Below are 72089 nucleotides of genomic sequence, written 5' to 3'. Positions count from 1 at the left end.
CAAAAGCTCATAAACCTAGACATGCCATGGAGCAGCAAGAGGTTAAAGACAAGAACAAAACCAGAAAGAAGAAATAAAACAAACAATACAAGTGAAGACAGCAGGCTTCAAACTAAAACACACGAAATACAAAAAAAAAAAACAAGATAGAAAAGAACAAAAACTTAAAGCTGAAAAGAACTTTAGGCAAAAAATAAATAAATAAACAAAACAAACACGCTGCTGGTGGCAATATAACAACCGGTGGAGCTAAGCAGGCACCGTTAACGGTACAGCTCGCTTTAAATGAGGGTTCAGACTAGCCACCCTTCAACTAAACCACCAGCATGAGCGTGAAAAACAGAAACAAACAAAGCCAGAAAGTAATACAGTTTTTTACAATGGCTATGACAGTTTTTTCAATACATTTAACAAGTTTCCTAAACTCTTATCACGGTTAGCACAACATCCGTCTATATACATTTAACACATTTCTTGTTGCTCTGAAACAAAATGCATACAGTAAACACCAATTTAAAATGCTTGAACTTCTTTTACACACATGCTCAACCAAGACCGAAATAATGTAATTTTACAGTCAAATTTACAAATGCTTTCACACTGTTTGTCAGAACAGATAACATCATGTTCTAAACGTAACTTATATAGGCTAAAGTCAAAGTGAACAGCTGTTCATATTTGGTATTGAAACACAAATATATTTCCTGTATTTTATCCCATTGCTAATGAGAAACAGCTTATTGCAGTTACGCAAATATATAAATCACAGCTGATTCCCATCTAGGAACCACACTCAGGTGTTTTCAATCACATGATCATATGTTCTAAAAGAGGACTCTTTGGGCTGATCTACTGTGGAAAAGGAACAATATAGAGCAACACAAAGAGGGAAAGATAGACAGAAAGAAAGAAAGAAAGAAAGAAAGAAAGAAAGAAAGAAAGAAAGAAAGAAAGAAAGAAAGAAAGAAAGAAAGAAAGAAAAAGAAAGAAAGAAAGCCTGCATGAGGGAGTGGAAGACGAGTACCAGGACAAGGGAGAGGAGTTAGAATATGTGGTGGTGCTCAAAGAAGGACCAGAGCTAGGGTAACTGATCAAATAAGAGCTACTATTGACCATGTCATAAACGACGGCTATTATTATTATTATTATTATTATTATTACTATTATTATTATAATTCCGGTGTTTTTTTTTTCTGTTTGTATATCTTGCAGTAATGTCCTTATTGCAAATAAAGTCTTTACTGCAGCAATTCTGTGTCTGTATTTTTTGTACATTTAAACTGTACATTTTATAAAGCTACTCTGTATTGAATTTCTGCAGCAAAAGAAAGAAAATGCATGCATTTACTAAACCCAACAAAACAAAAATGTAGAAAGGCTTCAAAAGAAACTACAGTGCAAAACACAAACTATGAACAATACAATATACTGTCTATTGTATAAGGGCACATAAAATAATGCAGTTTCTGTAATTTCAGCTGATGACAGTGTTTTTTTTTGTCATTGTGTTATGATTGACTAAATGTTCATGTTGAAAGAGAACATGTGTTAGTGTTTTGAATAATTATTTGATTTTAAAAGATGTTTGCAGTGTTTTGTTGACATAGTGTATTGTGTTTATTAATGTATTTTGAAAATGAGTTTTGGGGTTTAGTTTACAATGTGTGATTTTGAGCATGAAATTAACCGTTTTTCCAATTGTGTGTTTTAGGTGTGTTGGTGTGTTAAGAGTTTAGGAAACTTGTTAAATGTATTGAAAAAACTGTCATAGCCATTGTAAAAAACTGTAATGTATACTTGCAATAGACCCACAAGGGTGTATGAACCTATCCTGTCTTGTTTCAACAGTTCAGGCTTCATTAATACATCAATAAATTAATTCCAGCTAAATGATTTGTGTGTGTGTGTGTGTGTGTGTGTGTGTGTGTGTGTGTGTGTGTGTGTGTGTGTGTGTGTGTGTGTGTGTGTGTGTGTGTGATTGTTGCAACCACAAATGCTTGACTTTGCACTGGCATTTTAGTACAGTGTAATATCAATGATTTGATGATAATGCATTGCATTTTTGATGCATCATGCTGATATTAGAGTAAGTGATTGACGCAAAGGAAAGCAGAAACCACAGCATCAAACTCTGCAAAAAAGCACAGACAGACGGGGATACAGATAAACATCAGCCGTTGAACTACTGTATGTGTGTTTCATAGTGTATTTCTTAACCCTGTTCTAAGAAAGCTTTATGCTCTTTGCTGTTATCTTCTTGTCACACAGTTCCTTGTTAAAATCATGGTTGAAACTGTTTTTCTACACACATGCTACAGTATTTAAAAGTACGCAGTTAAGCCAGTGTTAGCCGTCAAGCTAATTTGCTAAGTAGTGTTACCGAAGCAACAGTGATGAGTCTTGCTACAAACAAACAAACAAAAAACATTTTCATTGCAATGGCTGACTGTAAGAGAGAAACAGATGCAGACGCAGGTGTACTCAATGACTCAAATGCCATAAACAGCTCTATGATCTGTCACAGAACAGGTGTCTGTGTCTGTCTATGCGTGTATGTGAGTCAGGTCAAACTACTTAAGCCTCAGGCAATGAAACGTCTTCTTATTTATGTGGTGGCTTGAGAAAACCTGTCAGTTATCGTTGTGGCTGAATTCTGGAAATGTACCAGAATTTTGAACAGGTTTTGAACGGAATTTGACATGAAAAACATCTTCTTCACTAATGTCATTTGTCGGGTTTGCATTATAAAGGCGTTTGCTTTCTACAGCCTGTTAGCTAAGGACAATATTAAAACGTTGTTTAAGATAAAATACAGTAGAGCTGATGCATGACTTTGCTTGTGCAATCCGAAATAGAAGCAACATAAGCACCATCGTTCTCCTTAACATACTCACAAAAGAAAGAAAGAAAACACTTCAGTTTGGGAAACCTGAAGCTCTTAAACCTATACTGAATAAGTACTGTATGATTAAATGTCAAAGGGATTTCCCAGGACATGATGCATATTATACAATTCTTCGTGTCTCAGGTGTCTCAGTCACATTCCAAGACACAAACACTTGATGGAAAATCGCTGACTTCATATAATTAGCTCTTCTGTCTGTAGTACAAAACACCCAGATGTCAGATGACATAATACACAGCACTCTCTCTCCCCCACACACATACAGTACACACACACTCTTACAAAAAGTCATATAAACATATACACAAACTAGTATTACTAGTACTACTAATAATAACAAGAAGAAGTAGAAGAAGAAGAAGATGATGATGATGATGATGATGAAATACACAAATTACCAGAAACATGCAAGTTCTTAAATGAAAGATCTAATCTAGCTACTAATTTAATAAAGGCATATCTTGAACTTCCTCTGGGATCAATAAAGTATCTATCTATCTATCTATCTATCTATCTATCTATCTGTCTGTCTGTTCACACCTAGGACCAATTTAGTGTAGCCGATCCACCTAGCAGCATGTTTTTAAGGAGATGGGAGAATATCGGAGGAGCTGGTGTGGGAAAACCCATTAAAAAAAGAAGAGAATGTACAAAACTTGCTTGTGATGATTTAGATATCAATATAGTAAAAAGAAAAAAAAGACTGGATCTATGTAAAGGATACTGTCAAGTCCCTCTGGAGGAGGCGTCCAGACCCTATACGGCATTTCGGACCCCACCGGGGCTATACCATTTTACGGTCCTACCTTTTGGGCTGCATGGGGCCAATGCAACATTCCAGCGACTCATGGATAAGTCCTTAGAGGCTGTGAAGAGTGGTCAGCTGCATACCTGGATGACGTGGTCATTTACATTGCAACTTGGGAGGATCATCTTCGGCACCTCAGAGACACCCTGACCAAGATCCAAGAGGCTGGTTTATCCTTGAATGTGGCAAAGTGTGAGTGGGCGAAGGCAAAGATCAACTACCTGGGGTATCATCTGGGAAACAGTGAGCTGAGGCCACAGGTAGAAGGTAGAAGCCGTCCAACGTAGCCCAAGACCACGGACAAAGAAGGAGGTTCGATCCTTCTTGGGACTGGTGGGATGGTATTGACGATTCATTTCAAACTTCTCGACCACTTCCGTCCCATTAAACAACCTGCTCTGTAAGCGTATGAAGAACCCAATTGTCTGGACTGGGGATTATGAGCTGGCCCTCACCAACCTTGAAGAAGCAAATGTGTTCGTCTCCTAAGTCCAGACTTCAAAAAGGAATTCACAGTTCAGGTAGATGCTCCAGATGTGGGCATTGGAGCAGTCCTGGCCCCGGGGCGAGATGGGTGAGGAAAGGCTCATAGCATTCCTGAGCAGGAAACTGTTACCCTGAGAGAGGCGATACTCTACTGTGGAGAAAGAGGGGCTGGCGATCAAGTGGGCATTGGAGAGCCTCCAGTATTACCTGCTGGGAAGGGAATTCACTTTAGAGACTGACCACCGAGCTCTGACATGGATCCATACCATGAAGGACCACATCGCTCTGGTGACTAGGTGGTACCTTTCCCTGCAACCCTATCAGTTCAAGGTCAGACATCGACCTGGGGTCCACAACAGGATTGCCGACTACCTGTCCCGGAATCCGGTCAGTTCGTGGCCTGGAGAGGGGGGGAGGTGATGTGACAGAGTGACCTGTCCCTATGCCCGTTGGTCCGTGCAGCACATACAGTACAGTACACACACTCATTAGCTTTGTCTTTCGTTTGATGTTTTGTCCTGTTGTTGTGTCTATACTTACCTGTTATGAGCGTTTGTCAGCGTCTGTGTTGCCGGTCTTCTCCATCATCGGCCGGTTGAATCCGAGCACCACCAGCGGCCTGGATAAATAGCGCCGGGTCCGCTGTGAGTGAGCGTGTCAGCGTGAAGCAGCCGGAAGCCAGCTCGTCCATTATCCTGTCTGTTACGGGGGAATAAGTAAGTTAGATATTAGTATTCTGTGTTTATTATTTTTGTTTATCTTATGTGTTTGTTATTTTGATCACCTTTAGGTTTCTATAAATATTCCGTTGATATATGTTTATATATAATTGTGTTGTGTTGTGTAAAAGTACATACTTACCTGTTTACTTACCTCTAGTGTTAATGATGGTCTTAACTAAAAGGGGCGGGGCTTGGCCTATAAGAAGGCACCCCAGAGAAAGATCTGTGTCAGTTTACATGGTTAGCGAGCATGCGAGTGTGGTGTCGTGAGCAATCTCTTTTGTCTGTCTTAAGTAGTGGACTTATATACAGTACATATATACATTTACATTTTCTTTTCTTTTGTTTTTCACAGTTTTGCTCCTTTGTTACTTTTGTACATAGTGTTGGATCTGTATTCACCTCTTGAGCACTGTAAAATAAACAGCACTTTTACACTTTTACATGTTTTTTAGGGGAAACCCAGTTACGCCTGACAGCGGGTCTGCGAAGACCTCTTGTCTGACACCCAGGATGGATCTTTATATAATGTTTTAGTGTTTTAGGCATTTACCTTTAGCCATTTACAATTAATCTATTAATGAATTGTTCCTGTTTTTACAAAAATGCATATAAGATATCAGTGCATATATACTGTATATGACATGCACCGACATATTGGGCACTGAGGCTGTACTAGTAAAACGTGAGACAGGAAAGTTCAACATTCCACAGAGATGCAATTACATTTTAGGGCCTACTGTTTATACACGCACCTACACATGCAAAGACAAGATATTAGGAAAACCCCCAATGTGAACATAATGACATAGCTTAGCTTAAATAATTACCGCACTACATTTTTCCACATTTATGTTCTTGTGAAAGGAGTTGATAAATGTGTGTGTGTGTGTGTGTGTGTGTGTGTGTGTGTGTGTGTGTGTGTGTGTGTGTGTGTGTGTGTGTGTGTGTGTGTGTGTGTGTGTGTGCTGAGGTAAGGGGGTGAGGGTGTGTGCTATGGAAGTTAATAAAACCAAGATAATACCTACACAAACTATGATGAATAGGCAGGAAAGCTTAACCTGAAAGATCGGTTTACGCAACTCAGTAATCTGTAACTAACCTTTCAATGCCGGAAATACCTACAAAATCAGACACATACAGTAGGAATGTAAGAGAAAATACAGGATGTGTGTGTGTGTGTGTGTGTGTGTGTGTGTGTGTGTGTGTGTGTGTGTGTGTGTGTGTGTGTGTGTTTTAGCTGCACAATGGCAGCAAAAATATCCCTGTCATTTTTGTGAGCTTTTTCTATGCCCCAGTTTGATTTAAACTCAGCAGCTAAATGACGCAGAAGCCAAACTAAAAGAAAAAAGCACATTAAGCTTGCTCCATTAAGCTCCAGCTTGCAAATAAAACCAAGGAACAGTTTAAGACGGAAGGCAGGGGGGACGTTTTCAAGAGGTCCTTTTTATTTCACAAGCAGGAGCACAAGCCATTTTTTTGTCTACACACAATATGTGGATGTCAAGTCTGATGGAAAGGCTCGATGGGGGGGGGGGGTTGTGTTTATGAACCGACATGACATCACTGGATTTTTAAAACAGCAGTTCAGGTAGAACAATAAACAACAGAATGCTTGAGTATACATTTCACAGTGTGGAAGTCACAGTGTGCAAAATCACAACTTAAATATTTTTAATAAAGACTGAGGGTTTCAGTGCTGCTCAATGTATAACAGCAGTAAACTATGACAGAGGTTATGTCTTAAATGCTTGAACTCAAGTCTTGTTAGTGTTCCTACTAATGAACCATTCTAAAAACACAAAAATGCTTGTGCTCCTGCTTGTGAAATAAAAAAAATCCTTATTAAACCGTTTTTGTAAGGTTATTCATCCTGCCATGTGCCTCAAAACGTCCGGGGGGCTTTTTCATGCAATCACAGCCCAGTATGTCTTTCTGTACTGACCGAGTCTCTCACTCACACTCTCTCTCACACACACACACACACACACACACACACACACACACACACACACACACACACACACACACACACACACACACACACACACACACACACACACACACACTCAAGAGTAAATTGTCATACCACAGATACTGCACATACATATAAATAGCACCTATATTGACCACACACATACAGACACACAGTATACATGTAGGTAAAACAATTAAATTTTACAGTTCAGGTAGACAATCCAAAATATGACTCAAGATCGTGTCAGGAACATCAGGAAAATGCACAGGTAGGAGATCAACCAACAATAATATGAGAGTTAGGAGCAGAGTCACAGCAGGCAACCAAACACAACAACAAGGCTTAGTATCATCAACATAGTGGTGATAAACAACATGGAGTGTTTTTTTTTTACGGGGAGTGTGCTGTGGTGTGATTGAGTGGTTATAGGCGTGTATGATTAGTAATCGAGTGTGAATGTGAGAGCGTTTGGGTGTTGTAGTGTTAATCTTTCCTCTGTGTATCTTTTATACATCACCCTAGCATATATACATGTCTGCAAACTGATTAATATGATTGTTTCTCTCATTTCTATTTTTTTTTTTTTTTTATGAAATACTATGTTAAAACTACTACTTTCTGTAAATATAACTCCTCTTATGTTGCTGATACACAGCTGTCTTAACTTGTATTTCCCCACAGGGGATTATAAAATGTACATCTCATTTCATCTCATTTTAACTATTCTATTATCTAGATTTTAGTCTGGTTACGTTCGATATTAAAAAGTGTCACAAAATGTATTCTTTGGGTAAAATGCCTTCTTGTATTGCACTGCAAGCACACACCAGACCTGAGTGTACACCACAAACTAGTTCAGCAATGTAGTGTTTAGTATCTCATGAGCGTGTGCAGATACATGAAAAAACCTTCCAACAAAGTCAGGAAGTGAGCATATGCTATAGAATTTTTGCAGCAAGTGCTGTACAGTCATCGTTCTGTTTTTGGCAAAGAAAAAAAAAAAGAAACAGAAATTAAACAAACATAAAAGGCATTCAGGTCATTCTCCTTCCTGTGTGCAGGGGTATGACAAATTCATCTCTCAGTGCAATCAGCAAACATACAGTATTTCAGACATTACCATAGACACAATCACCGGTTCCATCTCCCTTTTTTGAGATAACCTGCACAAGATATTTCAGACATTCTTATCTTAATCATGAGAGCGTGTACCTGAGGTCTTAGTTACATCACATAGAACTCCAAGGATGCATCCCATGCTCCACCCTTGGTTTAATCTAGACAACCTATGTTTGTATTGCAGGATTACAGGAATGAGTTCATAGGTTTGAAATGTCTTTAAAATTGGACGTTATACAACACAATATTACACAATTTGCACACAGAATTTTAAACTCATAAAATTTGATATTGGTTATGTATTGAAATCGTTCTTACTAGAGTTTGAATTGAATTTCCATTGAATTAATAGTTACTGATTTTTGTCTGTGAACTTATAATATAAATTATATTAAACCCAATAAAGTTCGATGGGGCATTTCTGAATACTAGTTAAAATAAGAACTCGCTAATGAGCAATGGGGTAATGAGCACGTTGTCCGATGACTGCACATCTAGAAAGGTGAGCAAACCAATAAAGCATTGTCTTATATCTGACAAGTAGATTATTTATATAGGAGATAAAAGTTGTAAAAAAGTATTTTCTAAAAAAAAAAAAACAAAAAAAAAAAAACAAAGAACATATTTTCCCCATCTTTCCCTATGGACAAGCCTCCACTGGTTCTAAGGCTTCTGATCGCAATCATGATAAAAAATAAAAAAAATAAAAACCTATTTCTGTGTTTTTTCTTGCAATAACATCATTTGGAAAGAAGTTAGGATTCAAAGCTGTAGTTGCTCCTTCGATGTGGCTTACTATACTTTTTTTGTGTCTCACTTGTAAAATGTAAAGCGAAAAAACTGGGATGAATTAAAAGCCCGAGGCAGAGAGAACAACTTCTCCTGTGCTTCGGCGAGAATTCTAGTGGACCGCACCCCACTTAATCCCTCCGCATTGGTTTGGCACAGCACCACTCGCACACAATCCTCCCTGGCTTCCTGTGCAGAAATACAAAGCCCACGCTGAAAAAAAGAAAGTCAGGATATTTCCCTTATTGTTTCTTGACAAGACAGTGGGCAAAATTTGCTTTAGTATAGGTTTAACTCCAGGCTCCTACAGTGCATGGCAATGCGTGTGTGTGTGTGTGTGTGTGTGTGTGTGTGTGTGTGTGTGTGTGTGTGTGTGTGTGTGTGTGTGTGTGTGTGTGTGTGTGTGCAAACAGTACAATTAATATTAACGATGCTTTTCAGTCCGAGCCTCATAAACCACAAAGAACTGAATTGGATAAAAAGCATGATGAAGTAGGGGTGAAGGACAGTAGGCGGGGGTTGAGGCCGGAGTTGGCGATCGGGTTTAAATTGACTTTTTTTTTTTTTTAATAGAGGAAGGCGTCAGTTTCTGTGGTCGGTGCTGGTGGCTCCAGTGACATTTAAATTCCAACACAGAGTTTCTTTACTAAAGCAGGAGAGATATTAAGTGATGACCACAGGATGCTGGCAGTTTCACTGATTCCACCATATTGAGGTTTATGTCCACAGTTCTAAAGCAATCTCTAAATCATTTGTAGCTCATACTAGCCTCCTTCGACAATGTAGTGCGGGTAAGAAAAACAAGACACATAACAAGAGCAAACAACTTTCAAAACTCAAGTGCGAATGAGTTCCAAAAGCTATAGCATCACCAAGTCCAAGCAGAACCAGAACGGTTCCTTTTCAATAAACCATTTCAGTGAATTTGGTTTTTGGTGTTGTAAGTATTCATATGTTGAAGGACAGGGTGGCTTTCAGTTCTATACCAATCACTTTCTGATTTGGTCGAGGGTGTCATCGTTTCAGGGCTTGTTTCAACACATTATTGCTTGCTCTAAATGGACTGATATCGCTTTACTCAACACTCATAAATGGTTCAGGTGAAGTCTTTCAGCATTTTCATTCTTTCTTCTTCTTTTTCGTCTTCTTGCTTCTTCTTTCCATATGCTGAGCAGGAATTTCAAATGTTATTTTCTTCCTCATTTGATAAAAGACACTCAGTGCTTCATTAGGTGTAAAACTTCCTAATAAATTGCCCAGTAAAGGCATTTTCATTCCTGCAGAGCTTTGCTTGTCCAAAGTGTACCAAAATGTCTTTATTCAAATCAAATGTGAGTAAAGTGTCCACTCACCGGTCAGAACACATCGGTTTATTGTGGCTTTGTCCAGTTTAAGTGGGAATGAAGGATTCCGGGAGACAACATTGCTTCACTCTCCTCTTTCTGAGAAAAGCCATTATATGTGATTTTATAATGACGAGGCGTGCTTTGTTTTTGAATTGCCATGACTTGCTCACCCACAGAATCTTTTGTCGCCAAAGATCTATCAAAGTCACAAACCCGCGATTCATGTTACACACCATTAGCTAAACAAACACTCTACAGTACCTAACACGCTAGGTAATACAGTTCCCATCTTGCATTGCTATACGGGTTGGTCGGATTATTTTCTCAACACAAGCGAATTGCTTCAGAGATTTGCAAATCAGGTTCAGACATCCTTGTTCCTTGTTCAGATTGTTTTGGTGATTGTCGTGTTTATATAAGTCTATACAAACTGAAACCAAGGGACAATACACACTAGGTTCTAAAACGAATGCTACTGTACAAACGAGCCAGGTTAAACACCACAAGTGTCTGTGGAATGTATCAGTATTAGCCACCACTATGGATTAGCACTAGATCAGTGCAGGGAATGGACCGTTTAAGATTTTGATGAATGTTTTGGCACGCTTATGGAAACGAAATGTTAATAAACATTCTCCAGAGAAACCACACAATTAATTATTAAGAGGTATTTACAGCACCTTTTGGTTTTTAACTCTTTTTTTTTATTTCAAAGAATGTATGATTTGGAGGAACGGATCTGTTTGAATACAATATCATCCATCTGAGTCGGATGAACAGATCAGTATACACCGTTTCTTACTGGTAAGCAAATCGGTTGACATAAGAATAAAGGCGATTAAGACCTACATGAGATCATCTTTATTTATAAAATCTGACATTTTACTTTGGCAGTGATTTCAAAGAGAAAACAGTAAATCTGACAGACCACTAATTTTAATAACAGGTGGATGTTCGTTTTAATGACTGAACACTGGACTAAAATCATAGAGGGTGATTAAAGTTTTATGATGGTTAAGCCACGATAGCCGTGTTTAGGTCATCCAACATTAGGAAAGACTTAAGTCACTTGCCAATTACATGCATCGTCTAAGAAAACAACAACTTCTATGGACTCTTAACAAGAAACTACAAGTTTCCCTACAGTGATTTTTAAGTAAGTGCTTAAACTTTTTAGATCGTTGTGTGTGTGCGTATGTGGTATTTGGATATTTAGATGACTCCTTGGTTTACTTTCAACTATCATAAGACTCGGATAAAAGAAATAGGCAATGAGTAAAACCTCAGGATCACAAAGACTATAATTTTTCTCAATTTGAAAAATAAATAGATGCATTTCCCTACCAGCTTGTTTGATTTGAACCAGAATGAAATCTGACCTGCATAGACAACTGTTTTCTGTGTGTTTTGACTGTGGTTTTACTGCCGTCTGACCTGGATGGGGGAGAAAGGAGGGGGGTCTTCTTTCCATCAGATCTTCGTTGTTGGTTTTCATTTCAACACGAAGGCGTGTTCGTGTGGTCAAACACACGTCAAAGTAGACGGGACAGAGAGAAAGGTCAGACAGGCAGAGATAAAGAAAAGAAGAAAAGAAGATAAATGTCAGGGTGAGAGAGGGGGGGAAGTAAATAACAGAGTAAACAGTTTCAAGTCTGGGTCTCTTTTACTTGATGTGTTTATGACAGAATATCTAGGATCAGCATTAACAGGAGGACAAGGGATAGATTACGAAAGACGTAGATGAACAAAGCAGGCAGGAGTTAGACTAGAGAAACCAAAGGGATGTGCAGGAACATGGAAAGGAAAGAATCTGATGGTGGAAAGAAAGAAGTATGTGTCACTTAAGACTTACCTTACATCATTAGTGATAAAAATGACTTTTAGTTTAGATTTTATTTTCAGTAAAAAAAAAAAAAAAAGATATCTCCAGTATCCAATATACTTACAGTATGCTTATAACTATATGCTTATAACTTCTCTAAGCTGATGACATTTAAATTTTTACAATTTACATCATTGTCCCTTTACACCAAATGTAATCAACCAGTTAACAAACATTCATTGTTGGAATTTGTTTATTGTATTTTTTTATTTTGTTTTTGGCTAGTATTTGCTAAGGGAAGGTTGTAACTAGCAGTTTAGCATCATAAAAAATATATCCAAACCAAGAGTACATGAAAAATGTCTGAACTTGGACAACGGAGACTTCAGTCTTCTGAACATGAAACAATTACGGCTTCTGTGGATACTTTGTCGTGGCTTATCCACTGAAATCCAATGAATGTTTATGTAAACTACTTAACTGGACAAGAGAATAGCGCAGAAAGACGGGGTTTTCATGTTTAAAGGATTTTATTTTTTCATTTTATTTAGCTTTTTTGGTCTGTTTATTACAGTGATGACATGGCCTGTTTAAAAAGAACAACAAAACCACAATGTTTATGTCTGTTTAATCTCTACATGTAAATTTAAAACTAACACATGGCATCTATTCAGTGGCACTGGTTTAAAGTAGTAACATGAAGCATATGTACTAAAGGAGGCCACAAAGCTGCAAACAATAGTAAGTGCCATCGTGAAGCTCCAAAATACAACAGACTCAACTTTGAATGCAGGTTGATGCCAGAATTAGATGTTCTAAAGTGATAAATAAAAGAATTCTGCTATCAAATTGTGTGGATTTTTTTTAAGGATGAAGGCTAAATTGGTGGCTACCTTGCGTACATCTTATTTCATCACTGTGAATAAAATCATTATTGAAATAAATAGGTCAAAATGTATGCATTTAATTTTTTTATATTTTTTATTAATTTCCTTGCGAAATTTGCTTTTTTTTTCTTTTCCCAGATGTGACTGTAACAACAAAAAAAATGTACTTTGTTTGTTTTAGGAGACGTGACTTAACTGAGATTTTAAAGCTAAAAAGGTTTTTTTTGTTGTTTTTTTGCACACTTTACTGAAATAAATTCCCTAATGAGTGTAATGAGGAACTTAACAGAATCCACAACAAACCAGCGTCTCCTGTCAGACGTCATTACAGAGCCCAGTTAGGATTTATGAGACGTAAATTGCATATAAGGAGCCTATGGAGCCTCAACCACAAAGACACAAGTAAAGCATACACCCATAAACACACATACGCACAAAAAATGCTGGGAGACATCGAACGAGAAGTTATCGCTCTGAAAAATCCTGAAACAAAATATCTAGAGCATGTCCATGCACACAAAGGCATGTGCAGGTAAAATGATCAGAGCTTAATACAGAATTTCTCTGGAAGAATTTTGAAATTTTAATCAAGATAATTCTTGTAAAAAAAAAAAAAAATTCAAGAGTTGATTTTAAAAAAATATATTATTAGGATTAACAGGATTAGAACTTCTTATTTTGGTTTAAATACATTTGGTGTATTTTGATAATGGTGTACTTTAGTGCTTACATGTTACTTTAAAATGTAAAACCTTAAATCCTTAAATTAAGGAGTTCAAGAAACGCAATGATCAGACCAAATAGTGTAACAAAACATAATTACGAGAATTACAAGAAACACTACAGACTCAGGTTGTGTAGAAGCTGTTCTTTTGGCTTGTGAAATCCAAACACGTTACTAAGGCATTGTCTTTGGAACTGATCGTTTTTATGTTAACAGCCGACTTCTGAACCCATCCTAATCCTGAAAGAGCTCGGGAGAGAGATAATTAGACATCCGATTCTTTGTTTATTATGTCTTTCTGCATGAACACATGTACTTCATTGGCTTCTCATACGAGCTATGTTTTAGTAACCTAATAAAGTGTGATAATATACACACAGCTGGAAATAATGCTCAAGCAGCACTCCTTCTGTAACATGCATGCAGGAAGGAATTTAAAATTCAGTGAGAGAAAGAGAGAGAGAGAGAGAGAGAGAGAGAGAGAGAGAGAGAGAGAGGATAAGAAAAGAACGAGACAGAGAAGAGAGACCGAAACATAAAAAGAGAGAGACAGAGTCTCGCCTGTTGCTTATTACTATCTTGTTTGTCAAGTGTAGACTTTTAAGCTGAGCACAAAGTTACGACAGCACAAATTGAATCCATTTAAGAACTCAAAATAGCAGATTTTAAGCAATAGCATGTATGTATGCATGCACGTACCTCATAGCCGTGTTCTACTAAATAGAAAATATACAGATAGGTGACAAATTAATGGAAAAAAACAAGCAAACACAATGCCTGAGTATAGTATTTGTCTGTATCCAAACAGGAAGCCATCAGAACAGCTTCTAAAGGATGATACAGCACCCTAGAGAAGACAGGGTGAAAGGGTGAAAGGGTAGACCTTGCTCTAGCAGCCAACAGTTGCAGATTGAACCTCAAGACCTTCTCAACGGTTACCAAGATCCTTAATTGTTGAGCCACCGCTGCTTCATGTGAAAGGGGAGAACGTGAACACTTGAAATTAATTTGGACAAATGACAAACATCGGCACAGCTCAAATATAATGATCGAGTCTCACTTTGGGCAAACCACCTTCTTGATCAGATATTGTCTCTGCTGTTAAGTAAAGAGACTAGTTTTCTAAAACTTTACCATCATGGTTTCATATCCTGCTTCAATTTAAAGACTCTTCGACAAAATGCAGTAATAATGTTTATTCTTTCTGGGTCCAATTCCACAGACTGAGCCTTATCTGTTTAGACTCCATGGCACTAGTCTGACATGGTAACAAGAAGAATTACTGTGAAACAAAATATAATCACTACAAAATATAGATTTCTACACATTATATAATTACTAATAGTTAAGCAATAAACCATTCAGTCATGATCTCTGTTTATTTGTACAGATTTTTATGCAACTGGAGCTTGTTTTTAATGACTTAAAGCTTAAACCTGAACATTTTTCACATATTTTTATTGCTGCAAATCACCAGCACATATATACGATGAAGTCACCAGTAGGCTTTTCATTACTTGTTGCCGTAACGATAACGTTTTATCAGCGAGTGACGCAACTAGCATTGCCAAACTGTTTTCTTGCTGCTAAATCGAAACCTTCTGGAGGGAGATTTGGCATTTGTGTTTAAAAAAAATCATCAGTGTATAAACCATGTGCGCTCTATTGTCTTCACTTCCATATTTGTATAAAAAATAAACTTTCTCAACAGGCACTGTCACTGAATTCACATCTCTCAGTGACAATGACTGATCTCTGGTTGTTTTGCCATTGAGTGTTGTTGTATGTGTGTAAACGTAGCATAACGATGTAACACATCATCGGCTAATTCAGAAATTTGCATGCAAAGAATGGTGCACTTTTTATGAGTATTGAATTGTATTGAACACTTTAATTATGTCCTGCATCTCTCTACTGCAACTGTGTTATGCAAACAGACAGACTGACAGACAGACAGACAAATGCGTATATAAGAGATAAACAGTAAGATAAAGTACAATTCATATGACTTTATCGGATAAATATGCAAAAACAGGAATAAGCAGCAGACACTCAGGAAACTGATAATATAGCAAATTCTTATCTGAGTCTTTGCAATTATTCTCACTTCTGCTGCCAAAGGAAATGTTCACACACACACACACACACACACACACATATATACACACAGACACAGACATACACACACAAGAATGATGACAAAAATGATTAACGACAGCAGTTTGTTGTGGGTTTAAGCTGCAATGTGTCTTCACACTTTGTGTGTGTGTGTGTGTGTGTGTGTGTGTATGTGTGTTCAAGGTTTTAAATAATACCAACATGGTCTCACACTTACAAATTTCTAAATCACTCATGCTTTAATATTGTAAAAGTTATAGTTAAATAGTTAAGAATAGTTAAGCCCATGGTTCAGGTTCCGTATCTTACGACTTCATTCATATAAAACAGAAGGAAATCCAGCCACATGGCCATAGACTGGGTTCATTCAGTTTCATGTCAGTTGAGAATAATGAATGAAGCTGCCCAATAAAGCAGCACACTTAAGCACAATTAATCTTGTTTACTTTCTTACTTCTGGGGAAAAAACACACAAACGAAGCAATTTTCTGCAACATCTGCAATTGTCAGGGAAAAGAAAACTGGACTTTCCAAAGCTTGTAAATTGCATTTATGGTAATAAATTAACAATGTGGTACAGTATGTGAGACCTGTATATGTAACGTTATTAGGACTGGATCTGTTTAAAGGGATGGTTCCAGTGTTGTGGTGATGGCAAGGAGATGCCATATGATTCTGACCTGCTTTGGATAAGGGAGGAGGAAATATAATCACTCCAGATGCTCCATTTCCACAAATTGTATCTAAAAATCAACACACACTCACCTGAACACTCAACAGCATCATTTATTAAACTGAATGCAAATTAATTTACTTGCAAAATGTTCACAGGAATATTTACACACGTATTGTAAAAATCTACTCTCAAAAAAAAAATTTTAATATGAACCTTAACTCATCAGCTTCAAATCATATAATTGATGTATACAAGTTGGTGAAAGTTTTATATGCTAAAAAAGTTTTTTTTGTAATGTTTAAATAATGAATGTCTTTTTGAAACCTGGTTGTTTCATATTAATGACCTTAAAGACCCCCCCCTCCCAAAAAAAAAACACACAAAAAAAACCAAAAAACAAATCCATAAATAAAGATCGATTACACTTGCTATTCATATAGAACAAAAGAAATGGCACCCTATAACAGGAGGGAGAGTTAGTGTGTCTAGGTTAGCTGCAGTGGCCGAGCTGCATTACTAGAACTCTCAAAGCACACAGTGCTTATGAGGCAATCCTTTACCGTTTAGTCATTATTTAGTTTTAATTATATTTTATTATTTAGTTCTGTGATGTTCGCCTTTTGCTTTACTAAATGTAAATTAGCTGTGGCGTTGACAATGGAAATATAAAGGTGATTTAACAACAAGGAAGATATTTTTAATGATTGTAAATTTGATGAAAATTTCAGTGTAGTCTGGTTTACAGGTCTACAGTTTAACATTTAGTTTTTGTGTGTGTGTGGATAAAATGTGAATAACTGTAAGTGTGTGTGTGTGTGTGTGTGTGTGTGTGTGTGTGTGTGTGTGTGTGTGTGTGTGTGTGTGTGTGTGTGTGTGTGTGTTGTCTTTCTCTAGCTCTTGCACTGAAATATTCACCACAATTCACCTCTCACCAATAAGACTGGCCCTTCAGTTATGTTTAATAATCTTAATGAAGCAGCTGCCAACATATACCCTTGAAAGAAATAAAGGCATAAATGATAAGCCTGTGAGAGCATTATAAATCCAACAACACACTCAGCTCAGTTTGTTTTCCGCTGAAATGTTGCCACTGACTTCATGGAAAACGAAAACCTCAAGATCTTGGCGAATATTGGCCCCAGAAGCACAAGTAAATATTTCTAATATAAATCAGCTCAGTTTCCTCATGAACCCAAAGCGATGAACATCAGGTATGTGTTGTATTATCTTGAATCACAAAATCTTGCTGTCGCCTTTCCTTTGAAAATCATATGCAGACGATAATACAGTTATAATGTCCTAGATTTATTAGAACCCCCTTGCGAAAGCACACTTTAAAATGTCCATATTTGGTCTTGTGATTGAGTTCCATAAAGAAGGAACCCGATGACATTAAAACAAGCCAGAAGCAATTATTAAAGTGGCATGGCTTTCTAAAATAAGTGTGTGTGTGTGTGTGTGTGTGTGTGTGTGTGTGTGTGTGTGTGTGTGTGTGTGTGTGTGTGTGTGTGTGTGTGTGTGTGTGTGTGTGTGTGTGTGTGTGTGTGTGTGTGTGTGTGTGTGTGTGTGTGTGTGTGTGTGTGTGTGTGTGGCTAGCCAACTGTGAAGACATACAGATGAGAAAGGAAACATGAGACAGATGTGTGTGTGTGTGTGTGTGTGAGTGGGTGGGTGTTAATGAAAGTACCTCGAGGTATTTAAAGAGATGCCACATATGGCATCTCGTTAAATGTTTAAAGGAAGTAATCAAGAGCTCTTGAGCAGCCACAGAGACAAGTCAGCCATATCAGTGCATAACCAATAATAAGTCTCTCACTGTATGTGCATGTCTGTGTTTGTGAATCCTGCATCTCTCCTGCCTGATTCATACTGATACTCTGCATCTGTTTGGATCCTTTGCACTTGTGACTCACCCTCTGCTGCTGTGAAAGGTTTAAATAATGCTGCAAATATCTGTGATGTAAATGAGAATGCAGATAGATGGAAACCACCGAGTAGCAACACAACAAATAAATTTTCTCCCCAGTGCCTCTGTATCCTCCCTAGGCGAGATGGACCTTTATATTTTGTCAGTTTGACAGCATGGTTTCTGTAAACAACAATGATCATAAGTCACTTAGAAACAGACTTGCTGCGCTGCCTCATCTGTCTTGTCTGCCCTTTAAAAACAAAATAAAGCCAATGATATTTAGCCATCTATGTCGTTGTCTCCAGCCAGGCTGCATCTCATTTTCCTGCTATTTCTCCTGTGCCCTGACAGACACACACACACACACACACACACACACACACACACACACACACACACACACACACACACACACACAGTGTGGGAGTCACACTGTGTATACACAGTAAACATTTTAGTGTGTGCAGGGTCAAAGGGCTGACACGCTTAGGCTAATAAACAGACAATTAGTCTCAACCAAGTTTGTCTAAGCCTGACTTATAAACAAAAAAGTTCTGAAATGGCTGGACAGTATTCCTAACATCCATTTCTTGTGACTAAAACAACTGTACAAATGTGATTTGTGTTTTTTAGGCGAGACCTGAAGTCACCATCGGATGACCAACAAAACAAGCAAAGCTACTGGACATGAGTCGGATAAATTGGAAACAACCGAGTCAAGGAAAATATACAATAAATCTGTTTTTTTTTTCTTTTGTAAGTTACATTAAGTCGCCACGTCTTTTCTTAAGCTGTGAAATCAGTTTGTCTGACTAATGACAGGAAAAAGAGACAGCTCTTGAGGGAAATATGTGGGTCTAATGGAACAGAATAACAAAACCAAGCCAAAGTCTCTCTCTCTCTCTCTCTCTCTCTCTCTCTCTCTCTCTCACACACACACACACACACACACACACACACACACACACACACACACACACACACACACACACACACACAACTCTTTTCTATTCATTTCTATTCTATTCTAACTTGCACATATTTCTATTTACTCAAATGCAAGTGTTGCAAACCAGAGGCCTTGGAGTTACGAGGTACAGCAACTCTACTCAGTCCAAGGTAACTAATGTAAATCAACTAGCTAATGTTATAAAGAACAACCTAAAACTAGTAACCTAAACCAGGGAAACACTAATGGAGCTTCATAAAATGGATCATGAGCTGATCCATTGATATCACCAGCATAAATATCTGCCCACATATGAAAATGATATGCTTATTTGGTATATTTATTATAGGTAGGACTGTAGACGATTGTTTATGATAATCTAGACGAACAATGTATTTTATTAAGTTCAGAATATCTTTGAAGATTGAATATGCTTTTAACATAAAGATGGGACTACTTTAACCTTGTAGCTCCAGTGCAAAACTGAATCAGTAAATGTCCGACATCCATCAGTCTGTCATGGTTGATCGGCTTCAGTATCCAGATGTGCACAGCTCAGAGAGACATATGCCAGAAGACTTGCAGCTACAATTTCTTCAACCTAGCATTGACCCCAGGGGAGTGAATACTTACAGTACGAAACCCAAAGTATTTGCTTTTTTTTTTGTTGTTTAATTAACCTGTGCTCCATCAAACTTTAGACATGTTACATAAACCAAAAATGGTAAGAATCCTAATTAAAGCAATTCTATTTTGAAACGGAAAGTTCACAGGGGAGTGAATACTTTTTCAATGCTTTATACTGAGTTAAGAGGAATTTTTTTGTTAGGTTCTAAACCCAAACTCCATGATTACTAGAAAATTGTACTGTTCTGTTTGTATGCTTCAATCATGCAATGTTTTTTAAAGCCCTTGATTTTGGAATACTGGGTTCTCCAGGCAATTTTAACCCTACATGTAACTGAGACACTACCACAATATTGCTGTCTCTCTGTCTTCCATCACACTGGCTGACTTCACTGGTTTCTGTGCCTAAAGTTCTTTGTCCTTAATAAGCTACATCTTTGTTTCCTCCATAGCCTCATGATTTGACGAAGCCATTTGGCTGGCAAGTTTAGAACACCAAGATTTGTGGTCAGGAAGCTTCATTGCCAGTCTCGGAAAAGGTCTAGGAGTCGAGCGCAGTGAAGTTTCAATTACATTCTCATTTCTGAGACAAATTGTAGCTCGACAGCTGTTTCCCATTGTTAACGTCTGAAGAAATCAAACGTGCCCAGATGTAGGTAAAATACTGTATTTAAAGAAGGTTGGTTCCAGTCAGAGGGTTACTGATGGAGGAGGAAGAGAGTAACAAAATCCAGCTTGGCCAGGACTGAAAACTCCAGGGTGGCGATGAGCTTGGAGGAAACAGCAGCTTGGACAGTTGGAAGATTTTGGAAATGTTCACGCAATTCAGATGAGACACTGGAACAATAAATACTTCCAGAGTATTGGGAATGGTTCCCAGAGATGAATAAATGACTAAATGAGCTTGAATGCCACTCCTTAACTCTAATGAACAGCAGCACTCGGAGAAATGCACTCTCTTCGTAGGTTACTCAGATTAATGGGTGATAATGTTCTACTTTCATGACTCAACAAATAACCCTCATCCTTTATTCAGCATATAGATTGTATTGGAAAGAAAACATCCAGTTACTTCTGTCATTCTGATACCAATTAGAGCCAGTTAATAGAAGCGTGTTTACTGGAAACGGACTTACAATAATAGAAGTGGTTGTAGTTGTTCTGATCTAAATCAGCTAATGCAAGAAACCCTCAAAGATAAACGCTAGACTTTTTCTCTGTCTATCTCTCTTTCAGACTTCTGTCTCAGATCAATGTTTTTAATAATTATTTGATGGTGGCAAGTAAAGAAATCCACATTAACACACAGGGTTTGGATGGTTTACCAAATATCTCTAGTTTCACAGGAGAGGAACGTCTCCTGAAATAATAATAATAATAATAAAGAAGCAGCAGTTAGCTCCAAACATAACATGAAATTTCATCCAAGCTCAGAAAAGACTTCATCTGGTAGTAGAATAGTGTGAAATTTACATGCATATGTTGTATGACAAAAAAAGACTTTCCAATCTACCTACTAAGTAAGTATTTTAGGTCAGTGACATGACTAAGGATACTTGTTAATTTTTTTTTTCTTCTTTTCTAAAAAAGTCTCAAACCACCAGACGACAGTAAAGCAGAAGAATGCAACTGTGTGCTTAAGGTTGTATTTTTTTTTTTTTCATTTTGCATAAATGCAATAGAACTGGATGTAGGACATGCATATGCGTTTTGTGTGTGCAGCTCATGTGTATGTGGCTGGCGGCCTCTCGCTTTGCATTTCCTGTTTTGCATAGAATGACTTTCACACTTTATATCTGGTAGATGGACTCATGTGTAAAAACCTATCCATCCTGTCTAAGCATTTTACCAGTTCTTCTGAATAAAACAGCTTTTCAGTGCAGATGTATCTTAGGGGAGATGTAATCTGTTGCACTGTAAGAATTTGGCCAAGTTGCAGAATCTTCTGCAAACTCCACACCATGCATTATTTCTGCAACTAGATCTCTTTTAGAGCTGTTTAAGTTGGTGTGCTCTTGACATTTTTCTCATGTGGAGGATTTAGAGCTTCACTGTAGCGACTCCGATTTGTCTTTAAATTGCATACAGATTATAAAACGGTCAGCCTGTTTACTGTGTTTAGCACCTTTTTTGTTCCAGGTTGTGTGACATTTAAAGAGAAGCAGACTTAGCTTTATCCTTCAATGACAGTTGTAGTTCAGTGGAATAATGACATCGAATATGACCTGTTTGCTCTGTAAATATTATTTTGTTCCAATTTTATGCAAAGTTATTCGTCATAAGGAAGCTAAACAGGCATGATGAAATAATGCTAAATGTTGGCCCTGAAATATCAGAGGCATGTTCCTCAGACACAACTAGATTCCGTTACCTTGGTTTGTTTGGTATTGCTAAAGAACTACCGAACTACTATTGTTCTTACATAATGATAGGTCAAAACAAATAAATTAGCATGGGTGAAAGTTCATTGTGTATTGACTCGTGACTGGAATCAGTTGATCAGATCAGTCATGTTTGATCTGCATTGTTTCAGATGAGTGCCCAGACCAGTCTAGATAAGAAGCTCCATCAGTGGTGCAGATTAGCAGGAACGATTAGAACTCTGCTTTCTTTTACGTTAAACATGCTGTCAGAGGTTTAATGATGAATTAACAAAATTCATCTAACCAGTGGGTCTTTACTTTACCTTTAAAATGAACGAGTCATTAAGATAAGAAAGAAAGAAAGAAAGAAAGAAAGAAAGAAAGAAAGAAAGAAAGAAAGAAAGAAAGAAAGAAAGAAAGAAAGAAAGAATATATGTTTTAAGTGAAGTGCAGCAGGCTGAGCTCAAACTGCTAGTTTTAATTTGCACAACTTTAAACTTGACTGGGGAGGCACAGTGCCTTAGTGGTTAGCACACCTCCAGGGTCGGGGTTCGATTCCCACTTCTGCCTTGTTTGTGTGGAGTTTACATGTTCTCCCCGTGCCTCGGGGGTTTCCTCCGGGTACTCTGGTTTCCTCCCCCCGGTCCAACGTGCATGGTAGGTTGATTGGCATCTTTGGAAAAATTGTCCGTTGTGTGTGAGTGTGTGTGTGTGCCCTGCGATGGGTTAGCACTCAGTCCAGGGTGTATTCTGCCTTGATGCCCGATGACGCCCGCCTGAGATAGGCACAGGCTCCCCGTGACCCAAGGTAGTTCGGATAAGCGGTAGAAAATGAGTGAGTGAGTAATCTTGACTGTAGCAAATAACACTGATGAATTTCCAAATCTGATCATTTAGAAGATGTTGATTATTATATTTTATGGACAGACTGAGATAAACAGTCAACCAGTTATCCAGACTGACCAAAGAAAAATGATCATAGTGTTGCCTCAAATACACAGTAAACTTTCAGACTCGTTTGTTTCTTTCACTTTTTGTTTCACACACATTTTTTGCTCACTACAGCTTCTTTTGCACATTATATCATGAGACAAAAAAAAAAAAAAAAAAGGTTTCTGTTCAGGATTTCTTGAATCGGTTCAAGATATTTCCCAATATTTGCAGACTTTACAAATTGTCTCTTTAAACAGAAGGTCCCAAACACGCTGCGTACGTCTGGAGCTCATTTACCTCGTTACTGGTGTTTTCATTTCATTCATAGCAGAGAGGAATGAGAGAGACGCAAACGATGCAAGCTGTTGATGATTATACAGTATGCAGAGCACAACAAATTAGACCAAAGTGCTATCTCCAATCCACTGACTCAGCTAGCAGACATACCGTATGACCCACACTAGTAACAGCTGGAATAAGCGAAGAATTCTGCTGCATACAACTTTCAGCTACAGAGGACATCAAAGCTACAGAAGCAGTATGTGAAAGACCGATGGTTATGACCTGACGGCTAAGTGAATGCAGTTTATGTTCTGAAAAATGAAATGGAGTGTTTATAGACCAGCTTTCATCAGGTGTTGATTCAGCCAGGAGATATGAATTTATTATTCCGTTCTGTGCTCAGGTCTTGAGGGGTAAACAGAAAAAAAGGAAGGAAGGCAGGAAGAAAGGAAGGAAAGTAAATGTGGTAGATTAGTGATTAATGCGTTAGAATACTGATCAGAAGGTTGTGAGATTAAATCCCATGTGTACCAACTACCACAGCTGTGCCCTTGAGCAAGGCCCTTAACCCCTTATATAAAATTGTAAAAACAATAAATAAAAATTCAATTTAAATAGGGGGCACGGTGGCTTAGTGGTTAGCATGTTCGCCACACACCTCCAGGGTCGGGGTTCGATTCCCGCCTCTGCCTAGTGTGTGCGGAGTTTGCATGTTCTCCCCGTGCCTCGGGGGTTTCCTCCGGGTACTCCAGTTTCCTCCCCCAGTCCAAAGACATGCATGGTAGGTTGAATGGCATCTCTGGAAAATTATGAGAGTGAATGAGAGTGTGTGTGTGTGTGTGTGTGTGTGTGTGTGTGTGTGTGTGCCCTGCGATGGGTTGGCACTCTGACCAGGGTGTATCCTGCCTTGATGCCCGATGACGCCTGAGATAGGCACAGGCTCCCCGTGACCCGAGAAGTTCGGATAAAGCGGTAGAAAGTGAGTGAGTAAATTTAAATAAAGAAATAAAAACGTAAGTCGATCTGGATGAAGACGTCTGCTAAATGTAATCGAAGGAAGGAATAAAGGAAGGAAGAAACTGAATTAGGCAGAAAAAAAAAAAAGCTGTGACAGAAATAAAACACTTGAAACATGAATTTTTCTGGCATGTATGTTTAAAAGGAGATGTTAGGAGATGCCAACTACATGTGGTCTTTGAGGACAACAACCTCCTAATCAGTGCCCAATTGCCAGACTGAACATTTATAATCACACCATCCAGTCTCACCCAAATGTGGATGAGGTTCCTCTCGAGGTTTCTTCCTCTTTGTGAGCAACACCCGGGATAATCTATGGAAACTATAAAGGTGGGAACATGAGCAAAATAGCTAGCTGAGCTACTGCATTAGCCAGCTAATGTTACTATTAGTTATATGCTGGTATTATTTATTTCAGCATAGCACACTTCTTTAGTTAACATAATTGTTCCAAAATGCTTTCCTCATATATAAAAAAATTGTAGTGTTTTTGTAAATTTCTAAAATTGTAATTGTAGATGTAATAAAACTTGTTTTACATTTTCTTAACTCTTTTAACCCTTTTCATTATTGCAGACAGTTCCAAAGCTAGTACTTTTACTCATGCGTTGTAATTATATTCACTTTATGTTGTTTCACAAAGAACTTTGGATGAACGTCAACTGTTGCTGATGTCCTATATTCTATTTTCAAGCTTAAATTTGAAGAGCGTTAACTGTTTTACAATAGTTGCAAAGGTTAGCGGAACTGGGGGTTGCTGCGATGAGTGGGTTGATTCCCCTGCTGTGGTGGTTCACTCTGACCTCATAAATACTGTTCCATTAGCTGAAATTACTCACCTGAATTACCACGTCAGATGGCACCATGTAGTGAAACAACTTAACAATTAAAAATGTTTCTAAAACTAGATTGCTACCATTAAATTAGCATGCTACTAAATTGTTGTGGGATGTTAGAAAAAATAAATAGTTACTACTCTCATGGTATCAAATTAGCTAAAAGTATTAATCAAGCCAGTGTAAGAATAAAAAGCTGACAATATTTAGCTGCCTCACTCAGTACTATTAGTTAGATGAGGTTGTTAAGAGTAAAAATGACCAACTCTGTAAGACCACTGATTATGGAGAAAATACCTCCTGTTATACAAACAAGAATAACACATTTCTCGCTTTTTGCTCATTATCTTCCTTTATCTCCTGCCAGAAAGACAGAGAGAGTGAGTGAGACAGATGATCAACGACAGGAAACCAAACGACATGTCAGATATCATTAGAGGTTTTAAGTTTGAATAAGGTGAGCGACCTTTAGCGTAGCCCAAGTCTTCCCTCTGTCTCAATCTACTTCTCTGTAGGGTGTTATCTCCGTAATTAGGATAATCCAGCATTGGTTTCCTGATGTATAGGGTTTGTTTTCATGAGTCAGCGCTCACAAATGCTTCTCGTTCCCACAAAAGGGATCATTTTACCTCTCCTCACTCTCTCTCTCTTTCTCAGTAAAACTCCATGAACAGTAAAGTTTCCCTGTTCTTTCATTCTCATTTCATTGCCTCTTCTTTCCTCCGTTTCAGGAGTCCACCCCAAACCACAGTGTAGAAAAATAAACCCTTATAAATTGTTCATGAATGGCTTCAAAGACTCAGTGTGTTCATACCTAAAAAAAAAAAGTCGTAATGATCGGACCATCTTAGGTCATGCAACATGATTCTGGTACTGGTCCACTAAGGAACGGATGGCAGAGCAATGCACGAAACATGAGGCCACCATTATAGATGGGCCAGGGAGAGAGAGAATGAGAGTGACGCACAAAATCTGAAGTGGTAACAGTCGACTGAGGAATGTGGTGTTTATCTCGGCCCCTGTGACACAGTCTGAATACTTATCAGCAGGGAGGAATTGGTGTGTGTGTGTGTGTGTGTGTGTGTGTGTGTGTGTGTGTGTGTGTGTAAGAGAGAGAGAGAGAGAGAGAGAGAGAGAGAGAGAGAGAGAGAGAGAGAGAGAGAGAGAGAGAGAGAGAGAGAGAGAGTCTAAAGGAATGAGGGTGAGGAGGTCAGGAGTGAAAGAGTGTTGTGTGTCTGAATAATAATCACATCTAGGGGTTGTAAAACATATTATCCACAAGGGACACTTGATGAAAATGAATGAACATAGCCTCTGCATGGAGCCAATGATGTCATGTCGATTTATAAAGGAAAAAAGAAAGAGTAGAGTGAAGTCCAATTCATTGAAAAGATCTGTGTTTAAGTCCTTGTAACCAGACAGTTGTGGGTTTAAATCTCAAAGCAGACAGAAAGAGAGCAGAGAGAGAATGCTCATAGAATGATTATGGTAACTCACCACTGACAGTCACACATACACACACACACACACACACACACACACACACACACACACACACACACACACACACACACACACACACACACACACACACACAATTGCCTATTATTCTTATTATTCTTCTTATTATATAACTTCCTTATAATGAATTCCCAATACAGTAAACAAATAAATTTGAGACATTAGAATACAATGGACATAATGTCTCCCTAATTTGCATAATTGACTTGTAGATTTTATAATACATTGACACTTTTCGAGCCAGTCAGTGCATGCTGTACTTCCACTGAATTTTATCATTAAAAATATTTGCTAAATTTTAAGCTGTCCACATGGCACATGGACTTGTGACCTAATATTGATAATGTTCCTAAACTCTGCTTTCTTTAGTGGAGCTTTGAGCAGCTTTTGGATGACTCTGTGTTTTTGTCTTATCTTTTATATTTGTAAAGGAGCCTTGGGTATAAGAAAGGCACCATATAAATTATTATTATTATTATTCATTCATTCATTTTCTACCGCTTATCCGAACTACCTCGGGTCAAGGGGAGCCTGTGCCTATCTCAGGCATCATCAGGCATCAAGACAAGATACACCCTGGACGGAGTGCCAACCCATCACAGGGCACACACACACTCTCATTCACTCACACACTCACATACTACGGACAATTTTCCAGAGATGCCAATCAACCTACCATGCATGTCTTTGGACCGGGGGAGGAAACCGGAGTACCCGGAGGAAACCCCCGAGACACGGGGAGAACATGCAAACTCCACACATACAAGGCAGAGGCGCGACCCTGGAGGTGTGAGGCAAACATGCAAACCACTAAGCCACCCCCCCCCCATTGTTATTATTATTATTATTGTTATTATTATTATTGTTATATTGCTTCCTCATCATGAATTCCTTTACAGTAAACAGGTAAATTAGATACATTACAATACAAAAGACAACATTTAAACAACGGTCCCTGGTCCCTGCAATATGGCATATGACCAAAAATAATTTGCATAAAGCTACACAACTGTCTCGTATATTTTTATTGCAGTCACAACTTTCAGACTTTCCACATGACTTTAACACTATGGACTTAAACTGTCCATATGGACTTATCTCCAGACAGATACACCAACCCTTGACTGAGGTTTTAATTTAGTTAAGGAACTAATAAGCCCCAAATTAGTGGAAAATAACATAACGTCACTTATAATATCAGTGGTATGTCATTTATCTAAATTATGAGCAGATCTCATTACAAACTAAGCAAGTTTCATTGCTTCGGAATTTAACATTGATGTCAGTGCTGTTCAGACATGAATAAATAACATGGATTGAGAAGAAGAATAAAGGTCAATCTCTAGTTTATGCCTACATGGGTGCCAGTAAATGTTTTGGCACCCAGCCATGGATGATGTCTTTGTCCTGGATGATTTTGTATTCTATAGTGTCTCTATTCATGTTTCTCCCCTTTTAAGCACTCTCGATTATACAAAGATGAATACAGTAGCAGAACTAATCCGAGGTCGGTGCGTAAAGATGAACTTAAAGTAGACTGGTTCGTTTCAAAAATAAATAAATAAATAAATAAATAAATAAATAAATAAATAAATATTGAATTTACGATTACGCAAATTGGAAATGCTGTCATGCTGTCAGAATTCACTTATTCAGTTAAACATCTAAAAATCACTTTTCAGACTGGAGGAGTACAAATAGAATAAATTCTGTGAGCAAATTCGGGTGCAGTTTTATAGTTTGTTTGAAGAAGGTGCACTTTTCCAAGCAAACTGAGGCATGTTCAACTGGTTTTGCCACACAATCAACATGTATCTGGTTGTTTATTCAATACTTAGGTAGAAATGGATAACAGACTTCATGTCGGTTTAACCAAACATGTTTTGTTGTTTTTTGTTTAGTTTTTTTTTTTTTTTTTTTTTTTTTTGGGGGGGGGGGGTTGTTGGCTCAAACAAAAGGATTCTGCTGAAGTAAATAGATCTATTGCAAAAGTATCTTCTTTGTACCTTGGGTGATATGAGGTAATACTCTGCCAGTAAAACCACTTTCTCACAATTTTTTATTCTCCTAATGACAATAAAACCGTTCACTGGGTGACCGAGCGGAAGGGTTTTTTCGGCCCGGCGGCATCTGCAGAATCGTTCATCCCCAGAGATACACAAGATTTTTCCTCTCTTGCTTTTTGATGTCTGCATGCACTGCTCTAACTCTGCTTTAATGATGTCCTCACAAGGCTATAACTCCAGACCACAGTTCTTTAAAAACAGAAGTACAGGGCAGTAATTATTTTCTCTAACCAGAAATGGGGAATCTAGAATTCATTAGATTCAATAATGGTCAGTAAAACTAGTTTTTGATCAGTCTGTTGAAGTTGCACTTCTCTAATATTGCACTTTCACTTTCGTGGATAAATACACGTGCATTTCAAATATTCCAGGAAAGTCACATGTGAAACAAGCATCACGTTACATCACGTTACATTTGTGCGACTTTTCTGTATGGGAAAAGCCCTGTGAGCGCTCTTGTTGCTAGATAACCTGGCAATCAAATTGAAATCAAAATTTTATTCACATACACAATCATTCACAATACAGCATGAAGTAAAATATTTTTTAGGTCTTTTCCTGTTTTAATAATTACATTTGAAATGTAATAAAATAAAATAGAATTAGCTGTCCAGAACAAAGGAAAAATAAATAGACAAAATATAAAAATCGGCTAAATAGACTGGTGCCCAGATATAAATTTAACATGTAACTACACAATGATTTATTTTATTTTTTTCGTTATTTTTTCTATTTATTTCACACTAGTTTTTTCACTGTTTATTTAATGTTGTCACGATGTGACACGGTGAAACAAAAGGCAAGATAGGATCCAAATGCAGATAGGACTTTACTGGACAAAAACGAGAAACAAACATACAGGCAGGCAAAACAGATCAGGACACGGAACAGGAACAGGAACAGAGAACAGAGAACAACACAAACCAAACACCTACAACAACCAACACCAGGGAAGTGAACAGACAGAGTAGATATAATGGACAGGAGCCAATAACAAAGCAGAGACAGACAAGGACTAAGACAAAACACCTGGGGAAGAGATTGAATGTAATTAGTGTCCATGGCAACAGATAGGTGGGCGGGGTCAACAATTAACATCAGGGAGAGACGGCAGACAGAAACAAGGGGAAAACACAGACAGACACATTACAAATGTAAAGTTTTTTTTTGTAAAGTTTTTTATACTTGTGCAATTTGTGCAAAAATTTCTATAATAGAAAAGCCCTGTGAGAGCTCTTGTTGCTGGGGATTAGCTAAGCTAATGCCTGATGCTAATGATTTAGAAGCCTTTATTAGTCACATACATTATAGCACAGTGAAATTCTTTCTTCACATATCCCAAATGGAGGACAGGCATGATACAGAGCCACTGGAACAGTGAGGGTTAAGGGTTAATGTTCGATCTCTTCAGGAAGTAGAGTCTAACTCACAAGGTTGGCCTCATCTCAATGAAGGTCTGAAATTTTCATAACTTGTATATATATATATATATATATATATATATATATATATATATAGAGAGAGAGAGAGAGAGAGAGAGAGAGAGAGAGACAGTGTATGAGCTTTTCTCTCAGATGTAGTGTGTTCAATTGCTGAAAAGAATTTCATTCAAAGTGTGACTCAGTTTAGCATCTTCAACAGGTTTTTTCCACATTTCATATTAGGATTGAAAATTCTTTAATAATAAATAATAAATATAAAATAATAATTAATAATAAATAAATGAAATAATATAGAAAAACAACAGAGCTCAGCTATATTTTATCATCTATATCTATTTTGTATTTTATCATTTAAGACAAATTTGCTTGCATGTTGTGGGACAGTCTGAGCTTTTGGGTATCTTCTTTAAGACACTAGACAATCACCAGACCAAATACTGGTCTACTGAGAGGACAGGAGCCATTCCTAATCCCTATTCTCTGCTCCTCAGTGGATTAGAGGTTATCAGTAGGTCTCTATCAGCTATCAGTTAATCTACTTGGCAGTCACTCGTAAGGGACCCTTGAATAAGTCAGACCAAGACTTCTAGACTCAGACTTATAGTGTTTTTTCTTTTCTTTTCAGTCAACACAGGCTCAGCCAAGAGGCCTCCAAATATTGTCCAGAACTAGGCTTAGTGAAATTGTTCCTTCTCTTATCCTTAGTTGGAGCAGAACTTGTTGGTAGATGTTATCTTCTGATTAACACACAGCATGAAACCCTGTAACATGCATCCAACAAGATAACTGGCAGTGTTACTGGCATTGCTATTGGAGCTATTGGACATTTAGTAAAATCCACAGGCGCAAGTTAGTAGCTGTAGTACTCCAGAGTAGTTTCTTGCTATATGAGAAGGCATGTTGGACATTAAAAGTTGCCCATTAAGACTGGACAAATATTGCTAGAGAATTAAACCTGCACTATATCCGTCTTTGGAGAACAGTAAGTGCTTATTAAAATAAATAAAGTATAAAATTTAATTTTTATGGCCTATTAAGGCCACTCCTTAGAGAGTGAGAGAGAGAGAGAGAGAGAGAGAGAGAGAGAGAGAGAGAGAGAGAGAGAGAGAGAGAGAGAGAGATGAATAAAAAAAGAAAAGCAGAAAAAATTAACATGTAGATATTGGAAATTAAAGAAAAGTAAATATTTTACACATGTGTATGTGACCATCAATACATTCAAAACAAACCCAATTTGACAATAACAAATTGTAGTTATTATCAAAAATTGTATGAAGGACAGTGAAGTTGGAGGAAGAGAGAGCAGGACAAGGAGGTAAACTGACTTACCTTGAAAGCTCAGGATTAAATTATGTGTTTAAGTTACAAAGTGGGGAGGGAACCATTACCCAAAGTGCGAAAAAACCACATCCATGAAAGACGTTTAAACTCAGACTTGGAAAATAAATATTTATTTATACATATAACTGAAAATGCTATGATAATTATAAAGATCAATATGCAAGTGGCTGAGGGCAAGGTTTTCCTTTAAGACATTCACAAACAGATATTCAGAACAACGAATGAAGTGAATAAACAGGCAGGGCTATTGACTCTTAAACGTTCAGCGGATTAAACTGTCACCCTGTGTTTATCGGCTACTAAAGTTAAACATACCCATCTGCTTCATTAGAATGTGAATTATTACGTCCAGATCAGACAACAGTGGCTCAATGTAACTACACACACATACACATAGGTGTGTAAACAGGTAGTGCTTGTAGGCACAGATAATGGTAATAGTTCTCACAGGGATATAGTTTCCTAACGGGAAATACTGCTGTGTTACTGAGGCGTTATAGAGAATCTCTATAAAGAGAGATAAAGCATGATTACAAGTCTGAACTTGACTTTTACAGAATGAAACCACACAATGATGAGTAGACTGAAAGACAGACATAACTACTACTAGGGCAGGTTATAACGATATGTTTTCAATAGTAATAGTAAATAGTTTAACATTGATGTAAAAATAGTAATTTTTCTATGGAAAGCTCTAATAAAGTAGTATTATTATTTTTCACTGTGACCAAAAATATTATAATTATGGATGCAAATCTATACCAAAATAAAAATCGTAATAATGCATAATGTAGTAATACACAATATTCTTTCAACTACATTTAACCACCAAACACATGATGCTTGTTGTAGCATTTTTTCTGCATTGCACAGACAATAAAACCGCAAACATCCTTCAAACTAGCAAAAATATAGTTGCTTGTCTAAGTAACTTTATTTTAGTATTTTTAAACATTTGTGGTTTTTTTCGTGTTAAGTTTATATATATATATAATATTTACAATTTTAAATATTATATATTTTAGTTAGCTTTGTTCTGTAGCTGTGAGGTTTATGTAGCTAAAATGTAAGAGATGTTTTTAGCAGTTACTGCATGGATTGAATTACAATAAACTGTGTGCTTCAAGCTACTGCAGGTTGAGGCTTTTGTCTATTTTTATATACGTACAACGGCCATAAAGTTTTGAAAAGATGTTTGAGATTACTTCACTTATTTGGCATGAACTTTGCCCAGTTTTTTCTTTCCTTTTAATTACATTAGCTTTGGCACTTCAGTGCAAATGCTGTACGTTTAATTTCCCTTGACAACGAGAAAAACTTTATTGCCGACGGCCATAAAACGTCTCAAAATATAAGCTACATGTTGAATGACAATATTAGGTATCTTTTTAAGTATGTCAAGTTGAATTATGGTCTTGTTTGAATTCAATTCACTCAATTCAAAACCACTAAATGAGATGAGAGTTACTGCGGAAAGCAAAGAGCAAGTAAAGAGTGGGTGGAAAGAAAAAAAAAAGCAGGAGGAGAATGAGAACAAGTCCAGCCCACACCGGTTCAGCATGTGAATTGTTTCTAGTCTGTTCAGAATGGGGTTTTACTCCTCACATGCCTCACGCCACTATCCACCTCCAGCTGTCATTACTGTGGTGAGTAAAAGTAAAACTTTTTTTCTTGTCTGCATGCGAATATAGAATAACCCCAGTGCAATAATATGCTGTGTAAAGTTTTGCTTAGTGCAATAAAACCTGTTCCTCTTGTTGCATAGCTGTCAGATTCTCATCCACTATAAAAATATCAGATTATGAGCATGCATTAACATGTAATAATCAAAAAAAATACTTGATTATTCTGCTTGAATGGAGCATAATGAAGAATGTGAGAAATAATGAGAAATAATTTTAAACTTTCATTTAGTTTATATAATATTTTAACTGCAATGTCTCTTTCCAAATCCATATAATCCAGAACAAAAGGTTCGATTTAGATTTGAAATCAAAGTGATGCTTAGATTTAAAAAAAAAACTCTCTTAAATTATTACTATTATTAGTAACGTTTATTTATATAGCACTAATATTAAAGTATTACTATACCGCAATCATATTGCCACACATTGCAACTGAAGTGTGCTTTAATTTCTATTTTTTTAAAAAATGAGTTGATCCAAAATTGTATTGCATTGTCCTGATTCATCCAAAACACTCATCTGGTGTATCGATAAAGCACATAACACCACTTCGCAGACTGGTTAGGGCTTTCTATATCACTTTGCACTTTATAAGAAGCTTTATAAGATGTCTAGCAAAGACTTATATCACAATAATGATTAACATGCAATGCATTATGCAGCCCCCACTTTTTGTCTTTGGAATCCCGGGTAGTGAACTTCAGCGACTGTAACCTGAGATCTTAAAATGTTGCCATGTGTCTGACTGAGGCAGTGGAATGCTGAAAACTCTCGAAGCATTTTCATGTTGTAAGATCCTCCAAAGGAATAGATTTTTAAATAGAAAGTCATTGCATATATACATTTTTTAAACTGAATGAAATGAAGGTGCAGGTTATCACTTATTTTAAAAGCCTGAAATTTATTTAACCATTAATCAAGAACTTTGAAGCCGTTATCAACTGCATTTTAAAATAGTTCAGAGAATTCATTTGAATGATAATCATTTTTTGTGTGTAAAGTCTATAACTATATTAATGCAACAGCATTTCTTGAGAAATGTATATTAACACGTAGGCAAGTTATGTTTATTTCACCGTGACCTGATTTCTGTTCCGCAAATACACACCGTATTTCTTTTTTATGCTGCTTTCTTCGTGAATCCACATTAATTCTGTTTTTTCTTTGTTTTGGCTCCATAGGTCTTTAGAACGTTAAGTCTGGGAATTAAAGTTGCTCTCTTCTGCCTTCTAGTGGAGCATGGGGTGCGACATAATGGCACTGGAAAACAAGGAATAATTTTCTAATTTGGCTAATGGACACATTGAGTAAACGAAAAATAAAACAAAACAAGCTCTTTGACCTTGAGCAGCTTCTGCACAATGCCCAACCAAAGAACTTTTTGAAAGTAACCCAGCCCAATGAGGAAGATTTAGTCTTTCTTTCAAACAAAAAATGAATTGTACTTCCATCTCCTCAAAGTCCTCTTCATGGTCTTTCTCCAACTTTTACGCTGATTACTATAACAACAGTGTCATTCTGCTGCACTATAATTGCATAGGGAAGCTGAAACAGGACAAATACAAGGATGGGCTCAAACCAGAAGCTATCGCATTCATTCTCATTTGCCTGCTTATTGTTGTGGAAAACACAATTGTCCTGGTGGCCATCTGGAAGAACAAGAAGTTTCACTTGCCCATGTATTACTTACTAGGCAACCTGACACTGTCGGATCTGCTGGCCGGATTCACGTACATGCTCAATATTATCATGTCAGGTCCCTACACACTTCATTTGACCCCTCTGCTTTGGTTTCTGAGGGAGGGTGGAGTCTTCATCACACTCGCCGCATCAGTCATTAGCCTCTTGGCCATCGCTATAGAGCGTCACATCACCATGGTGAAGATGAAGCCCTATCATGGGACCAAGCGCCATCGCATGTTTGCCTTGATTGGTGCCAGCTGGGCGCTGGCTGTGTTGCTCGGTGTGTTGCCCATCATAGGCTGGAACTGCATACATGAACTACACCTGTGCTCCACTGTGCTTCCACTCTATGCCAAGAGCTACGTCCTGTTCTGCGTCACTGTCTTCAGTGCCATTTTGCTTGCCATTGTTGTGCTATACGGGCGCATCTTTCACACTGTCAAGAGGAATACAAAGAGGTTATGCAGCATACGGCGCAAGGGCTTGGCACGCCGCTCACAAAAGTACATGGCCCTGCTTAAGACGGTAACCATCGTCCTGGGGGTTTTCATTGCCTGCTGGCTGCCACTCTTCCTACTCTTACTGCTGGACTTTGTATGCCAAACTGGAGCATGCTCCATCTTGTTCAAAGCAGACTATTTTCTTGGGGTGGCGATGATCAACTCGCTGATCAACCCAATTATATACACACTGACGAGCAAGGACATGCGCAAGGCCATTATTAAGCTGCTCTGTCATCATTGTTTGATCGACAAAGAAGGTCAAATAAAGAAGATCGGAATACCTTTCCTGGAGTGCAGCTTAAGCAAAACAGAGACAGCCGTTCACCGTGGCTTTGAGACTACCATCTCCTCTGGGAATGGCACATCCTCCCCAATTCGAATCATTTCCCCAAAAATCAAAGCTGTCAAACTGTGAAAACTGTGTCACCAGGTGCTGGAACATGATGCCGATGCACCGGAGATCGCCTGAAGCTACTAGGACCCTTTGTGAATTAAATTAACGCTTGAGGGATCTCAGGACAAGCACAGGCAAAACAAGAGCTCTGATAAAGTTCCTGCTTAAGTCATTTTGGCAGATGTCAAAAGGCAAACAGTGTGAGAAACTGCCTAGGCAGAATTCATCCAAAATAATAAGTCAGAGCATGCTCAAGTTCAAACAAATAGCATTGTATCCGGGCATCAGACTTATAGAGTCTTGGATCAACAGAGGTGCTTAAATTGTGAATTAGATGTGCTTAGACGTTGGTATCAAATCATGAGAACAACAGCCTACAGGTAATAAGACTTAGAATATGGCACCTAATGCCGGGCCAGATTGCTGTCAGGGATATTACATTCATCTGACTGCTACAGTATATAAACACATTGGCTTTAAACCTGTATCACTGCTTTGAAAGTTCATCTAACTTGAGTCACCAAGAGAGAAGAATAAGCTGGTATTCAATAGGTGGTGTGTCAGTTTCCTGTTACGCAGCCAGTTGCAAGAACCTCAGCAGAAAATTCTAAATTTATACAAACAAAGGTAAATGGAGCCCTTATATTGCAGGCACTTGAAAATAACCTTGCATAACAATTTTACATTTTGAAGTGTTTAGGCTATTACTTTATTTTGCAAGGTCCAGAATTTCACTAGTCAGTGATCTTTCAGTCCCACAGTAGCTACAGTCAACTAAATAGACTTTACAATCAGATCATCCTGGACAATGATACTCTAGTCTCTTTGTTCTTTTCCTAATAAAAATGTAGGCAAGCTAGCATTCAGATCAACATAGCATTCAAAGCATGTGATATTCCATGCGTAAAGAAAATTTGCCACATCTTTATAATTCATGCACATGTAAATATTCCCGTTGTTGACGATTACCAAAATGACCACTTTGTGTCTAGAATGTATTTCATATTACAAACAAGTCAATCAGTCACTGTGTACAGTTTTCTTGTCATTATTATGTCTATTGTATTGTTCTTGTAGAGAACTGTAGAGAATTTTTCTATTTTTTAACATCTGAATGACCTTAAATTATGTGCCTTTTTTTGCATTATGCCTACTATAATAAATGTCATTTGACCAGAACTGATGTTTTCTTTAATACCCCCATTTTTTAGAAAAAAGAAAACTTTAGTAAAGTGTGCATTTGCTGCATGTTTCAATGCGACAGCAGCAAAAGCAATAACCGTTGTAAGGAGGATGTCGGAGGAAGTGTAGCCACCCTGTCTGCACATCTGGTATAGGCATTGCTTTACATATCTTAGTCCACCAGAGACTGTAAAAAAAAAAACTGTAAAAGTGTGTCAGTCTTAAATAACACAGCTTGCTGTAGTAAACTGCAACCACTAAATGATACAATGAAGGTATACATTAGTGATGAGCACGTTAACATTTCATACAAAGGGTCAAAATGTATAATCGCAAAAAAATTGCCTTTGCGTCATCCAATAATAAATTGTAAGGCGCAAGATGTAAATTATCCAAAATAGGAAATTTTTAAGACATGTGTGTGTGGTGTGTGTGTGTGTGTGTGTGTGTGTGTGTGTGTGTGTGTGTGTGTGTGTGTGTGTGTGTGTATGAGATCAAAGTTTTGATTTTTCAACTATGCCTAAAATATATATTTCCAGCTCAACATGACCTATAACTTAAAATTTACATAATGAAATTTCCAAAACAATGAAAAAAGTATATTTTTGTCCTCTGGTCACACACAGAGAGAATTTTATTATTCTAAAAAATTGGTTCTATAAATTATATATATATATTGTTTGATTTTATATGCTTCTAGCTAACCTTTTCGTAATACGCAATATGTTTTTTTTTTTTTTTTACTCAATGTATTCTCTAAGATCTAAAATTCAAAATATGTAGATTTTCTGAAATTGTTTATTCTCCCTAAATAAGATCTTTTACGCTGAAATTTCATTTTAAAAATCAGAAACTGGTCAGAATGAGATAAAGGAAAGATTAATAACATTTACCTACTTTTGTAATGAAAACATACTCCGAAAAAAAAGGTGTATTTTTAATATTGTTATATTTTACAGTGTCATTTGTTGTTTGCTGAATCATAAAGAAATATCATCCACACTTTATGGCTCTCGCTCCACCATCACAAGAAAAAACCTGAAGTGAAGTTTTTCAGTGAGTTTGAAGAAATTTTTCAAATGTTGATCAGGATATTACACTTTCAGGGATCGCTAATTTAAATAAACGCTTACATATGAGTTTTTAAGTAAGTGATTTTGTCTCCCTTTTGACTGCTAGATTATAAGTCTAAGTCAGTATAAGTCACCTTTATTGTCACATCACCACGGCACATGTGCCTTGGTGAGTGAAATTCTTGGGAGCGAGCTCCAGACATTGCAGAACCATTTACATACAGTAGTAACATAACATAAACATAAATAGAACAGTTTACAGACAGGTTAGAAAAAAAATGTGCAAAATGCTCAGTATCATTGAAATGTGCAAATGTGGAAAATGTGGAAAGGGTGCAATGTGTTCATACATAGTCAGTACACACAGTGTACTACTAGACATATATATAACCATACATATATGTATAAGTATAAATATAAATATATTATATATATATAAAGTATTATATACATATAATATTATGTAACATGTTAAGGTGCAATGGACTGTACAGATACAGAAATGTCCTGTGGTACCGATAGCTTATGGTCAGATAGATTGTTATTTTAGATTAGATGCAGTGTATGTGTATAGTCCCATGTGTATTGATGCAGTACGAATACCGTGTGTGTAGAATGTTTTGAGGTTTATTTATTTTATTTAAAGTTTGTTGTTAAGGGTTTATGATTTACGCAGCCTGGTGATTGTCACTTCTGTTACATGGGCATGTGTCTACCTGACAAATCAAAAATTTTATTATATTTACCGCATGTGATAATCCTCACTCATTAATCACTCATCTGTTATTTAGCAATCTTAATCTGACTCGTTCCAACAACCAGTAATTTCAATGTTGCTGACATGGAGAAAGTTTTCAGCAAACCTGTTTTGCAAACCGTTTTTTGCTAACGATTGCAGACACTTTTTAAAATGCGATCATAGATTAGATGAGTGATTTCAAATGAAAGAACGTGTACAACTACTGTCAAAAGCACTGATCATAAATCAAATAATTTCAAAGCCAAGTAAACCTCTAAAGACAGTTCAATAGAAGTGTTTCCCACTGTCACACTTTTGTCAAAGCAACATAAGCACCTTATAAGCACGGCTCTGTGTAGGAGCGATTTAATGCATTTATTTTGTTTATAAAATCGTATGCTTTCGCTTTCACGTGTAAAAATGAATCATACATCGGATTCATACTTCATTTCATAACAGTTATCTACATTTATTAAGAATTTACAGAGAACAATGATAGCATTTATATTAACACAGAGAACTGCGATTAACTGCTGGAAATGAATCAACACTTTCTGACCAATCAGATTCAAGAATCTGATACCAATATGTTATAAATAAAACTATTAAACAGATCAAGTGTTCAGTGCAAAGAGTACTCTTATTGCCTACTAGGTTACTTAGCAACCAAAGCAAAACTTCACTCTAATCACAGGTTTATTAATCTGATTACAGATATTTTTATCATGGGCATTACGTTAGAAAAGATTACTTTGACAGCAAAATAACAAGTCAAGGTTTATTTATGCTTGAAAATGTTTTACAGCTATCAGATAAACACTAAAACAATTATTGAGCTAAAACATGAGTGTATTTTTATAAATTTCTGAAAGCATCCGGTTTACCACATATCACCCACTTCCACTGCCTGGCACAAAAGGTTGATATCAGTAAACCACGTGTGAACTTGAAAACACAAGGTGTGAATCACACATGCAGGGCAATGTCATGCATTAGAGCTTTTAAAGGTCAACAGTTAGGTGGCATGGATGGAAATAAATTCATATTCAGCACGCATCTCAATGCACTCAGCACTCAGTATGTATGCCTGGTAAAATTAGACTTTCAACTTACATCAAAATCATGAACCTAAGAGAGCAAGGTATCTTTTATATTAAGGTATTTATTTGAACTCTGAGCACAAACTTACAAATGATTAATTCCACCTTTACACCTGGTATGATGTATTGGTACGAAAGTATACCGTGAAAAAAAGTTCAACATAAACAATAAACATAGTCATCATGTTGCAATACTAGGACTGGGTACATTTATAGACAGATGTTTATGGAAAACATGCCTTTAATTGACTGATTGAAAATGTTGTAAATTTGATATTTTGGCCAAAATGTACTGCAATGTTAGTAAAGTACCCACGATGTCTCATAATAATAATAATAATAATAATAATAATAATAATAATAATAATAATAATAATAATAATAAATTGTGCTAATTACAACTAATTGTGAAAACGTTTTGAACAGCGATCAAACATACTGAAGCTGCAATTTGTGGGTCATAATTAATAAATTATTAGCATTTTTATTCCTTTTTTTAATGTATTATATATAATAATAGGTACTTTTTTAACTTTTATTATTGTAGAACTGTAAAACATCATCATCATAAAGCTGTTTAATGTAAATTATTAGCATCAGTTTGATTTTTAACTGTCCATCCTTGTCTTGTACAGTATAGTGTTATTTATGTCTGTACTTTTGAGTCACAAACAGCTGGAACCAAATTCCTTGTGTGTGTCATAAACCTGATACTGATTCTGATTTATTTTCTGTACCAATTATCCTACACATGATTGTTTTCCTATAACACTGTGTGTCAAAAAGGTTTTTCTTTTTTCTCTCTTTTATTCTTTTATTGATCAAGAATTTTGTCCAATCAGATTCGAGAATACAACACCACAAGTTGGGGAAAAAATAAAAGCTTTAAGCGTCTTATTGCCACACTCTAATACCATATAAATTGACAAATGAGCTTAAATATAAATCAAGCATGCCTGAATTACAATTATTTCCAGTGTAAATTAGACCTATTGTGTGGAACTGATTAATAATTGAAAGTGAAAGCGTCCCTGTTGTTGTTTTGTTTGAATAAAAGTCCTGTTTACCTGACACTGAGAATGCGGAAGTGTTTATATTTTATTTTATATTCTAACTCTAAGGTTTCGGTATAAACCCGTTATTACAAGCATTTGTACTCGATATGTGTTCTTAATATGATAATGTAATTAATAATGATTAATACATGTCCGCAACGGGCCTCAAACATGAACTTTAAATGCTTTCATTTTGCCTAAACCCAATAATTTACAAAATGCGACTGTGCTTCTCCGTGTGCGCGGCCTTGTTCAATTGCAACATGCAACCGCCATTTTAAGGGCTTACGCTGCCGTTAAAAATGCGCTTGCACAGACTAAAAAGTGTGTTAAAATAATACCTATATAGTGCAATAGGTGTGTGTAGAATTACCCGGTCGACAGCGCACTCAAAAGATTTGGTAATTAAGTCCCGTATAACGAAGATGAGGCTTTTTAACTTATTAGAGAAAAAAGGGACCCTATATACTGAGGGGGAAGTATTTGGGACGCACCCGGGCTTTTATTTTGGCGTTCCGAATCGCATTGCTTAGTCATGGTGACTTTATCGCTTTCCCTCGCTCTCATCTGGCATTCGGAAAGCAATGAAAGAATTCAGCCGTGTCATGTTGAATAGGAAGCTTTGTGAGTACAGATGATCCCTAACACTTCTGCGTGGGTGGGTGTTTATGTAGTGATTCTATGCGTTTGCTTTTTTTGGCGTGTTTTGCTGTGTTTTGTACTAAGAACCCAGCAGATTTGCAGCCTAACTGTACAAGAAGAAGCAGAAGACTCGGATGTTTTTGTGCAGCCCAAGTGATTCTTTTGAAGCCTGATTAGTGCATGAACGAGTCAACGGTTCAGAGCAGGATGAATTCATGCTATAAAGCTCATTTTTAGACAGATTGCACTTGGTTTTGCTTGTTTTCACTCACAGCTCTGGGTTCAGCAGCAGAAAATGAACACTTTGTTCTTTTCCTGGACGTTTGCATCACTTCTTCTTGCTGTCATGATAGCAGTATGATTAGAATTATTCACTATTTTCCTGGTGCTGTGAGTGTGATTGGTCAGAAGGTGTTGATTAATTGGCGATATAATCAGATGATATCGTTTCTATAGCAACGGATTATATGATATCGCTATAATCTAATACCTAATAACATTTTTTTTAATTGCTTTGTTTTCAAATATGATGTTGATGGGATTCATCTAATGTCTCCGGTGTCAGTGCTTTTATTTTTCTGCTTTATTACGTCATTACGTTTTCCCTACAGGAAAGTCTTCAGGATTAAAGACTTTGCTGATTATTGTGACATACTTAACTTTGCAATGTCAATAACTTGACATTATGTAAACTCTGGAGCCCTGCAGTTGTGTGTGTGTGTGTGTGTGAGAGAGAGAGAGAGAGAGAGAGAGAGATAATATAGTTTACTAACAGTTTCTGTAATTATTATTGTTATAGGCTGTAAGTCTTAACCTAAAGCTCAAAAGTGCTTTATTTATTTATTTATTTATTTTTTAAAAAGCCATGAAAAACTCATTATTCAAGACTTGAAATCTCTAAATCTCAACTTTTTAGTTGATTAGTTTGTTTTTGTGTATGATGAAATACAGTAGGCAAGGTTTGAGAATTTCTTTACTTCTGGAAAACACTGCTGTTCTTATGTGTTGGTGTTGAGCTGTCATTATTTATCCCAGTTTTGGCACCGACAGTGCTGTAAGTTACAATAATATTTGTGTGTACATAAAGTGTAGAGATCCTGTGCTGTTCTAGCTTACATTTGGTTTTGAGCTGTTGTAAGTTTGACGTTAACATTAAAATAAAATAATCATAAAAATTAATATGCAAGGTGTGAATGTGTAAGTGCGGTATACGTTTTGCAAATATTGGCTTTAACCTCGTAATAGTTTTACTTATTGTACAAAGTGTTCTGTTCTCTTCTTTCCTCCCACTTTAGTAAAGTCAGCGCTGTGTCTGTTGAGTCACTGCTGAAGGCTTTTTGCCAACGCTGTTAACATGCAACTTTTCACATTTGCTGACTGTGTCTTCTGTTTTTAATCAAGTAAAAAAAAAAAACACCAGCAAATCTGTACACACGGGTCATTAGTTTAAGTTCCAGTCCAGTTGAAATTTCCTCCAGTAAGAACGTTAGTCTTTTTTAAACACTGCTGTCCCTAGATCACTTACTCTTACAGGGTTAGGTGGAATTAGCGACTTAAGATCATCGCAGGATCATCAGGTAACAATACAACAAGGAGTGCAAGTGCATCCTGATACAGGCCATGTTTTAATGATTAACGTGGTGAAAGTTTGGCTTGGCAGTGCGAGTGGAAATAGATAATTGGCTGCATTAACAGTGAACGGTGATGGTGAGTGAGTACAGGCACTTTGGGGAAAACTGGTGTATTGAATTTGGTTTGTTTTAGTTTATTTATTTATTTATTTTTGGTTTTGGGGCTAAAAATATCATCAGGATTCATTTAAGGAAAGTCAGTTTGCTTACTCTGATTTTGTGCTAAAATGAAAATGACACAGATACGATAGTTTGTTTTAAGCAAGCAACTTTCTCACTTTACACTCTAGCTATACAGGTGAACAAAATAAATGTGTGGGGGGGTGTTAAAAAAGCTTAATCCATTTTGTATAATATTCCTTAGCTGAAAAGCTCACCGGTTGTGCTCAGTATTTTCCTTAAATGCTTAAATTGCTACTTACCATACCTAATATGTCTTTACATTATTTAGCTACCGCTTTTTAAGCCCTGTCAGATACATTTCCAGGTAACGAAACTTGGGTCTGGGGAGAAAACTGGAGCTTTCATTTGCCCAGGCTGATTATATGTCCATCCTTTTAGGGAATAAAAGAGAGCAGAATTTATTTTTACCAGAAAAAAAAATTGAGTCACATGTAAACAAATCACATTTTAAAAGTTTTACACATTGTAATAATATTGCGAATGTTGTAAAAAATAAATACATAATAAAATACAGCAAGGAGTTTAAGTGAATCCTGAGAACTTTTTTTTTTTATCTATTTGTGATTTTAATTTCTATATTTCTTATTTTTATGTCTTCTTTATGTCCCAGTGCGGCACAAAATTTATAATATACGGCACAAAATTTAAATAGTGTTTTTTTTTATTCACGAGAACAAGCAAATTAAGAATTTCATTGTCCTTTTGCATATGTAGTAATCTTAACATTTTTCCATTCTTGAAGTTCCTGAATCTTTACACTGTATACAAATGGCTACCAACTTAAATACATTTTATTTGAAACCTTAGGAAATAAATATCAGGTTACTTTATAGGTCTGTTCATGCACCCAAAGGTTGATTTCAGAGACACTCCTACACTTTCAGTAGGCTATAATTCTACTGACGTCAGAGAAGTCATATGACACAAAAAAAACACTGCAGTCACACTGGCAGAGCAGCACAAGGTCCTACTTAGAGTCACCTGTCCTAAATAGCAGCTCCGTCTTAGTTTCACTTTGACACGCACACAAGTAAACATGCAGTGTGTTCCTTAGATAGAGTTTTGTTGAGGTTTACTTGCATGTGGGTTTTACTTGACTTTATGCAGGTATGAACGGCCTTGGTAAGGTTATGGTGGCGCAAAACGTGTGGACGTAAATGTTGTGTTTTCTGAAGAAAGCTCTGAATGTTCATGCTGATGTGATGATAAATTGTGCGGGGTTTCAATCTGCTGACTCTGTCTCGCTCCGTTTCTTGTCCCTTAGGCATTCGAGCAAGCAGTAAATGAAGACGGATTGAGATCCACCACCTTTTAGTTCCGTCATGATCAGCAGTGTTTTACCTTGAAGAGGGTGACGGCGCAGACCAAATAACTTCTGGCACTTTTTCCGTGCTGACTTGAACCCGTTTCTGCCTGGTTTTATCACCGGAGTGAGAAAATCTTTACGAGGCAATGAGCTTTTAACAAACCATCTTTACAAGCCTTTAGAAATAAGGCTTGTTAGCAGATTCTGACCTGACAGTCTTTTATTTTAAATGGCGTTTTAGAAAGCCTGTGTAGATGTAGTGTAGTCCCAGTCCAACAGGAGCTAAAATGTGCCCCATGTTTGCCCCGTGCTAAGCTGACTCCCATTCTTCTGCAACTGCCATTTCTGTTACTCCTGCTCTCAAAGGTTCTGCTGTTGCTTCCAATATTGTCTTTGCAACACCTCAAGTCACAAATCCAGATTCCTTAATATTGAGATCATTTATAGTTTTTTTTCCTGGTTAATGGGCCTCATGTAACAGGATGGTGTTTATATTTAGCAGGAGGATGTAAGCATATCACAGGCTTTCGAATAAAGGCGTGTCTTGTTTCTAGAAACTCCAGAATGGATTATAAATTGCGTGTTGACATGGAGGTGATTCACAGACTGAAGTTTTTCCCTGATAGTGTGTATAGCACGCCGTAAAAAGGACATTTCTACTTAAGTAAGGCTGAGAAAACAGTGCGCTATAAAGTGTTTTCCTAATGTTGTTTGCACCTTTCCCAAAACAAAGATAACTTGGCCAGGACTTTGTAAAATCTGATCCTTGGTTGCTCTGCACGTGTCTCGCACTGGCGAGCGAGGATGAAGGCGCCGGGCCGCGGGCGCAGCTGAGCATGTACGCGGCTTCAGGGATGACGGAGTGCAAGGCTGAGGTGACGCCATCAACCCGCAATGGCCACCGCGTGTTCAGCTACACGCTCGAGAGTCACACAGCTGCAGCCTTCGTCATCATGAATGAGCTGCGGCTTGAGAGGCAACTCTGTGATGTCACGCTGCGAGTAAAATACAACGACCTGGAGGCAGTGGACTTTGTGGCACATAAGGTGGTGCTGGCATCCTCCTCACCCGTCTTTCGTGCCATGTTCACCAACGGCCTGAAGGAGTGCGGAATGGAGGTGGTGCCCATCGAGGGGATCCACCCGCGGGTGAGTAAATGACCGGTACCTTCTAAGAATTATTATGTGCCATTTAATGTGAATTACATCTGGTCAGTTCCTTTACAACCGCATAATTTAAATTAAAGAACGTACGTACAGTCATATACTGCAAAAAGAATGAATAACTGCTGTAGAGCTACATTGTGTTACACCTCTTTAGCTAACCTTGTTCATCTGATGCCCTTAAAAGATCGGTCTCCTCACAAGTTCCAAAAACATTCGGTTCCCTCTCAGGCCCTTTAAATATTTGTTTTGCCTTTATGTTAGTTAAAATCTTTCAGCTAATATTTCGCTCTAACTCCATTAAATCCCCTTTACATTTTACATCAGTACCAGTAACATTGGTAATCAGCGTCTTGACCACAGGTGAGTATATCACCTATGCGTCACTGATGTGTTGCAAACTGGCTAACTCCACCCGTTCTGAAAAAGGGACATGATAGAACAAGATTCGGTTTCCTATTTGACTGAACTTCTTACATTCATACTAGCAAGCTAAAAGTCACTCATGTCACTTGTAGTTTTGTAGCAGTGACCATTGTCCAGTTTTTTAATGTATAAACTATTGTACATTATATAATTTGCATTTAACTGGTTGGTTTTAGACGCTATATACGTTTACATTTCATTTACATTTCCAGCATTTGGCAGATGCATCTTACATTATCTGATTTTTTTTTTATACAACTAAGCAATTATTGAGGGATAAGGGCCTTGCTCAGGGGCCCAACAGTGGCAGCTTTGTGAATCTGGTATCGAACTCACGACATTACGATTAGTAGCAATTGGTCGCGTGATCTGCATGTTACTTACTATACATTTGCATATCATAGGCTGTTGTCTGATTGGAAAAAAGCAAGCTATGAGCCACCTACTTTCTTCCAAGCTTATTTTTCTTTCTAATGTCTCTATACACATTTTAATGACCAAACAAGATGAATCCATGTTTATCAGTTTTGTCTCCATTTTGGTGAATGTCATATCTACTTTACATAAACTTAAGAAAATCTCAGGTCAAATGTCCAGAACTTCAACCGTCCGTTGTTCATCGTTATCCTGTCTTAATTGTAAGTTGTGACTTTTTTTGGTCCAGTATTTGGTTTGGATCATTGTCACTGATTAGCAGTAAACAGCTTGGACATGGTATTTAGCTCAAAGGATAACATCTTTAATATTACAGCTTTCTGAATAAATAGTAACAAAAAATGTTTATCTTGATAATTGAATTGAAATTTGTCTCGTTCCTTTTCTTTCATAGATTTACTAGCAAGATTATTATTCTCAGATTTTCACTAGCTCATGTATAGTTGAGGTTTTTCCCTTTTACTTACTTCCCTGCATGTAAATGTGTAGATGAAACAATTCCTAACTATGACAGATATATTATCCAGTTATCATCCTCTAGAACCTGGGATTAAAAAAGAAGGCAGAACATCTTTGTAAGCTTTGTTATGTTGATCGATCTCTAAAACTAAAGGTGTGTTTTACTTTTCCACTCATCAGGGATTAGCTTAGCATAATAATGTCTTGTCATGCTTGAGGAACAGGTTATACTAGAGACAGAAACTGTCTCTATTTATTATCAGGAAGTTCTACCTCACACACTCATTACATTATATTGTGGTGAGGTGTCCTCGCGATATCCAAGCATTAGCCATGCATCTCTAAAGATTAGATCTAATCTTGCTCTGTGAGAGACAGGGTAACTGAAGCAACATGCTGATCTGTCATATGTCAGAGGAACAGCTGACTGTGGTAAAAGATTACAAAGGGACATCAATAAGGATGTCGATTTCAGTATTTTGTTTGGATCTCTTGGCTGTTTGGTTGATTACTTTGGACTTTGTACCAGCATGAGTATTACAGGATTATACTTTCAGGATTACATGATTGGTTTATCTAAACCCAATCCTTCTTTAGTTTTGCATTGAATCTAAAGCAAGGTTTACACTGAATTCGGTGTCATGAGTTGAAGCGAGCAGTCTTAGAGCACAAATGAAGTGCACTAGAGTCATTGCACTAGTGTCAACTGCCAAGTACATTCTAGCAGTATCAGAAAATTCTTATTAAAAGTGCCCACTGTTATATTTGTCTCAATTGTAGGAAAAATCCAAACTTACAGGACAACCACAAAGTATCACAGTATCTGCAATTGTGAAACATAAAACAAAAACGGTAAAAATATCATTTAACTGATTCACTTTTCAGAATTACATTTACAGCATTTGAAAAACGCCCTTATCCAGACGGACTTACAGAAGTCTTTGGACGTTTCTATCAATGAATAAATCAATACTGGTTTTGTAGGTCACAAATTAATAATACATCAGTCATAAAATTCTGTTTGCAGGTAATATAGGAACAAATATCTAGACCTTTTTGTTTCATGAAGTCTTTAAGTGCTAGTTTACGTATTTCAGCAAGAGGTAGGTCTTGCAGACCGCCAGGGACTCGGCTGTAACTTCAGGCAACATGGGGAAGTGCATTCCACCACCTAAGCACCAGAACAGAGAACAAGCATCTGTTCTGAATGTGTCTGTTTGCATGGCCCCATTTTTTTCCCCCTAAGCCCAGGTCATACTATTTAATAACGTATGCAAAAAAAGTTTCTCACAGACTGCTATAAAGTTCTGCCAAGATTTTACTGGGATCATTGCACTCAGTGTGGCAATATGTTTAAGTAAACATCTTAAAAGACCAGTGAAAAATAGGTAAATATTGCAAAATAGGGATGGAATTGTACTCGAACGCTGTGAAATATCACGCTGTCAAATATCTTAAATAAGATGAATCACTAGATTTATTAAATAAAAATAAATAATAAATAAAGGAATACGTTGATTAAAACAGTAATGCAAACACAGTAAAGTTCCAATATTTATGAACCACAAGTTCCTTAAAGATTGTTTTTAGAAGACATCGTACCTCCTGATCTTTTAGCACTTTTTTGTTCACTTTCCTGCAACATCAAAGCATAATACAATGCTCAATCACCAACAAACCCAATTTTCTTCCCAGTTTGGTTCCATGCCAATTTTACACCCACCAAACAGCTCTCCTCATGACACGTCATCTACAAGCATATGCCCAAAATCTAACAGCTGAGATGGTCAATGATAGCTGTAGTATTGTCAGAACTAGACCAGTAATACATAACATTATCATGCTAAACATGCAAAAACCTGTGATTTGTTTTAACAGGTAATGGGCCGCCTGATAGAGTTCGCCTACACAGCAAGTATCTCGGTCGGAGAGAAGTGTGTTATCCATGTGATGAATGGAGCCGTGATGTATCAGATCGACAGCGTGGTGAAGGCCTGCTGTGATTTCCTGGTGCAACAGCTGGACCCGAGCAACGCCATCGGCATCGCTAACTTCGCAGAGCAGATTGGCTGCACAGAGCTGCACCAGAAAGCCCGCGAGTACATCTACATGAACTTCAGTCAGGTCAGACTCTCATGTGATCCAGATCATTCAGTGGGTGAGACAAAGTGGTACAGTCATATGATCGAGAGGTTGTGAGATGTTATACAGTAGTCATACAGAATATTTAACAAAACCCAACAGGGCATGATGTTAAAGGAAAATCATCAATGATAATTTGGTGTAATATAGCCTGAAGAAATGGCAGAGATACTGTGACCATTCTGTATTTTTTCTGATATTACAGGAATTTTTGTTTACCAAATGACAACCTGTCAATTTTATCCACGTTGAGTTACATTTTATCTTATGGAACCAGTTAATTATCGCCATAGAGTTGTTCCCTCTTTAAGTAAGACAAAGAAATGCAACTTGTCTTGTTGCACTTGTTACACAGAAAGCACGAATTCTTTATCCTGAGAACTGTCTCATGGCTGAAAACCAACAGCTTCGACCATTATCAGACCGACACTGGAGACTCCTTTCACAAATATGAAAAAAGTCAAGCGTCTGCCTTGCATGTCCTTGATTAAAAATAAGAAAATTAAAAATGTTGACTAATTAAAATGATAGCATTAATGTTAAATGACTTGTCACACAGCTGCATTATTGCAGTTATAGTAAAATTAAAAAAAAAGACATTCTGACCAATCAAAGATCAGAGTGCATTACCTTATGGTGAAGACAGATGCGTTATTGTCTAGGAATTCTGTGAATGCGCTTGGGGTATATAGACACATGTATGTGTGTGACTAAATGTAGTCATACCTGTACTGTTGCATTGTACTGTTACACCGAGTTACTGGAAATCCTTCTTGCTAGGCAAAGGTGTGTCCTATGAAGCCATTTACTTGATGTCACATGAAACAGAAAAAAAATAAAATAAAGGGAAAATTTATAAAGGCTTTTCAGGTGTTTTTATATATACTTTTTATTATATTTATATATATTTATTTTTTGGTCAAACCAAAATAAAAAAAGATGCATTTATTCATTAGAAATTTGAAAAAATAGCCTCTCATAGAGGTTACTTTCACTTCAGTAAAAATGAAAGTGTTGTAGCTGAATTTTATTAAATTTAAGCTTAATTTTTGCCTCACTTTTCTCTTACTGTTGCATAGTTCATCACTGGGGAAAAAAATAGGTATCATCTAATGACATATGATAACATTTTTTGTGGTAAAATTCTGTTTTGTTTTTTTTTCCTCTCTCTAAATACTAGGATTGTCTTGTTAGCATTGTTAGCAGTCTACACTGTGTGGCCCATCCCCCACACTGTAGTTTTGTTTAAGACTCAACTGAGGTGAGCTAATTTAGGGCTCTAAACAAAACAATATGAAGGTTTCACACAAAGATAGTACAAGTAGGGGTTTCTCACAAGTCTTAAGTATGGGAAGATCACAAGTCAATCGCCACTTAGCATCAGTCATTGAAAACGGTTTTATACATGGACAACCATGGGCGTAAATCCCGGGGGGACATGTCCCCCCCATCCGAGGATTACCCCCCCCCCCCCCAAATTATTTAAAAAAAATATCGCACTCTCTATTATGAAAAATATATGTATGTATACCTAAATAATTGTCTAAGTAGAAAAAAACCTGCAAAAAAATGCATTTAGAAACAGTTGAGTCCATTAAGTAGGGGATTTTATTCACCTTAAATAAAGCGATTCTCTTTAATGTAGTTGATGCAGACTCATTCATAATTTAGTTGCGGCAAAAATGCTGATTACCGATGTTTTTTTCCATGAATCTGCTATATTAGCGATTAAAATATTACTTATCTAGTTAAAATTAGCTCGTTTACTTGCTTGTTACACAGTGCACTGTAACTAACACGCCAAAGCCGTTTCCCATGCATTGTTTTATTTGGGACGACTTGGCATAATGTTAACTTAACATTAACGGCTACAATTAGAATATTGTTTAGCTGTGCATTTACAAATGAGCACCGTGCTATGTCCGAACTGACCTCACTGTATTTTTTGTATAATCAATTTCTTTTTAAGTGTCTTAATTAATTTTAAATAAAATTTTAAACCTTTTACAATTACTTGTTTTTATTGTTGTGATTATTTTTCTTTATGATAGTTTTACTTTCTTTATGTAAAGCACTTTGAATTACCATTGTGTATGAAATGTGCTACAGTATAAATAAACTTGCCTTGCAGTTTCATAGACTAGATAAAATGCCTACAATAATAATGATAAAAGCAAAGTTTTTCACTGTGGGGACATATCTTTATAAGTACAATTTAACTATTATTTGTGTCCCCCCTCTTCAAAAATTGCTCATGAGAAATTTTATATTTATTGTCCCCCCCTACTCTTAAATGAAATTTACGCCCATGTGACAACATTCAGTATTGGATTAGCTACATGACTTTGTAATAAAGTTTTGGTTAACTGCTCATAAAGGTAGTACTCATTCGCCTTTTGCTTCCTCTGCTCCACCAGGTTGCGACACAGGAGGAGTTCTTTAATCTCTCTCCCTGTCAGCTGGTAACACTGATCAGCCGTGATGAGCTGAACGTACGCTGCGAGTCCGAGGTATACCACGCATGCGTGGCGTGGGTGCAGTATGAGCGTGACGAGCGGAGGCCCTTTGTGCAGGCGCTGCTGCAGGCTGTGAGATGCCACTCTCTTCCACCACACTTCCTTCAGCGCCAACTCGAGCACTTTGAGTGGGATGCACAGAGCAAGGACTATCTAGCACAGATCTTTCAGGACCTCACACTGCACAAGCCTACCAAGGCAGCAGCATGTCGCACACCTAAGGTACCGCAGCTTATATACACAGCGGGTGGCTATTTTCGCCAGTCGCTCTGCTTCCTCGAGGCGTTTAACCCAGCCACTTGCATCTGGCTGCGTCTGGCGGATCTACAAGTGCCCCGCAGTGGCCTGGCAGCGTGCGTGATCAGCGGGCTCTTTTATGCTGTTGGAGGGAGGAACAATGCACCTGATGGGAACATGGACTCCAACACGCTGGACTGCTACAACCCTATGAACAACTGCTGGCTCCCATGTGCCCCGATGAGTGTACCCCGGAACAGAATTGGCGTCGGGGTCATCGATGGAATGATCTATGCAGTTGGAGGCTCACATGGATGCATCCATCATAACAGTGTAGAGAGGTGAGGCCCATGGTTAAAGAGTTAACATTTGTGTTCTGTAAAAGAAGGTCACCTTAGCTGACATTGACATTTATGACTGAATTTCATTTGAAATTCATCTTAAGAGTGAGAAATAACCTCTAGGAAAGAGAGAAGATTTAGACTTTAACATCCAGCGCTGTCTGTTTTTGATCAAAGCACAAAAGTTGTTTGCTGGACAGTATCTCAGTCTAGCAGTAAAAACAAGGCGCTGCTGTGCCTGATACACTTGCAGAACTGCACTCTATGGTTAACCACGGGGATTGATTTTTGGCCCATGGCATTTTAGGAGACAGTTAAAAACCACATTTTACAAAGGGACAACAAATGCAGCAGGCAGATCACCGAAGGGGTAAGAACATAGGACACATTTGCTTGTGATAGCTGACACAATCTTGTTTTTTATGTTTCACAACTTAATTTACAAGCCTCAAGTTAAGCAGCGGGTTCAGAGCAAGTGGGTGACACTATTGTCTCTTTTTAGTTTGTTTAAAAAAAAAAACTAAAAAAAAAACGCAACAATTGCTTTTTATTAGACCTTTGTCTCAGCTTTTGTTTACTTTCCTTTTTACTCTCTGCGTACTAGGATATTCTTTCTAGCATAGCTGGCACATCTCTTGCATCAGCTCTGTCGTTTGTCACTAATGTCACTGCTAAAAATTAGCCACCATCAAAATAATATCTGTTCAGTGGTTGAGTCCCTTTTCACTGATGGACAAGTTGGAGACGTTGTACACTCGGCAGAAGCAGACCTTCAGTTGATTAAGTAGAGGATCAATTAGCAATCTTACCTGTTTCTTGTATTCTAAGTAAAAGAAAGAAGGTTTACTACAAGCATTCTAAATAATCTTCTGCAAATTTTCCTCGACGCAAAGGCATTACAACACTAAGACTTTGATGTATATAGGATTGAGTTTGTACTCTAAATTCCCTGAAGCCTCATAGTACATTTTTTAAATGTCTACTTTTCTCTCTCTCTTTCTCTCTCTCTCTCTCTCTCTCCCTTTGGTCACAACATGCCTTTTTCACTATGATTCGTCCACAGACCTGTGAAGAGGAAATGAGTTTTATATGTCCAGTCATGGGCCTCAAATAATGAAACGGCCAATATTTAAAAGAATAAGGAAGAGAAACTAGGTATAATTAGGAATTTGCTTTTCATCAAAGCATCACTATTTCACTGTAGTGTAGTTCCTAAAATATTTACATGTGTTCCTTGTGTAATAATGCAATAGTTTGTAAAAGCCATTATAGTATGTGCTTCGTTAATCTATTAAACACATCTTTATGAAGAAAACTTTTCACCATTTTGAGAATCATGTGATGCATATTCATACGGGTTAAAAAGGAAGAGCATGGACATAAATGTGCATAATTGTTCACCCCTTGAACTTTCTCACATTTTCTAGTAAACAGCTCATTCATTTACTTTTGGTCTCTCGGTTGATTCTTTGACTCTTCCACCATTCACTGTTATATTTTGGATTTATGTTTATGTTGATTTGTAGGAAGTTCAACATGAAATATTCTTCCGTTCTTGTGTAGATTCATGACATAATCCTGATTGTCAATGTAACTTCCTGGAACTCTTTGAAATGTGGAAAAGTTCAAGGGGGATAAAAACTGCTCGATATTTTCAAGCACTTTATTGGACTTTACCTGATTTTTCTGTGTGTGTGTGTGTGTGTGTGCGTGCATGCGTGCATATATCTTTCATGCAGGTATGACCCAGAAAGGGACTTATGGCAACTGGTGGCCCCCATGCTGACCCGGCGAATAGGGGTGGGCGTGGCTGTCATTAACCGCCTCCTCTACGCGGTGGGTGGGTTTGATGGAACGCATCGTCTAAGTTCAGTGGAATGTTACAACCCTGAGAAAGACGAATGGAGGAGCACCGCACCCATGAACACTGTCCGCAGCGGAGCAGGTGAGTCCGTGCTGGACTGTTGAACTTCTTGTTAGTTCAGCAGTTATTGGTTTAGGAGGCTGGACTTTGTTTCCTTTAACCCCACACACTTGTCATGTGTTATTCCTAAAAAAAAATTGACTCCTAATTATTAAAGTATTCAAGTTGTACATAGTGACACAACTGAGAACACTTTGTTTACACTTAACAGGATGATTAACTTATTAGGCACTCCCTGACCTTCCATTGTGTTCTTTTTAAAACCGTGACCCTTGTAATTCAATCATTAACAACATCTTTTTGCATAGTCATGATTCGTCTGCATCAAACCCGAACAAGGAAGTTGTCCATTCATTTTTTTTTCCCTCACTATGTGTGTTGAGTAATACTCTGTTTTGTAGCATCATGCACTGTTATTGGTTTCCTCAGGTGTGTGCACGTTGAATAGCCACATCTATGTAATGGGCGGCTATGACGGCACCAATCAGCTGAACACTGTGGAGCGCTACGACGTGGAGACGGACAGCTGGACCTTCATCTCGTCAATGAGACACCGGCGCAGCGCGCTGGGAGTCACCAACCTCCATGGACGCATCTACGCACTCGGTATGGGGAAATATCCGCTTCTAATATTACATGATGCCTTAATTTTTCAGCTGAAATTATGTTAAAGCACCTGCTAACATGAGATTGGAGAATGAAAAAAATCACCTCAATTCAATATACATTCCAATTAGCTAACATTAGACAATCATTTAGTTAATATCAGTTAACTGTGTTTATTAGAGGTTCAGCGAGAAATAATTTAAAGTTTTACAAAGAGACTAAATAAAGGATTAAGGAACACTTTAACAAAGTGCATTAGTAAATCTAATGCAAATTATTTCAGTGGTAATGATAATTAAAACGAGAAAACTTCACTGTTCCACTGCATTTTGCAGTAAGAAGCGGATTGCGCATATATATATACAGGGTTGTACATTAACCACTAAGCTCTCTGTGGGGGAAAAATTGCCACAGATCTGTTTCAGTTAATACAGTATAGTAAAGTCTTTTCTACTTTGCTGCATGTCATTTATTCTAGTTTCTGTATCTAAACAAAGACATGTTTCTCCTAACTTCTGCTTTATTTCCAACAGGAGGATATGATGGAAACACCTTTTTGGACAGTGTGGAGTGCTACGACCCTGAAACCGACACGTGGACCGAGGTCACGAGGATGACCTCCGGGAGGAGCGGGGTCGGTGTCGCGGTTACCATGGAGCCGTGCCAAAAAGATTGCCAGAAAGACTGTCCGAAAGATTGTCTGAAAGAGTGTCAGAAATTCTAGTGCCTCTTATATTTTCCTGCTCTTTTTCCTTTCACATTTCTATTCCTTACTCTTTCAGCCAGGATGATCAGTGATTACAATTCTGGTGCTTCAGCATCATTTAACAGTCTTCTATAAATGAGAGCAAACGGGTCTCTGGACATCTACAGGGTTCACAAAAAGCGTGACAGAGAGATAGAAATAGACCTTAAGATGCTTCCAGAAAGGACTGGTTACTTTTATTTTTGTTGTTGTTGCTGGATTTTTAGCCAGACTACAGGCATCGGGATCATTAATGTGCATCAGCGCTTGTGTCTCCTGTTTGTATTACTGACCAGCCTTGTCTATCTAAACCAAACTGACTAAAATCTGAACATTTCTCCAGAAACAGAAGTTGCAGCTCAGTAATGTGGACCATGGATGTCAAAATCTTAAAGTGCCATTATTGTATCTCGAAACACGTTTCAGTATCCGCTGTCTGTGTTGCTAAACCTGGCTTTATATAAGCGACAGGACGGGCACACGGACCCAGTGAGGCAGCGAACTGCAACTGTGGGTCGGTTTAGAGCAGCGGTGTCCAATTTTATCCACAAAGGGGGGGTTCCACAGTATCCACAGGTTTTCACTCCAACCAAGCTGAAGCCACATGAAAACCCGCACCCACACCGGCCCTTTCCGGATAAGATCGGACACCGCTGGTTTAGAGAAAAGTCAAATTTACACAATCTTCCATTTACTCTAAATCTATTTGATCGGCCAAAAACGTGTTTCATGTTTCCTGTCGTTTGCTTCATTGGTTTTGCACCAGAGTTTAATGTTGCTAAGAAGTAAGAGAAGTATCTCAAATAAATCTGATTTTGTGGATACTATTCTTTACAAATACACCCAGACTTTAATCTAGAGCTTTTGCAATTTTGGGACCAAAATTTTGTGGAGCCCAAAATAATAAGAGCGCATCGGTTTTACTCTCACGAATTCGCTCAAATGTTCAGGAAATGTCCTACATTCGATGAGCAAAATATTTGGTCTCATTTTAGTATGACCTGCTTGATGAGATAAAATGATGGGAAAACAAAAATTCCATTTTATTTTGGAAGACAAACCTGAGATCAGGATTCAGAACTGGCAAAAAATAAAAATGGTTGGAGTGTTTGGAGAGACATTTAAAAACAACAACAAAAAAAAATACATACTGTGACTACTTCTGCTTGGAGGTTATTTGGACGATGATTTTGCAAACTTATTTGCTTCAAACTGACATCACATATCTTCTATCTTACATTTGAAGGAGATATTTTTTTTTTAAATCTGTTGTGTGGTGTGACAGACTACCTTCCTTTGTGAGTTTCGTAATTCCAGTACAAAACATGATTCAGACATCAAACATGTTTCAGCTGATCGAGTACATTTTGGGAAATTTTTTTAAAAGGCCATTTTCTGGTTCCATTCATTATGTAATTATAAAGACAAACAGATTCAGGCATACTGAAGCAGGGGACACACTGATTCAACTCACAAGGTAATTATACATGTTTATTGTAGACTTCAATTCATTTTTTTTATTAGCCAATTGCTCATTTCATGAACTTGTTCACTCAGGGTGTTTATTTGGGTGCGATACGCCACCTTTGTGATTAACTAGTGAGTTGAATACACAAGGTGTTAATGCTGGGAACCACGGATGCATAACCCTGGTTTTTGTATAACTTGATTCAATTTAGTGCTTTTATTTCTGCTGAAGTCACTTTGTTAATTTGTAAACCCCTTCATGAGTGTGTTTTGTTGTTTTTTTTCCAGATAGCCTGTGTTTGTCTATATAGCGTCTCATTTTAAAAGTGTTTCAGGGTCCAGCTTAGCCCTGAGAAAAACAGTATCTAAAATCCAAAAGCACAAATGAAAGAAGCCTGATATCTGAGATGAAGGATTTGGAAAGTACTGGAAAAGAATGTGGGTCCTGATGTCATTCAATGGTGGATGCAGAATTAACTGGGGGGGAAAGAAAAAAAAAAGTAGATTCCTTGCCACTTGATGCCAACGCCACTGTCAGAACAGACGTCTTATGAGAGCAGACAGAAAAATCAGATTATTATGTATTTGTTACAGTATTTTAGTCTACATTTTCCAAGGTTTTAGAAACTTCTTGGAGTTTTGTACAGGGTCTGGATTTCTCTTTTATTTATTTTGAATTAAATGTTTTTCCCCCCTCTTCATGCTTGATCCTTAAGTTCTACTTTGGAATAAAAGGACCGATCCCCTTTTGTATTCGTTGCATACTGAGCATGAGCCGTATTTCGAGACGTGACGGCGACTCGTGACTTCTCTTTTTTCTAAGTCTTGTCTGTTTAAAAAAAAAAAAAAAAAAAAAAAAAAAAGGAAGTAGTTTTTGCTTTAACTGTTTATTACTAACATTGAGAGATAATTTAAAGACTGCTTTGTACATTTTACAGCAATCGATGTATTGTAAAACACCTTGTGTATTAAAGATCTGTTTATTGTAGTTCATTGTGTCCCTGATGCTGAATCATTTTATGTAAACTGTTGTGATTAGATATACTTTCGAACGTCTCAAATTAGTCAGGAATGAAATTGTAGAAGTTGGTCATTCATGGTTAGATGCTAAGGGACCATAACTACATTGGAGATCTCTCTAGAGATCTTTCTCTCTGTCTCTCTCTAGGATATTTGACTACTTTTGCATGGCGCTGTGCCACATTAGCAGCAGTTAAAGATGTAATAGATAGTTGTCTGGCTTTACATGTCTCAGAGGAAGTAAGTGATAGCCTTCAACCCACTTCATCTTAGTTGTTGTTTGATAAGGAGGGCTAATTTATGGGTGGTAATTGGCAGGAAAACACCAAATTAGGAATAAAATGGAGATAAACATATCAGAGCTTTAGTGTTTGCTTACATTACTGGATAGACATGTATACTTACTGTTTAACCCCACCGAAAAATGAGAAATTTATCCCCTATACTAAAAAACATGCAGAAAAAGACGTGTACTATTTTATTTTACATATTATATCTTTAAATGTTTGATGAGGTGCATCTAAATACAGCCAGTATTGGCCAAATTACTCCAAAAATAAATAAATAAGTGGTAGTATAGCAGTTTTAACACATTTGGTGCTGCTGAAAACCTCATTGAAAAATCGGAGCTAGCATTGAACATGATAGGGAAGTGTTTTTGTGTCCTAAATACATACAAGCCAATTATTATTTGACGTAGGAAAAGAACTAGATGTGTTTCACCACACGATGGCGCCACTCACACACTCACTAAGACACACACTCACTCAGACTCACACACACTCACTGTGACAATTCAACAAGTGTCTCTTGTGCTGTTTTGGCCAGAATTTTTTATTTTTTTTAAACATTTGAAAGTTATTTCAGGACGTGTGACTCATGTGACTCATGTTTGCAATTGTTTGCAACATCAGCCTGTTTAGTCACAGAGCCTTAGTGAATTTCACGTTTAAACGACAGAGCAGTGATGACGAGAGAAAAATAACCAGATCACAGTCATTGACTTGAAACCATCCTGGTTTGTAAACAGCCTATAAGTCTGTAAAATAGCACTGTTGTTTATAAATGGCTGAGAAACGTTTACTATCACTTTTTACGTCAGGTAAACAGGTAAAACGTCCGGTGTCTACGGCTCCTGCATCACCACTCGTGTTGCCAGTTTAGCTGAAAATAATGAATTGATAATGAATTGATAACTGGGATTAACATACTGCAACTAATAATAATAATATATTCTGTATATCTACGTATACGCATACATTAGTATACACTTGTTAGTGTTCAGTAAGAAACTCGCAATGAGACAATAGGCAATGAGACTGGGTACATAGAAACCAATCTGGCAACCCTGATTATAATAAGCGCCTGCGGCCGTCCCCAAGACTCAGTGAGAGAACAGAAATGGAGCAGCACTAATTATATTAAAGCTCCAGGACTTGGAAAAATGGTGAACACGTGAGAAAAAGCAGGTATGTTACTCATTGAGAATTGTTATGTTTAAAAATATATAATTTCTTTAACGTTAAAGGTGGTGTTTACATGTATACTGTTGTTTACATGTAACTACATGTATATATGTAGTTATATATACACTTAAATAACCCTGGATATGGAACATAAATGTAGTTTCATTGTGCATTATGGTAGTATTTTTGAGACTAAACTTCTTCTGACTGTTTTTTTTTTTTTTTGTGCAAATTTGAAATAGGGGGTGTTTATTCTGTAGAGTAAACTTTCACATTTCAGCATCACTTGCTTAAAGCAGCAGTAGGCTATGTGGGATTTTAATGAAGTATGAACAATAATTGAAAACAGTTCTCAAAAAATCCTGTAAAAGTAAAGTGTGTAAAAAAATAAAATAAAAAAAAGGCAAAATAAAGTAAATTCAGTGAGTCCGAACTGTTGGATTGCATTTGGAAAGGGCTTACAGACACAAACCAGTTACTCCTCTTATTTACTACATAGTGACTGGCTCACTGGGAAGGTATCCCAACTTTACGGAACTAGTTGTATTCAGGATTTATTCATGTACAATAAGCTCCTTATTCTGATCAGGGAGGAGGTTGGATTCAAATTCAGGCAGGAAAGGTACTGTACTAAATGTGCTTCGGTGTTACCAAGCCGTCGTACAGAAAAGTAAAAATGTCACTCAAGGTATATAGTAGGATTAATGTTGTTCGTTCAAGAGGACACATGTTGTTTGTCCATTAGAGAACAAAAATATACCAGTATGTACTTTTTTCTTATAGTAACCGATGAACCAATCCTGTTATGGTGTTACAGTTTAGTGCAGAGATTCTGTGCATGTTCTCACAATGGCCGTCCAGGTTTCACCCCGGGTTTCGACCAGATTTACTAAGTTTCTTCTCTTCTATGGATTGGCTTATTCAAATTGATCCTAAGTGTGAAAGAGGGTGTGCACAATGGCTGTGATGAATTGTTTTCCCATTCTGGATGCAATCACTCACAGTATTTAATGGTCCGGAGGTTAAATTGCTTATTGTAAATGGACGGATGGATCAATGAATGAATGAATGAATGAGTGAGTGAATGAATGAATGAATGAATGAATGAATGAATGAATGAATGAGTGAGTGAGTGAGTGAGTGAGTGAGTGAGTGAGTGAGTGAGTGAGTGAATGAATAAATGAATGAATGAATGGACGAATCTTCTACTGAACACTTACAGTACAAGCACCATTCTAAAAAGTTGCTAAAGCTTTCTTCCAACATCCTGTGAAAACCAGTAATTCTACTCTGATGGATGCTAATGGTAATTGACCATGATTTTTTGTAGTTAATAGACGGACAGCATTCCACCCAAAATGTTCTCGTTCTGAGCTTAAATAAAGACTTTCCAGTGTAATGCCATACATGAAAACCTGTGAAAACATATTGAAATTTACAGAGAAATACAATTTATATGTGGAAAAGGGGGGAAGTGGCATTTGTCATATCTCATACTGAGATATAGCAAGGTTATGTTTACTTTTCTATCCATTATTATTTAAATCAAGTCTTCCCACACGACAGGCAGATTCGAGGATGATTCCAGTTAACGAGTTCCGAAACATTACCTCGGAACAAAATCCTCGGTTCCGAGTTTTAAAGCCATGGTGGGACGTCTTCTCGGAGTACCTGTGCATAACTATGCTAATGATCGGTGTCTTTGGATGCACCATGCAGGTACTGTATAAAACATGCACTTAACACCCTTTCACTCTTAAATTCCTCCACATTGTTCGTGCATTTCAGTTCTGATAACAGAGCGAGTCATGTGACCGGTGATTTGTTTAATCATGTAGATAATATTCATAGATTAGATTCTCTTTTCCATTGTATAATAACAGCTTTGTACCTTTCTATTTATCAGCAGTCATCAAGTATGAGACAAGGAGAATTGAAAGTCATTTTAGAACTCTTATTAAACAAATACAAAAAATACTTTGAATGTCGGTCATAATTAGAAATTATAATATTATTGGAAAGGTGGAAAGTTTTAATTTAATCTGCTTAAATTGCATATTGCACATTATAGCATTATATGTTTTATTCCTGTGAAATTGCAAATATCTTACATAGTTATTAAATCATGGAGGCAAAGATCATTTTTCTATCATCTTTCTTTTTGTTCAATAACTGGATTTCTGTCAAAATGTTGATTTTTTTTTCTTCCCATTTTTAGTTTGATTAGTTAAATTCTTTTCATATTGCTTTCTTCCAATTCTGAATTTCAGTCACGGTTTTCTTGGTTCTTTGGAGGGGACTGGAATGGTTTGAGCTCATTTTACCATATCCGTCCTTTTGAAATTAACCAGTCGTTAGTTTCTAAAAGTACATATTAATATTTCAAAACAACATTTTGTGTGATTATGTGCCAATCGGTCAGAAAGGCGCCTTTATGGGTTGTACTGTTGACTTTAAGGTTTAGCATGTTGGCAGATGTGAGTCATTCTACTGTGACCTACTGTGAGTAAGACCCGTTACATACAGTACTGTATGCATGCACTGATTTCCTAAATGGGATCTGTGGTTTATAGTACACTCATAATTGTATGTTCATTGCATTCTCGTGTACTCGTATTATGTCACTTTGAGATTCCCTCCTGCCTTCATGTGAAACGGTTAAGCTATTTATTTACTGTGGGAGGTGTACTGGTGTTTTTATAATGATGTAACCAGGTCAACCACTTCTGAACAATTATTTACAGAGGTGGCCTGGCAAGAGACAAAGGAGAATAAAGTAATGAAAGCCAAAAGTGAGTGAGACTGGGACATAGTGTAAAATGCAAACAACTTGAAGCCACATCAGTGTTGTAACATGTGGGAAAATTGAACCTCATTTCTACTCCCAGTATTTAAATGTCATTAATAATCTCTTACTGGTGAGACTGACATTCTAATGCACAGGCATGACAGTCTTGCCTGCTTTTTTGCACTGTCCTGACCTAGATTTATATAGAATTGGATTAGATACTCTCTAGGGCTTAATATTTCATTTATACAATCTTATAATAGCTATTATAATCCTGCTCCATGCAAGCGATTGAGTATGGCAGATTTATTTTATTTCCGAACATTCCTGTGTGTGCAGGAACGGAAAGTTGTAAGTCATTTGTTCCAGATTTCAAGTCCTGCTTGCTGACTGAATTGCATCTAGTAGAGGCAGGCGATAGGAGAAGCGAGTAGCAGCTTAACATACTTAAAGATGTTTTCACAATACTCTGTATAGTATCATAATATTTTGTTCTGACATTTCACAGTTTAGAAATAAAAACTAAAATTTCGTGATTTTAGAAATTGATTTGATGAATTGAAATAGTTGAGTTTTACCACCACGTCAGTTTTAACATCCAGTCAGCTAGCAGACTAGTACAGTACTGTAATATTAACAATGGAGTTAATCAATGATGTGGAAATATTAACAATATACATCTAGTTCCTATTATCACTTACTTTAAAACAGCTATAAATAATTGTAACCCTTACCAGCCTTTAGGTTTTCTGTCTTCATTTTAATAAGACAAAAGTATAGAGCATATCGTGTTACTGAGAGCCTGGAAATTGTTACTGAGTTACTGAGTCCTCTGTTCTGATGGCAGAAAAATGATCAAACTCTGACACAGGATGCTATTTCCGTAACGTTAGTTAAACTATGTAGATAATAAATAATCTTCGAATTACAGCCAGATCTACTGTTGGAGATGTGAGACACATTCAGGTTTAAGAATTAAACAAGGTTGTCATAGAATTAAATGGAATGTTAAATGGTACAAACCAAATTATAGATGACTTGTTTCCGGTATCAGGTCACTGACAACTCTCTCTTTTTATAGCTGACACAGGAAAAGATCTCCTGTCTCCCCGATCGCTTTACTGGAGACGCAGATGAAAGCATGGACTGCAGCTACCTCCAAAATCCCAGAGAGAACGAGAGCTTGTGGGAGCATGCCATCACCAAGAACATCGCCCCGAACATAGTAGAGGTGTTCGGCCGGAAGAACGACTTGGACATTCACCAGTATATCTTTATAAACAGTTTCTGCTATGAAAGGGCAGTGCATTGGTATGGCAAGTACTTCCCCTACCTGGTGGTCATCCACACAATGATCTTTATGGTAGCAAGCAGTTTCTGGTTCAAATTCCCTGGGACATCATCCAAGATTGAGCTGTTTGTTTCAATCCTGGGGAAGTGCTTTGACTCCCCCTGGACTACTCGAGCAATTAGTGAGGTGTCTGAGGACAGAGAAGACATGGTCACATGGAAGAAAAATTGCACACCAAAAGCATCTGCGGTAGAAAGTCCTGATGTGGAAGATAAATCTGCTGCCTTTATTCGTTCCACATCTGTTGTGTCTAACAGAGAGCAGAATGTGTTGGAGCCTGAGCATGCTGCCTCTGTCTTGGACAAAAAGGAAGGTGAGCAAGCCAAGGCTCTGTTTGAGAAAGTGAGAAAATTCCAGACTCATGTAGAAGAGGCAGATCTTCTCTACCTCATGTATGTTCTCCAGACATCACTTAAGGTGCTAAAATTTGCTATTATCACTATTTATAGTGTTTTCCTTGTACCAAATATTCAGATTGTGGTGACTTGCAGAGTTCCCCCTGACCTGACTGGGTTTGGTTTGTTCTGCTGTAATAACAACAAAGCACATCTCTTCTCAAAACTAGCCTACTGTTACATTGGATTTGTTGGTGTGTATGGGCTACTATGCATCTATTCGCTCTACTGGCTCTTCCATCGGCCACTGAAAGCATACTCCTTTGAGCATGTGCGTCTGGAAACAGGGATCAATGACATACCTGATGTAAAAAATGACTTTGCATTCCTCTTGCACCTCAGCGATCAGTACGACCCTCTCTACTCTAAGCGTTTTGCTGTGTTTCTCTCTGAAGTGAGTGAGAATAGGTTGAGTCAGGTGAACCTCAATCACGAGTGGCCAATCAAGAAACTCCGGACACGTCTCTCAAGGAATGCCAGCGACCGCTTAGAACTGCACTTGTTCATGTTGCCAGGCATACCCAGCACTGTGTTTGATATGCCTGAAGTAGAATCTCTGAAGCTGGAACAGATCAATAATGTAATCATCCCTGGCACAGTGACGCAACTTGCAGCTTTACAGGAGATTTCCCTCATTCACTGTCCAGCCAGACTTCAACTAGAAGCCCTCACCTACCTACGAGAGAACTTGAAAGTCCTTCGCATCACCTTTGGCAACCTAGAGCAAATCCCCTTGTGGATGTACACTTTAACAAATTTGGAAGAGCTCCACCTGAGTGGGCCACTCACCAATGAGCTCCATCGTGGCGCCACCTTAGACACCTTGCGGGAGCTGAAGAACGTTCGTGTTTTAACCTTGCGTGGTAAACTTGCCAAGATTCCTTCCAGTGTGGTGGATGTTGGTGGCCAGCTGCTAAGATTGCGTGTGCACAATGAGGGGGGCAGGCTGCATGCCTTCAGCTGTCTGAAGAAGCTAGCAAACTTGGCCACTCTGGAATTGATTGGCTGCGAACTGGAGCGCCTCCCCAGTGCAATCTTCAGCCTCACCAATCTGCAACAGCTGGATTTGAAGGAAAACAGGCTTACCACTGTGGAGGAAATCCTTAGTCTGCAGCACTGCCGCCGACTGAGCACACTCAGGCTATGGCACAACTCCATCCAATACATCCCTGATCAAATCAACAAAATGCGCTCACTTGAGACACTTGACCTGAGCTGGAACAAGATTCATAAGCTGTCGCTTCAACTTTGCTTTTGCACCAAGCTTCGGCACCTGGATCTCTCCCACAATCAACTCATCTCGCTGCCTTCTGAGATTGGTATCCTGCAGAGTCTGTGGCATCTTTCTGTAGCTTACAACTCACTGGAAGTGCTCCCAGAGGAGCTGTTCTCCTGTAAAAGGCTGAGGACTCTTGAACTCGGGAATAACAGAATTGCCTTTTTGTCTCATAGGGTTGGGAACTTGGCTCACTTGGTGTGTCTAGAACTAAAGGGTAACAGGTTGGAGACTTTGCCTGTCGAGTTGGGTGACTGCAACCTATTGAAGTTGAGTGGGCTCATTGTAGAGGACAGTCTGATTGATATGTTACCTTTGTATGTGAAAGACAAAATGAAGGAGAGGTGACTTAAAAAAACTTATTCAATTATGAAGACAGATACTGTTAAAGTCACTGGTTCTAGAATTCATTGTGGGTTGAGCTGGTTGAAATGCCATAGAACTTTAGTCTGACTAATTTATTCACATTTACTTACCTCTTTGTGCAGGAAATAAACAAAACATCTCAAATCTTAGTCAATCCTGACACGAAGACATACTTCATAATGCATTTCAGATTTAAACAGTTAGAATTGGTGGATATTATTTATTTTTATTCCTACATTGTGCCTTTTGGAAAAGTTTGTATCAGTTTTTGAAATAAAAAAATTTTATACACTATATATATGTGTTCATTATATTAATACATTTATTTAAAACCTAATGAACAATACGTCTTTTCTCTATACGAGCACAAAATGGACATCTGCTCGTTTAATGCATGTGTGTGATTGTATTAATCCACCCTTCCTAATGGAAATTTTAGGCTTAGTACATCATGTTTCATGAACATAAGATATTCAGACATGATTGTGGCTCCTTCAGCAAAATGATCATTAGTGAGGTTGGGCATCAATGTTAAGCATGAAGACCTAGCTTCAAGTTACAGTTCATCCCAAAAGTGTTCATGGGGTTTGCAATCAGAGATTGGGCCACTCAAGTTTAATGGTAACACTACAGCATGCAAAACATCCTATACAACTGTGTGCTCACAACTTGGAGGCAACAGTTTGGGGAATAATTACATCTAGATGTAAATGAAAAGTATCCACACACCTTTGGCCATATACCTGAATATTTAAACTTTCCCTAAATCGCATATTCAGCAAAACAAACGTTCAGAACTGGACAGCAAGCATTATTTTGCGAAATCTTCCCTAACCATTTAGTTGCATGCTATAGAATCTGACTCACAGCCAAATACAGGAATGCAGTTCAGCCAGCCCTTGAAAAGGAATGGACAACAAGATATAACCTGCAGCAGGTATCATCTGTACTACGTTTAAGCTAAGACTATGTCTAACGAGTCAGCTGACACTTTCTTGGACAAGTTCTTGGTTTCATGTACCCTAAATGGATATTTCCACCTTAACGTTAGCCCTCTACAGTCACATCACCAATTCTAGCCAATCAGTTTATGTCTCTGCCCATGTCCTGTGGATATCATATGCTCTGGAAAGTCTGTTAGTCATAACTGGGTGTGATGATAAGGCATGTTCTTGCTTTGTGAAAAAGAATTCAGAAACTATTCACAATTGGAGACACTCTTGCTTAAAACTGTACAATTCAAGCTTATGATTTGTACAAGGCAGAAATACTGACGAGGCTGCTATTTAAAGTAGAACCCTACGCAAGACTAGGGTTAATTATGTGTTCTGAAATTTTCCTTTAATGCGTGCAGTGACATAATCCTCTGTCCTCTCACTTTATTTTTGTCATTCTTAAAAAAGACTCACCTACTTTCTTTCCCTCACTTTTTCCATCTTATTTGCACTTGAAAACTGAAGCAAATGCTGAAACAAGTTTCAATGCTACAACTTAAATAATCACACACAGTGTTCTGAATGGCGCCCCCTAGTGATGTGTCACCTTGGTCGCCTTAATTACTATAACTGCTGTTTGTTTCTGGTGCCAATAAAATGGCAAAAGGAAATCACATTAGCCAGTTTGTTTAATAGGTTAAATACTATAAGCGTTCATTTGTTTATCCTAAAACCTGAAAAATAAACACTACAAATATACTCATAGAAATAAGGTTCTTTAAGGGTCTTTGAGTTCTTTGCATCCAAAAAAAATGTTCTGATTAGAAACACTGTGCTGTTATATAAAGAACCCTAACATTCTCCAGAGAGAGAGCTGGAGAACCCTTCAATGATTCTTGCGTTATTCTGCTAGTGTATTTTTGTTATTACTGTGAGAAGTGGAAGTAGTTGTCTAATGTCTGATGTCATAGGGGAACACTCACCATTTTCCATCATGTGAATTAAGAATCCAGCAAGAGAAATGGTAAAGACATCAATGTAACTATATGACACATTTGTGCTGAATTGAAGTCATCTAAGAGATCAAGATGAGCGTAATGGTGTTAGAATGAAAGCTAAAGCTTTGGAAGCCGATCTGTTTGAGCAAAGTGGACTAAACCTCTGTGCTTCAGTTTCTTTATGTACAGATGATGGCACCCACTGGTGCCACTCAACAAGAAATCATAGGCCGTAAACCAAAGTGTAGACAGGACAAAAAGTTTAGAAGACATTGTTCAGCTGAGAATTGTATCCCTAACTTAATATACACCTTACATGCATGTTGGTCAAGGTGAAATTTCCCTTTAAGTGTGTAACAAGCTGGATACATTTTATTTATCCAGTTAAAAAAAGGAGCTTCAACCAGAAAGAGATCTGAATGAATGTCACTGGAGATTTTGTTACGAAATGCAACAGGCAGCCTAGTCTAGTCTTTTGGCTTTAAAGCAGAAGAGCCAACAATAACATCCATTGTGCTGGTGTCCTTTAAACAGCAATGCTGCGGACAAATAAGATTCCTGTTCTCAGTGCTTTATTCTGTGGTCTACCTGAGCGATGGCACGCTATCAGGCCTGTACTGTAAAGCACATTCCTCTATGGAGCAATTATAAACGTCCTTGTTGACTCACCTTGGTCTCAAACACACAAGGTAAGTGTGCGTGTAGACCTCTCTGTTAAGCTACAAAAGTGGGAAAGTTATCTACTATATCAGTGCTGTACATCATGCATCATTCTGTCGATAAGTGTGTAGTTTGTTCATAGAAAAAAGTTTATACTGTAGAATGTGATGTCAATCACCAATAGGGTGTTAAGGAGGATATTTTTAGTGAAATTATTCATTTTAAGTCTTAAGTTTTAAGTCTTTAACTCAAAATCAACTTTAAGCAAAATCAACTACAGTCTAATATTCTGATTTAAATCAGAAAAAAAACTTTTTTCAGCACAAAAAAAGTTTAATTTGTTATTTGTTAGTTTCAGGTTGACGTTGTGAATAGAGCCCTCTTGTGGTAAAATGATTTCAAATTTCATTCACACCATACAACAGACAATCAGACAATACTTTTAGGTTTAAAAATTTAATTGTGTTTCAAAGAATTAATGTAATAACAATACCATTACATCAGTACAGTTTAGGGTCAGGGCAGAGGGGAATGGATAAGTACCTTCATAAATAACATCAGAAATCCCACATTAAACATAAATCTATTTACAATCTGTCAATAAATAAGTTGATATTTTCATAAAATGCTATGTACACATAAAAAAAAACACTAAATTGTAATAGACACACAAACAAATACAAACTAAGCAAATGATCATGCAAGTTCATCAGTGCATGCTGCATAGTCTCACTAGGTGAGAAGAGGCAACAGAAATTTCATGAGATTTCTTTTTTTAAAAATTGGTTAACAATTCAAGTTTTCTACACAGACCCGTGCAGTAAATGTAACTTCGGTTATAAAAGGATGAAAAAAAGAGCTGGTCTACAATTGTGCATGGCAAATTCTCAAATCAACGGTAAACAGAACGTGGTGCTCGTTTCCGATGACAGTTTTTTGCTCTGTGCAAAACTGCTGCTACATTCTTCATCTAGTATTAACAGTCTAACTGAACGACAAAATAAACTAAAATAAACATAGTACTGTAGTAATGTAACCTAGTTCTGTACATGAGAAATAAGTTTTTTGTGGGCTACTAGCCCTTTAGAGTGGCTTATAATTCACACTTAAACCTAAATTTTCTATGATTGGAACGCCAGTGAAGATTCCAGCTGCCGTTTCAGCAGCTCCACCATGTCTGGTGTGCATGAGGCTTCTGCGATGTCTAACGCCGTGTCCCCTCGCGTGTCCTGGTGGCCCAGGTTTGAACGCGGTGCCAGGAACTCCACCACGTCTCTGTAGCCCTCTCGGATGGCGATGTGAATGGGCAGAGCACCAGACTGATCGGGAATGTTGACTGAGGCACCATAATCAACCAGAACACACAATGTGTCCAAGAAGCCTGTCCGGGCAGCGTCGTGGACCGGCGTGATCCCAAAGCGGTCCTGGATGTTCGGGTCAGCACCGTTCTCCAGCAGCAAGCAAGCAACGTTGGGGTTACCCATCATCATGACCTGCAAAGAACACAGCACAGTGTCTTTAAATACCCCTGAACTAAAAAATATAAATTTTAAACACTTCATTCCTCTTGAATTGTTGACTGTACAGATTTGTACCACAACAATCTTACTACACCACACTATCATTTTCTTATAAAACCATACCCCATCATATTTTATCTTATACATACATCAGTATTTAGTTCAAATTGATATGGCATGTTTGATACGGTAACCATAAGGGAATATTTTGACATATTTGCCATATATGCCATTTGGGATGGTAGGTGGATATTCCCAGTTCCCAACATCCACAGAGATCCTTCTTGTTGAGAATTAAATGAAATGCTTCCAGACCATTTTAGTAGCATCTCATGTAGATTCGTATAGATTTTTATATACAATTTTGTAGCATTTTTGAACATTCAAATTCAGTAGAATTTTTTTTATATTTCCTTACAAGCTAATAACTTACAAATCCCCTAGAGTCAACTTTAAATTTCAAATTAAGTAAGAGCAGCTGACGCAAGCCTACCATAATTCATGTTGTAGCTGTGACATTTCATATTTAAATAGGACCAAAAATAACTTTGGAACAACTGTTTAAAGATTAAATCGATATCCAAACATCCATGAACGTACACTGTTGATACAGTATATTATATTCATGCACTAATAGTGAAAGTATAAAAGATCAGGCCAGGCAGGATTGTTATAATTATCATCATTGTCCTCATACCTGAAGAGCTACCAGCCTGCATAGTAAAATACCAACACAACTGACACTTTAATCTGAGATGCCACTTGAAGGCCCTGATTGACTGGATCAGGTTTGCTTTCAAAGCTGGATCTACACGGTTAGGGTTGGGCAGCTGTGCTTCATTAAAACCAGTTTACATAATGCCATCAGAATACATTTTTGCACATCCATTTATATGTTCAGGATGAACAAGTCTATGACTTGTTTTAGAAAAATTCAACAGAGGTATACTATATTATGTACGTATACTCACGCTGCACTGTAGATTACTTTTTATAATAAGCAGCTGTATTTCTTTATATATTTTTAGACTTTATATATAATGTTGTTTTTTAGTATGTGTTACCGAAGCAATGCTGAATATTAATTCTATATGTTAAACACTGAAATAACCATCATCATAATGTGATGTAATGGAATAGTGTGTGTGTGTGTGTGTGTGTGTGTGTGTGTGTGTGTGTGTGTGTGTGTGTTCTTATAAGAATATGAATATTCATTTTGTGAGGCTACACATTAACATTATATGTAACTGTGTATATAATGTGCGTCAGAATAAATAGCTATAATGATTCACAGACTATAAAAAACTGTATGTGTGTTCTTATAAGAATAATATTCATTTAAATTTAACATTTACAGACTATAGAAAACTATGGTTTACCGAACATACAATAGATATTACTTTTATACGTGTGTGTGTGTGTGTGTGAACATTTAATCGACCCAGAGATGTTATTGTAACACTAGTCTATAACACAACGTCATCATCGATTAATACTGCGATACTTAATGACGGCTTTTAATATTTACATATAGAACATCCCGTAGTTATAGATGTATGTAACAGTGTTAAGATGTTTTTAGTGTTACCTGTAAGGCTGTTTTGCCGAATTCATTCCTGGTATCAGGGTGAACTCGCCTGTCCTCCAGCAGCCTGCGCACCTCCGCCGTGTCTCCTTTGGCCGCCGCCGCAGTCAGACTCTTCCCCGCGTCGCTCTCACTCAGCACCATTACGACTCTTATTATTATGACGATCCTTCAAACCAACGCGACAAAATACAAAAACACGCTGATTTTTTTTTATCTTTTGTTTTTATCGAAACATGACAGAGTAAAAACAAACGCGTCTCTATTGTACCGTGCGCTTTGTTAGGGCTCGAGCGCCTTTAATTAAATGCCGGCGGACGGCTCGTGCTAAGCTAACATGCTAACTTGTTTACCTCAGCGTAAACTAGGTTATAACTCGATTAGCCGTCAACAAGGAGCGACAGAGGACGTAAAAAGGAGGCGAAA

General features: G+C 37.5%; 4 protein-coding genes across 7 annotated transcripts in view; 3 read left to right on the top strand and 1 right to left on the bottom strand.

The window, feature by feature from the left end:
• Positions 1-33180: 33180 nt before the first annotated feature.
• On the top strand, positions 33181-37110 carry s1pr5b (sphingosine-1-phosphate receptor 5b). The gene is made up of 2 exons (XM_027133506.2): positions 33181-33312; positions 34533-37110. The coding sequence occupies exon 2, from the start codon at positions 34786-34788 to the stop codon at positions 35950-35952; it is 1167 nt and encodes a 388-aa protein (XP_026989307.1). The 5' UTR covers positions 33181-33312; positions 34533-34785; the 3' UTR covers positions 35953-37110.
• A 4440-nt stretch (positions 37111-41550) lies between these two features.
• Positions 41551-58291, top strand: keap1b (kelch-like ECH-associated protein 1b). Of its 4 annotated transcripts, XM_047813316.1 has the most exons (8): positions 41585-41738; positions 44801-44985; positions 45576-45990; positions 49204-49449; positions 51885-52561; positions 54301-54506; positions 54915-55091; positions 55625-58291. In XM_047813316.1, the coding sequence occupies exons 3-8, from the start codon at positions 45679-45681 to the stop codon at positions 55813-55815; spliced, it is 1809 nt and encodes a 602-aa protein (XP_047669272.1). In that variant the 5' UTR covers positions 41585-41738; positions 44801-44985; positions 45576-45678; the 3' UTR covers positions 55816-58291. The 4 variants fall into 4 exon arrangements, with proteins under 4 accessions (XP_026989279.1, XP_047669272.1, XP_047669271.1 ...); XM_027133478.2 differs by having other exon boundaries at positions 41551-41704; positions 44801-45990; XM_047813315.1 differs by lacking the exon at positions 41585-41738 and adding an exon at positions 41746-42077 and having other exon boundaries at positions 44801-45990.
• Positions 58292-58430: 139 nt separating this feature from the next.
• Positions 58431-66239, top strand: si:zfos-323e3.4 (volume-regulated anion channel subunit LRRC8E). The gene is made up of 3 exons (XM_027133474.2): positions 58431-59792; positions 61356-61508; positions 63659-66239. The coding sequence occupies exons 2-3, from the start codon at positions 61368-61370 to the stop codon at positions 65945-65947; spliced, it is 2430 nt and encodes an 809-aa protein (XP_026989275.2). The 5' UTR covers positions 58431-59792; positions 61356-61367; the 3' UTR covers positions 65948-66239.
• Positions 66240-68998: 2759 nt separating this feature from the next.
• Positions 68999-72089, bottom strand: part of cdkn2d (cyclin-dependent kinase inhibitor 2D (p19, inhibits CDK4)) — a 3436-nt gene continuing 345 nt past the window's right edge. Inside the window, exons 2-3 of the mRNA XM_027133522.2 lie at positions 71667-71832; positions 68999-70051 (exon numbers count right to left, since the gene is read on the bottom strand). Coding sequence (XP_026989323.1) covers positions 69680-70051; positions 71667-71807 — 513 coding nt within the window. The 5' untranslated portion in view covers positions 71808-71832 and the 3' untranslated portion in view covers positions 68999-69679. The remainder of the gene's footprint in view (positions 70052-71666; positions 71833-72089) is intronic.

The sequence above is a fragment of the Tachysurus fulvidraco genome, chromosome 5 (genome assembly GCF_022655615.1).
Source record: "Tachysurus fulvidraco isolate hzauxx_2018 chromosome 5, HZAU_PFXX_2.0, whole genome shotgun sequence".
In the NCBI taxonomy this organism is placed as follows: Eukaryota; Metazoa; Chordata; class Actinopteri; order Siluriformes; family Bagridae; genus Tachysurus; species Tachysurus fulvidraco.
Note: the sequence above shows the minus strand (reverse complement) of the source record. Positions and strands in the feature narration are given on the sequence as shown.

Excerpts from the sequence above, each read along its gene's own strand:
- s1pr5b (XM_027133506.2), top strand. The coding sequence starts at position 34,786 with ATGAATTGTACTTCCATCTCCTCAAAGTCCTCTTCATGGTCTTTCTCC.
- si:zfos-323e3.4 (XM_027133474.2), top strand. The coding sequence starts at position 61,368 with ATGATTCCAGTTAACGAGTTCCGAAACATTACCTCGGAACAAAATCCT. Across the intron at positions 61,509-63,658 it reads TCTTTGGATGCACCATGCAG|CTGACACAGGAAAAGATCTC; the intron begins GTACTGTATAAA and ends CTCTTTTTATAG.
- keap1b (XM_027133478.2), top strand. The coding sequence starts at position 45,679 with ATGTACGCGGCTTCAGGGATGACGGAGTGCAAGGCTGAGGTGACGCCA. Across the intron at positions 45,991-49,203 it reads TCGAGGGGATCCACCCGCGG|GTAATGGGCCGCCTGATAGA; the intron begins GTGAGTAAATGA and ends TTGTTTTAACAG. Across the intron at positions 54,507-54,914 it reads CACTGTCCGCAGCGGAGCAG|GTGTGTGCACGTTGAATAGC; the intron begins GTGAGTCCGTGC and ends TGGTTTCCTCAG.